Here is a 72089-nt window from a genome sequence, read left to right on the forward strand (position 1 = left end):
CCATTCCCCTGTTAGGCCTCATTCCACCAGGGCTGTTGCCTCATTTTGGCCTTTTTCAAGGGATTGGACACTAATTAAATTCTTGAAGAAGTTACACGGACCTTAGTCTGTACCATCACCAAAAACTATAAATTAAATTTAATTTCTAAATCTAAAGCAGGGTTTACAAAAGCCATATTGCATGGCTTCCTGAAAAGCTCTCAGCTGCACCTTCCTCTGTTACTTCATAAGTTTTGGTATTCTCCCTAGTATAATTAATATTGCAATAGATGAATAGAAGGACATAGTTGTGCAAAATCTTACCCTATTGATGATGTGTTTCTCTTCTCTGTTGCAGTATTCCTATCCCTCCCTCTTTCCCCCTACCCTTGCTTCTTCTTGGATGACTCTTACCCTATTTCCTTAGGCTGGCATTCTTCCTGGGCACTCAGTTCTGAGCATGGTGCACATGTTAATCACTTTTATGGCTGATGTCTGATAGCTGCCTACAGCAGGGAACTTCAACATGTTATGAAAAAAAAAAACATTCTGTGCTGCCCAACTCATAAGCAATGGTATGGTGCCCAGGTCCAAGGAAGTTATAATACCACTCACTCAGCCCTTATCAGACCCATCATTGAGTACAGTGCCCCCTTTGGAATGTACCTAACTGGACACTTGCAACAGTTGGAATACCCTCAAATGTTCCTCACCAGGAGAACCCAGGGTATGAATACGCTGTCTTACACAGATCACCTAAGACCTTATCTCTGTACTGTCTCCTACAGTTACTGACAGTTGATATGCCTAGAATATAACACATCCTCAGATCAAGTTCTGGTGGATCTCTTGTACACTCACAAAACAAACAGCACCAGAAACACTAGATCCAAGGACCTGCAACATAAAATAGAACATGCTGGAGAGACCGATATGTGTCTCAAAGGGTCCCCACACTATGGAATAAGCTCCCCATCTATGTGAAGCAGAGTTCATCCCTGACCCTATTGAAAAGAAACCTTGATCATTGAATGGGAAATTGCAAATTCACCTCTGGTCTAGCCCTCATGTCTGTGATGGACAGAGGTTGAAAAAAAGTAAATAAATTCCCAACTGACATACCTTCCAACCCTTAGTTACCTCTTTATTGACATACCCCACCATACAGGCATCCTAAAATATCTGGGACAAAAGTGGGTTAAGTTACATGACCAGGGTTCTAAAGATGTGGTTATTAGCCTAGTATAAACTTATGAGCCTATGAACCCATGGAGCTCATTGTCAATGGTCTCAAAATTACAATACGGGTCAATCTCTGCAAACCAAAACAGAGCCAGGTTAAGGTTATTATATATTGCTACACTATAAAGCAGTTGCAAATTTTGGGTTATATTATAAATATTTTGGATTAGAAGAGTTCTTACTGTGATAATAGATTGCTTAGCTTACCTTAGTTATCTACTAGATATAGACGTCAAGACAGATCTGAAGTTTAAGACTGACTCTTCCTCTCTCTTTGTCATACTCCTTTATTGACCACATATAATCCATGTAAAGCCTGCTAGGTAACTGGTCTCCTCAGAACAGTAGATACACGGTGGTCAAAGGATAATCTCAGTATTGAACATACAATAAATTCAAAGAAACAAAGCAATCAGTGGAGCACAAGACTCAGTTCATTTTTCAAAGCAAGGTAACTTCAACAATTAAAAACTTGTAATGGTGGGATGGAAGGAGATAGATAAGGAGGACAGAGGTGGTGGTAGGGGAAAGATGCAAAGTAAGAACATGAAATGTGGGTTTATGTAAAATTAAAAGAAAAATAAGTAATGAAAAGGGAGAATTTCTCAGATTCAAAGGAAAATAGGTACAGAAAGGGTATACTTTCTCCTGGATTTACTATTCTTCCATGCAGGACTAGCCTAGTCCTGCATGGAAGCGGCCGTGTAGGAGCAGGATGGCAGGGCGCCATGCGTATTAATGAAGGCGCACTGCCTGAGCTCCTAATCTTACACAGAGCATGTAAGAGTGCAGGGAGCATGTCTGAGAGCAGAGCTCACAGAATATACACGCCCCCACAATGAAGAACAGCAGAAAGCCCAAAAGAATGAGCAAGACTCCTCATAGATGTCCGCATACCCCCAGCAACATCCCCCCATGTGTACAACAGCAACAGTAAACACAAACAATATAAAAAACAGCATTTTTATTTTTATATAACTGATTAAATCTAACTGTAGGTGTGCCAGTTTGCCCAAAGCTTAGCTATGGTTAATGCAGCTTAAATGACTGAAGTAAAGTCCCACAGCAGTATATTCCATTTTCCATGTCAAATCACATTATGAACAATATTTTAGTTGCATAACCTACTAAGTAACATATATTTGTGAACTGGAGTACTGCATTAAATGCAGATGTGAGGTGTGAGTGTCATAATGTTGCAAAGTCCACAGATAATCACATGTGCCCCATACAATATATGTACACAGGAATCATGGATACAAATTGAAGGTAAAATGTGTAATGAATACATACAGCTTCCAAATCCCCCACCTTCCGAAGAACCATTAGACATTACTGTCTAAATCAGTGCAGTGGTAGGCGGGAGTAAGCATCTGTAAGCACTAGTAAGTGGATATAAGCCTGTTTGCTTGGGGTAAGCAATGCACACACAGGTTAAGCAATATTGAAGCTAACGCTCTGTAAGCATCTTTAACTGAAGGTTAGCAGTGCTTACCTTCGCACAAACCCACACAAACCCATTTACAACTGCTTAAAAGTGCCTTAAGCACTCTGTATGCATCAGCCGCTGTTCTGGCCAGAAACAAAATAAACAGCCTTTGCAGGACTTGAACCCAGGACCCTATACATTATAGTCACAGTAGTTAACCACCAAGCCATCACAGAAGTACAGAAGAGTGAGGTATCACCAAACAAACCCTCACTATAGTAAAGTCAAACTGAACATGTGAAAGGAATCAGTATACAGTCATATGTTCTATAACCTACTACAAAGACAAATATGTGAACTGGAGTACTGAAGTAAGCCCAGATGTGAGATGTAAATGTAATAGAGTGTTGAAGTCCCCTACTAAACACAAGGACCCCATACAGTGTATGTACACACAAATCATGGATACCAGACATATAGATAAGATGTAATGAATAATAAATCAATGCCAAAAAGCAAATATAATGCAAAGTCAATTTTAAGCAATGCTAAGCATTGCACAGGCCATCTTAGGAGGTGTAAGCAATATGTCGGCCCAGCTAACTCAATACCCCTTTAAACAATGCCAACCTTAGGTAAGCAGGTTTGCCCATAGCTTAGCCTTTTCAAATCCGGACAATCACGGCAAAGTGTGGGAATTCAGCCCTACTTAAACCAACAGGCAGGAATACATCTCATAACTGGTTGTAGCTTCCCCTTGCAGGCACCATGGCAGGACTCCTTGTCAAAGACCATCAGCAGAGTCTGCTGCAGTGCCAGTACCAGGGTTCCCAATATAAGGTGGAAGCCTGGGACCATCTCGCCCATGACCTCACCAGTGCCACTGGCATACCCCGAACTGGTGAGCAGGTCAGGCATCACTATTCTGACCTGATGCGGTGAAAAGGGGATCTCTTGGATCAGTGGATCCAAGAAGCTAGGACGACAGGGGAAGTCCCAGCTGTGTGTAAGTATCACTCCACTATGTGTTCAATAATTGCCAGCTCATGTATATTATGTATAGATATGGCTAAATAATTGTCTTATGTCCTACACAGAGGCAAGTGAGCAGGCCATGAACCAAGAGGCCCATGGCTGTTGCCTTCAGAGGTTGCAACATGAGGAAAGTTAGTAATACTCTTGCATGTACTGTCATAGGAAATAAATCTAAAAGCATTAGAAGGTTAATTGCCAGTATAAAACCTGTATTGCTTAAGGCAAGTACAGCATACACTGGGGTATATGGCAGGAAGTTAGTAGTTTATTGGCCATCTTGGGCTAATTTCTTTCTCTTTCATTTCCCTACTATAAAAACCGTGTTTGCATGGTTTTGCACACCAGACAGTGCCAGTTAGTTACGGTTAAATTATTCCCAGCTCCACTAAGTCTCCTCTTTAGTTTTTCCCTTGAAACTAGTCTAACTCTCAACCTAAGCACTCAAAAAGCATCTTAGAGCCCGGCATTTGCTCAGACCTAATAGCAAGCACTAATATACCCTGACACTGATTGCACAGCAGGTCAAGGCTCTTTATTCACCCCTCACCAACCAAGCAACAAAGCAGCTCACCCTACTATTCAGGCATGACCAAAGGGCAACTTCGGGTGCACTCTCCAGTCCAACTGGTGAATCTGGGTATCCTGAGGCAATGTTACAACTGCCTCATGTACACAGACAACCCTCTCCTCCTACCACAAAATACTAACATATGCGAGAGATGCAATTATACAGCCAAACTCGAAGCTAAACTGTCTCCACCCAAGACTGGAACAGACAGTCAAGAGGAGAAGGTTAACACTTGCACCACAACTCCAGCTGCACACAGACCTACTAAAACAGCACTTGCAAAAAATACAAATAAATACACAAAATCATACTCAGAGGCTCTAAATAAAAACCTACAAAAGCATCAGAGACCTCCAAAGCAGACACCCAAACAACCTGCACTTCCCATCACAAACCAGACAACACATAAAACACAAAATCAGTGTGCCACACAATCACAGCTCTTAAGGCAAAATAACATACCTAACACACTAGTAATAGGTGACTCTATAGTCAGGCACACTGACGTCCCACTCACTAGGCTGGACAAGCAGAAGGTTACTGTTAGCTGCCTATTGGGAGCCAGAATCTGCCACATAACACAATCACTCAGGTCACTCCAGAACAAGTACAAATATGACTCTGTCATTGTTCATGTTGGTGTGAATGACCTGAGATGTACCTCCCTGGACTACATGAAAAGAGACATGGAAGAGCTCTCTGATCATGTAGCCCAAGCTGGTATGACCCTGACCCTGAGTAGCATCCTGCCCTCACCAAGAATGATACCTCAATATAAAGAAAAAATTATCAATTTCAACAATTGGCTAAGCTTCTGGTGTCATTCAAAGAGGATCCAGTGTCTGTCAGCCTGGGACGACATGCTCAACAAGCTGCATTGCATCGCAAGAGACGGCTTGCACCTGTCACCCCTAGGCTTTCAAATACCGGCCAAGGCTCTTGCTGCCCCCATAGTGCCTTTTTTAGGCAAGGCTCAAAAGTCAAACTCACCTCTGTAAACAGCACAATTAACAAAAAACTGAGGGTTATGCTACTCAACGCCAGGAGTTTAAATATCAAAATGCACATGCTCAAAGCACTCCTCAGTATAGAGAATGTCGACATCTGTGCAGTAACTGAAACCTGGTTCAAGGCTCCAGAGAGCACCCCGGCACTACCAGGCTACAACTCATACCACACGTTTTGCCACAGAACACAGACCGAAAAACAAAAGAAGGTGGTTTATCCATATTGATCAAGGATACCTACACCTCCAGGTTAGTGGTGCAGCATGATACCTCTGAGGTCATCCATGTGCAACTAACATCGGGCAAATCTGCAATGCAAATTGTGGCCTGCTACAGATCACCCTCCATGACCCAGGACTGCCACTCCACCTTTCTGGAGACACTGGAAAACATGAAGGTCCTACCAAACACCCTGATATTGGGGGATTTCAATAACCCTATTATTCACTGGAAAAAGTACTCGAGTACAAATTCCCAGGCCCAGCGCTTCCTGGAATTCATCAACTCAAATGTCCTGGATCAGCTGGTAAACTCCCCTACCAGAGGAGAAAACATATTGGACCTGGTCATCATCAACATGGGCGACAGGTGTTCCACACAGGTGGTCAACCCGTCACTGGTTAGAACAGACCATAAACTAATCACTCTGGATGTCCACACCCCACCACCACCCCCAACTAAGAAAACCACAGTAAAAAAACTTTTCTAAAGCAAACTTCGCCTTACTTAAGACAGAGGTGGTAAGTTTCACAGCCCCCACACTAAAGGATAATGCTGCCCAAGATGCAGAAACCTTTACAAATGCACTCTATGAGCACCTACAAGGATGCATGGATCATGCCATCCCTAGCAAAACTAAGACTCACTCCTCTAAGAGAAAAAAAAACAGTTTGGTGGACCCCTGCAATAAACAGGCTATACAATAGAAGGAGGAAACTAGTTCAGAAAAAAAGCAAATCCCAAGAAGGAAAGACATCCCTGATCAGTATCAGTAAGAAACTGAGGACCCTCATGACATCATCCAAGGCTAACTTTGAAAGAAAAATTGCCAAGGATTCAAAAGATAACCCACAAAGCCTTCTTTAGCTATGTTAAGAATCAAAGTGGCAACTCGCAGATATGCACTGAACTAGTGCAAAATAGCTTAAAATATACTGAACCTACTGATATTGCCAACATCCTTGCAGATAGATTCAGTGCAAACTTCACCCCCCTCTCACCCCCAAAAGGGACCACAACAATACCGGAAAAGTGTAGTGTCCCAAAAATTACAGACGCACAGGTGAAAAAAGTCCTTTCAAAAGCCAAAAACACAGCATCAATGGGACCAGATGGTGTCCCAGGCTGCATCTTGCATGAACTACAGAATGAACTAACCCTCCACCTAAACACGCTGTTCAACCTCAGCCTCTCTACAGGCTACGTGCCCATAGAATAGCACACAGCAATGGTTATTCCTCTCCACAAAGTAGGGGCCACAACTGACCCTGATAACTATTGCCCCATAAGCCTGACTAGCCTGGTCTGCAAGGCTATGGAGCGCATCATCATGGAACTCATAAACAAAGACATTGGGAACCTCCAAATACTTGACCCGACCCAGTTTGGCTTTGTTAAGGGCAGATCATGCCTACTAAACCTGGTTGACTTCTTCAAGACAGTTACCAAGGCCATAGATGAGGGAAAGGTGGTTCACACAGCCTACCTTGACCTCGCCAAGGCTTTCAACACCATTCCCCACTCGGGTATTACAGAAAAACTCACCAGCCTGAACATAAACCCCTACGTCACGAGATGGGTTGCCAACTGGCTTACAGACAGAACTCACACAGTAAGAATAGTGGGCTCCAGGTCCGACTCTAAACCAGTCACAAGTGGTGTCCCACAAGGCTTGGTCCTGGGACCCCTACTGTTCGGGATATACTTCTCAGAAGTACATGCAAATACAGGAGGACTATGGCTAACCAAATTCGCTGATGACTGCAAACTGGGAGTCATAATTGACTCTCCGGCTGACATGGACATCCTCCAAAAGGGCCTTACTGAGATGGACAAATGGTGTCAAAGTCATGGCCTCAGGCTAAATGCCAAAAAATGCATAGTCATCCCGTTTGGGAAAAACAAAGCACCCACGAATTACAACATAGGTGTCAGCCCCCTTAATACAAAATTGGTAATAAGAGATCTGGGGACCCAGGTAGATAGTAATTTCTCCTTTGACAATCATATTGCCAAAGTAGTTAAGAAATTCTTCTATGTGGCCCATCTAATTACTAAAAGGGTTCGCATCTAGAAATAAAAATGGTTATAGTGCCCCTCTACTCATCACTCATTAGATCCATCATAGAGTACAATGCCCCATTTGGGATGTACCTCACAAGACACTTCCAATAGCTGAAAAGACCACAAAAGCACCTCACCAAGAGGATTACTGGTCTCAAACATATGTCCTATGCTACCCGACTGAAAACCTCCGGCTGTACTCAGTGGCATATCGCTTACTCAGAGGTGATCTCTGCCTGACTTACAAAGCCATGTCCAACTCAGAATTGATGGACATGCTCCACCTAAAGAAATCCAAGTCACTGTGAGCCACATGCTCTAGTGAGCTAAACCTTGCCACAACAATAAATAGAACATGTTGGAGGGATAGATTCCTGTCACAGAGACTCCCCATGCTTTGGAACAAAATTCCAAATTATATCAGGCAGAGCCCCTCACTAACACTCTTCAAGAGAAACCTTGACGAGTGGATGAGTAACAGATAATACACCCCTGGGATCACTTCATTGGCTCTGCTTGACAGAGGATCAGTTAATTAATCAATGGGACAGCGAAAGCCGACACACTCTGGCTAGGCTTATAAATGCCCTTGGGCAGATAGCCTAGTATCTACCTATGAACCTATGAACCTATGAAAAGTCTCATATAGTTTGGATGTAAATAAAAGCATAATAGCCTGACAATAAAGGTCTAACTGCTGGACTGCATGTGTATACTCTGGCATCATATGGTAATGTAGATTTGCAATCACTTAATAGTACTGTTGTATTAAGCACTGTTACCCACACTGTGCAATATAAATAGAAAATGTAGGAATGTCTGTATATGACTGGTGTAATCCCCAGAGGTCACCAAGTACTACTGAGAGACACATAGACAGAAAACAGTGAAAAGACAGCCAATACAATCTGAATAGCACATGCAGCTGAGATGTGAACTGTTGTATTTTTAGTACATCCAGCCATGGTTCGAATACTGGGAGTGGTAGTAATCGGCATACAGAATCATACCCCACAACTGTACAGATATGTCCAGAATGTCCAGTAAATTGGCCCATATCTGCTGCCTCTCACCCTGTCCCCCTGGGACATCAGTGGGATGATCCCAGATGTATAGGCAGCAAACATTAAATACAACTGATTATCACACATCTATGAGAACAAAGCTGGCACACTAGCAACTCCCCAAAATCTTATGAGAGTAATAAGCTACGTATGTCCCATTTACACCCCCATGTTGTCAAGCTGTGACCAGAGTGTGTACAGTAACAGAGTGAGATGTATGTGCATAATAGTAATGTGGAATCTGGTACTTTATGTGGCAACATTCAGGTAGTGCTAACAAACATTCCTCCCACAGGTCTGTCAGATACGAACACTGTGCCTAGAAATAAAAGAATGATACCCTGTACTGGTACTGTTTACTTTGGTATTATATGGCATTGTGACTGATGCAGTTGCTCTGAATAATAAGGTATTACTCATCACTGTCACCCACACTGTGCTACATAATATAACTGTCTAGGAAATCCTGTATAAGAGTGTTGCAATACAAGGTCAGAATGTAAAACCACAGGAGAATTGTAAGATAGAAAGCAGAGAGGAGATATACAGCAATATCTATATAGCACACACAACTGTGATGGACAGTGTTTTAGTTTTAGCAGACACAGCCATGGTCTGAATCCTGAGAGTGGAAGTGGGCTGCATACAGAATCATACCACACAACTGTACAGAAAAGTCCAGAATGTCCAGTATATCGACCCATATCTGCTGCCTGTCCCCCTGTCCCCCTGGGAAATCAATGGGATGATCCCAGATGTTTAGGCAGCAAACAGGAAATACAACTGATTGCCACAAATCTATAAGAACAAAGGTGTCACACTAGCACCTTCCCAAAATCTTTCTCCCCCCCCCCCACCACATGTCCAACAATGCACTAAATACCCACCTCAACTGCTATGTGATGATTCCACAGTTATGTTGGGACATATGTCCTATTAATTGATAATTATTTAAACCTGTTTCTATGCATGTGCTATGTTGGAATACTCTGACATTGACGGCATGGTGCCATCAATGTACCTGCAAGCTGTTGTTATTACCAATGTGGTCCCATATATGCATGTGTTCCATTTGCTATGCATCTGTTCCGTATCTGGTGTCTGGGTTAATGGGAATATCTATGCCTGCTGTTATACCAAACCCTGGAATGTGTTGACTATTACTAAACCACATATGTTGATACACCATAAACACCATAGCACGTATGAGAATGTGGGTCCCAGCGGACCCACCTGTCCCACCTCAGCTGGCCGTGGCACCAGCATGTCTGAGGCCGAACCCGGGACCTCCTTGTCCATTGGTCCTGCATCACCTTTGGGTGGAACCACCTTAGGTGATGGGGCTTGCCACCCCTGGGAGCAGGCACAGACAGGAAGCTGTCACCCATCGGCAGGTCTGGGTCATGGTGTGTAGAGAGCTCGATCAGCAGTTTGGAGATCTTCTACACCAGCTCGAGGGCTGTGTGTCACGACTAGAGGGTCAGCCTGGCTCTCTGACTCAGCCCCCAGCACAGCCACCTTCAGGGCTATGAAGGTGCAGTGGTGACTGCCCATGGGTGGGGATCTCAGTCCTACTGTTTCCACTTGGAGGCTCATGGGCTTCCGATTTCCCAACACCCCTCCCCATCAAGGTGTTTTCCCTCAACATGTGTCATATACCTTCACTGTATGCGTCTTGTTTGTCTTGTCTGTTAACCTACCCAACCTACCTCCCCAAATATACCAACTATCTCTCCCCAACATCCCACTCTCACCTCAAAAAAAAAAAAGGGCAATCTGTTCCCCCCAAAAAATCTCACCCCATACATAGCTGTCCATTTTGCACGTGTCCACTGGACACATGTAATCTGGTATAACTGGCATCACAACATATTATTGTTGTCCTCACCCCTCTTTCAGGGGTTTGAGTGTCCCAATCTACCTCCAAAGTCAGTGTATTTTCACAGCTGTTGCTGTAGAAGAAATTGCAGCTATGGACCTTCCCTACACCCTCCTGCACATCCCTAGCTATTTTCCCCACTGTCTTTCCCTCTTTGTGCCCCTTTTTCACCACTGTCCTATCAACCCTTTTTTTCTTTTCCTTTAAAGAAATTAGCACGGGAGTAAGTGGGAATAAACACTTTTAAGCAGCAGTAAGTGGGTTTAAGCCTGTTTGCTCAGGGGTAAGCAACTGAGAAGCTAAATCAGTATAAGACACTGTAACTGGAAGTTAGCAGTGCTTACTCTGTGCAAACCCACGCAACCCCGCTTAGAACTGCTTAGAAGTGCCTTAATCCCTCTGTATCCAATGGCCCTTGTTCTGCCCAGCAACAAAATAAACAGTCTTGGCAATGCTCAGACTCAGGATCCTACACACCATAGCCAAACTGATTTACCACTAAGCCATGTCAGATACACATAACCCTGATGGTTTCACAAACATATCATCCAGCCCAGTCATTCAACAGCACAGGAAATGTATTTCAACACGTGGAGGTATGTGTGTGTGTGTATGTGTGTGTGTGTGTGTGTGTGTGTGTGTGTGTGTGTGTGTGTGTGTGTGTGTGTGTGTGTGTGTGTGTGTGTGTGTGTGTGTGTGTGTGTGTGTGTGTATATTGATATCTAAATAGATATAACATATTTATATATGTAGATATAGACACATATATAGAAATATACACACACACATATATATATATTTAAACATATACACATACATATGCATACATCTATAGATATATATGTCTACATCTATATATATATATATATATATATATATATATATATATATATATATATATATATATACAGCAATATATACATGTAAGCATAATATATATCTATATAGGTATATACAGACATACATCTGTAGATAAAAATGGGAACATAACAAAAACATATATGTCCACATGATGCAGCGTTAATGGGGTTGAGGGGGGCCCAAGCAACATACGTCTTGTACATATAGATACCCTCCTACAGCCAAACACATCTGCCCAGCAATGCAATACCAACTGTTGCAGACCCCATAACCAGGACCTGACACAACATGGGCACAATACGTTAACAGTACTCCATTCCACCAGTATGATATCAGGCTGGTATCAGTAACATATCATGCAGTACAGTCTGGCTACCATAGGGAATGTACAATGTGGAAGCAATCAACATTCCTAGGATACATATGCACAGGCACATATATGCAGATACAGATATATATATATATATATATATAAATACACATATATATATATATATATATATATATATATATATATATATGTAACTACACATACACACACAGAGATATGTATAGGAAGATACATATGTAGAAGGTGCACACAATACGGAACACCACTATGCCTACAGTTGCCACCTTACCAAATGGACACTGTATGAACCGCCCATACAAATGTCAATTGGTCCCTGCAACATATACCCAAAAAGAGCTCAAAGGATATAATACCACACACAGGTCTGCATACATGGGAAAGCTTTATTTGTGTACTATTACAGTTGTATATGCCATGTCATATAGCTGTTTGGACACTGACATACATATAAACAGAGTAATGCAATTGTGAAACAGTTATATTAATATAGTAGTCTGGAAAGGTTTACATATGTTGCTGTCCAGGCTGAGGCCTTCAAGTAGTACAATAGTAAAGACAGACTGGGCCACAGGACACTAATCAATCAACAGTAAGTAATGCAGATGTATAGTCCAGCTGCCTCTATCTACACTCTGTACATAATCCCTAGCGGGTAAAGACCTCAGCTGACACAATGGGATGTATCTGTTACATAACAAGGCATAACTGACACCATCACAATCACACTGACAAACAGAACAGTCTGTATGGCAGGAGGAAGTAGGCCTGGATTTACCCAAGGTGAATTGTATGATAAGGTACATCCAGATGCCTTAAGGCAGCTTACCCCTGATACCTCCACATGTTGTAACAGCTTAAGTTAGTTATGGTGCATCAATAATACAGGGCCATATACCACAGTTACATACACTGGCCTCTGGAGTGCATAAAGGCATGCATGTATTGTGTAGGTGAAGCTCACACATATATGGACCCAACCCCACAGTATGTGTGGGCGACACAACACCAGTGGACTGATGGCAGGAATGGTAACATGACATACTCACAGCCCACTACATAACAACCCCTGACAGCATGTCATATGTACAAAGCCAGGTATGTAGGCAGAGGACAGAGGCTGGAACACAGGTCCATATGTGTAAAACTGTTGTCATATACTAAGCAAGTAGCTGGTGTTACAGGATAGTCTGCAACATCTACCCTTAGTCAGGAATATGAAGTTAGAAACAGAAATGGATATAGCCATGTACTGATAGCACTGAACACACACACTTCCTGTGATATATCTGACACAAGACCTGTGTGGTGGACAGACAAAACATAATAAGCACAACTCTGGCCATCAAGTGGATAGGCCCACAGTTGAGAGCTATGCAGACAGACTGCATTCCAAGTTAAACTAGTATGGACACACAAACCCTGTAACACTGGTGCTATACAATGCGTACAATAACACTACTCACACTCTGTCTGTAGTTCTGGAACCTCCTATAAATATGTATCTGGCCTAAGTGCGCAGGTTCTCCTGTAAGCGGTATCACTACCTGCTGTCTGTAACACTGCTGCCCACACACAAGAAGGATGTCCATCATACAGGAAAGGTAAAGGGACCACACCCACATGATGTAGGGATTTATAGTAGTTGGTTGCCATGGCAGTGGTAATTGGAAGTACTACACAGGATGCTGCATGCAGGTAGCAAGTGGAGGACACTAATTGGTGCAGAGGCCATCACCTGATCAAGTGCATCACCTACAAATTCAGTGCTGCAATCTATGCAAAGCAGCTCATTCCATTTACTTGGAGAGAGACTGAGAGTGAGAGAGAGAGAGAGAGAGAGAGAGAGAGAGAGAGAGAGAGAGAGAAAGTGTGAGTGTAAGGCACAGAAAAAAAATCCAGAAGCGACTGCATTCCCAGAACTGGTATTTGAAGTATATATGTATGTTATTGACCATAGTACTTAGTCCATAATAATGGGATAGATGGCGTGGAATGATTTATATGTGCCTTCAGTTGTTGTTGTAATGATGTTTAGCTGAACAACGGCCATACCCGTCAACCGTGCAGAGCAGCACTGACTGATAAGATGTAAGTCATCATAGTGTGTGTTGTGTAATGGGAAGTATGTATATTATGTGACCAATAGCTGGTGGTGGAAGTAATGCCATAATGATGGACACATGGGTTCCACAGCCCACCTCTTGCAGGATACTCAGATTAGCCTGTATTGTAGCATGCAGGAATGCCATAGGTGTGCAATAGGGTTACCTGCAATTTGGACCTACATATACCGCCTAATGTCAGGCTGTGTCCATATGTGGCACCTGTCTCTGTTGTAGCAAGGCAGAACAGTGCAGCTGTGCAGGAAGGTGTTGTGAGATTGTGGACCTGATGTCTGAATGTAACCCACATATAGGTATGCATATGTGTACATGCACACACACGCACACACACACACACACACACACACACACACACACATATATACCTATATATATATATATATATATATATATATATATATATATATATATATATACACACACACACATATATATATATATATATATATATATATATATATATATATAGCTACATGTATGTCCACAAATATACAAATACCCATGTGTAGACATATATATGAACACGTATATACATCATATATAGCTACACATATATAGATATATACCTATATGCATGTCTACATATATACAACACACACACTGACATATATGTATGTAAATACATGTCCCCTATATTAATACCACAGTGCTGCATGCTATGTGCGAGGAGACAGCACACATAGCAATACACACAGATATTTACAGCTGTCAGTGTGTGCAACATGGATGGGTATGTTAATGTGAACCCCTTGTTGGGACCACATTGCCTTTGTCTGTGAAGTATGGAATGGAAATATGGGGAAATATGGCAGATATACTTGTGGAGGTTGTCAGGGTTGGTAGATATAGAGGACAGCCTACAGGGGTGGTATGTGACACATGTGGTGGGTAAGCACCCTGGATCGTGTGTGTGGTCTGTGATGTGGACACCCCATGGGCTCCAATATGGACACAATGGAAACAAGCCTTCCACCCATTGCTACTCACAACAGCAGTCCACATCCTGAAGGTTCCTGGCCTGTAGGCTGAGCAGGAGGAGCATGTGGGCCCTGTGAATGTCTACTGGGTACCTCAAGGTGATGTAGCACATCCCACATGTGTCTGTGGAGCCCAGAATGGAACAGACTCTGGACCTGACCTCAGGGGGCAGGAACATGTCTGTGTGTGCCCCCAGGGGGGGACACAACATCCCCTGGGTTGGTTCCACCTGACAGTATTGGTGGACCAGTACATGAGGAGGCCCTAGGATGGGTCACCTGATGTGGCCTGGTAACATGGGCAGATGAGTTTGAAGAGGTGGTTCTGGTGGACAGTAGTGCATATGCATGCTATTGTGTCACTGTAATACAACATATATTGGTAGTAATAGTGTACACAATCCCAGAACATGTCCAACAGCATGCATAAATAACCCCAATAACATAGAATGTCAGATGTGCAGCAAACACATAGCAAGCATACCATAGGCATATATGGAACCACTGGGGCCCTGACAATGGCATGCAGGTGAATAGTCTGTAACAGGCCAGCAATGATAGCGTCCACATAGGGAACATGGCTAAAACACATTGCACAAAGCATGGTACAGTACAATATCTGCCCCACTGGTAGGTATGCTGTAGCCATACCTATTGAGTTGTGTGTACAGTTTGTTGTTGGTGACATGGTGGGAGGGGTGACAGTGATGTTTATTAAGAACTGTGGTAACCTTGCTGCATGACTTGCTCACACCTGTGTCCATCTTTATGTCTTTCAAGCACTATGTCCCATGGAAGGTTGACAGCCTACGCAGCAGCTGAAAATGAAATCCTGCTGAATGACCTCATACAGCACTATGCAATCTTGTTTGGCCAGGCTGCCCATGATCAGCAGGAGCAGCCCGCCCTGTGGGAACAACCTAGTCCACAGGGTCAATGATGTCGGACTGCACAACTGCAGTTATGAGCAGGTCCGGCATCATTGTTCTGACCTGCTTCACAATGCCCATCGGCATGCTGCTGCAGTCCGGAGGGGATTACTTCACCACGGGGGCCATGCCATCCATCCCCCCTGACATGTGTGGAGGAGCTCCTAGCCAGCCTCATGGCAACTGCCCATCCGCACAGCTAGCAACTGGCGGACACCTTTGTGGATGTGGGTGCCACCCACACACTGGCCGAGGACCATGCAGGTAAGACCACAGGGCACATCATCAGACCACTGTTGTGTATACATCTGCATTGGTACAGGTAGATCATGCATATCTGACATGTCATAGATATATTTTGTTGCTGCATAGTAGTGATTATCAGATGTGCATATGTGGTAGTATTGTGGACATATACTGTTGATGTATTGTAATGCTGCACCTACTCTGTAGCAATGCCACAGGTGTGGCCACTGACTTTGCATCTCTCACCCTCTTATGTAGGTCCATCTGAGATACCACCAAGGCAGCAGCCTGTAGCTGGTGAGTATGGTTTATGTAGATGCTTGCCAATACACCAGGCATGTAATGGTGATGGTACATTCCATGCACACATCTAACACACCTACCCAGAATGCATGCTGTACATGTGCACGCATTGTTGCTGTTAAATGCACGGCATCACAGGGGTGACCATGATGGAGTATTGGAAGGGTATGTCAGACACCTGCATGATAACTAACATCCTGTCATTGTGGAATGTGTCCACAGGGAATCACATAATGGTGGGAATCATGGCGTACAGTAGGGACATGTTTGGAACATCACCCATATACAGTGCAACACTAGTGTATATACCTGAAGGACAATGGCAACTGCTGCAGTTACACTATGGCATAAGGCATTACTGTGGTCCACATTATCAGCTGGGACTAGGCTGTAACATGTGGTGTTCAGTGTATGGGACACTGAAAAGTGACACAAATGTGTAGGCCTTACTTGTCATGCATCTGCAAAAAGGCTGAAGGAGGGGGGTGTCAGCATGACACACCATTGCACTGCAGTGGGGATCCTAAGAAGGCTAAGAATGGCTCTATCTGCACATAGTCAGGTTCAGGAACTGTAGCAGACGTAACCCTACCCCCACAGCAATAGTGATGGCAGTGTGTGAACACCAAGGGATGTGCACATGAGTAGACCTTGCAATCATGCAGATTAGGGGGACATGTGTAGGGAAGACTGAACATACACTGGCAAATGCAGATGGCCCACGCTAGTATACCCCTGCCAGGAGTAGTGACTGCTGTAGTACACATAACAGTAGGTGTGACACACCATCATGATAAGGGTGCACACACATATCCTACACGGAGTGTATGCATCATGGTCAGCATCCGGACACCTAACACAATCCGTAGACTCTGCTTGTGAAAGTACAGGACATATGTCACATATCTGTGAAAGTACAGGACACATGTCACATACCTGGCTCATGTATTGTTAAGATATGCAGTGATGTGGTCCCATGGCAGATCAAGGATGGGCGTGTCATATCAATAAGGGTGTGTACACCCCCATAACCATGGTATGTTCTGATGGTTGTCAGTGTAAAAGTACTGGATTGGTCATACATGGTCCGCTGATGTTGACAGCTGTAAATCAGACATCAGGCATTCACAAATGACATCTGTCCATATATCTTCCCAGGTATGTGTTGCTGAAAAACATAGGGGCTGTGAGCATTAAAGATGACATAACTGACACAGTAGTAAACATTAAGCAATGGGTTGTACACCTGTGAGGTGTGGTGCACAGTACATGGCAGGGTGCAGAACAGGTGCACAGCAATACTGTGTACATGGGTGCAGTGGTAGCCATGGGAAGGGGCATCACCTAGTGACACAGCACATACATCACACAGATGTATACTGTTGCTAGAATGGATTGACTATAGCTGCACTGCATGCTGTTGTGTACCATATGTTATGCATGTTGACAGATGGTAATAGGAGGACTGTGTGTACTATCATGGTGCAACATCACCTGTATGTGTGTGTGCATCCTGGTGGGTAGTTAGTCTTTAGGGTCACTCTGGTGGAGTGGAGGGAGGTTGATGCATGTAGGATGTGTGTGTGCATGTGTGTGTATTTGTGTGGGTGGCCATGTATGCACATGTGTGATTGTGGGGTGTTCATACAGAGGTACCTCCCTTTGGGATTGTGCAGTACATGGACATGGACTGCCACATTACACACCAGGAATACTTGTCATGTATGTAATCTCAGAACAGCTGATAGTACAATAAGGTCTGTAGCATGGAACAGGCATTGAGAGGGGAAGGTAGACACCAGGTATACCCTTAATATTGCATTCAGCAGAAAGGTGACCTACAACCCATGAATGCAACACTACAGATGCATTGGGGAAGTACTTGTCAACACCAGGGAGTGTATCCATATATTACAGTTGTCATATGATAGGCTGATTGAGCAGCATATCTGGCATGTACTGAGCAATACATATACATGACACACCAGTGTATGATATTATGGAGTGAACACAGTAGCCCACATATATAGGAGCCATGCTCATGATGTCTGGACATACACAGGGTGAACACTGAATGACAGCAGTGAGGCCATCTAAAACCACTACACACAGGTCAGGCAGGTAATGTAGTAACAGTTCTTGTGTTGTGATCGCTTGTCTAGGCACTTAGAGGACTGATATGTTAATGAGTTGTATCAATGTGTGTATGTTACCAAGTGTGATGCAGGATGGGGAACACATGGAAATATACGTCAGACTGTCTGTAAAGTCATGGACAGGTAGGTATTATGGTGATGTGTGTGTGTGAGTGTGTTTGTGTGTGTGTGTGTGTGTGTGTGTGTGTGTGTGTGTGTGTGTGTGTGTGTGTGTGTGTGTGTGTGTGTGTGTGTGTGTGTGTGTGTGTGTATACTGTTAGGCAATACTGTACAGGTTTTCAAGTGAGTTTTTTGTTTTCCCCCACAGGTGGTGAGGTGGTTCAGGGTCCCTCCTGCATGCAATCTTACGTTGGTGTCCATACAGACACCGAAGATGATGATAATACTGTTGAAGCACAGTTGGGGTTGTCAGGGGCTGATACATTGCCATCATTTGACATCCCCCTTTTAGCCACCCCAACCCCGCACACAGTTTCAGTGCCTATACTTACCGCATCAACAGTGGCTATAGTGGAGGGACAGTTGGTGTTTGGAGGCAGTACACAGGAGAGTGTGTTAACCATGCCTACTGTGTCTAGTTGCAGCAGACATAGTTGGATGTCCGGCAGGGCACGACATAAGCAGATGACCCAGGGTGCTCATGGTGGGGCCACCAGACATCATGCCCCTGGCAGAGGCGACATAGCTGTTACCAGCAGGTGCATGATTGGGGTAAAGGCAAAATCCCCCCCCCTTTGTTGGCCCCCTTGGGGTTTGGGGGGCCCATGGGGTTTTTTGGGTTAATGGAAAAAAGGGGCCCCCCCCTGGACCTGACCTCAGGGGGCAGGAACATGTCTGTGTGTGCCCCCAGGGGGGACACAACATCCCCTGGGTTGGTTCCAACTGACGGTATTGGTGGACCAGTACATGAGGAGGCCCTAGGATGGGTCACCTGATGTGGCCTGGTAACATGGGCAGATGAGTTTGAAGAGGTGGTTCTGCTGGACAGTAGTGCATATGCATGCTATTGTGTCACTGTTATACAACATATATTGGTAGTAATAGTGTACACAATCCCAGAACATGTCCAACAGCATGCATAAATAACCCCAATAACACAGAATGTCAGATGTGCAGCAAACACATAGCAAGCATACCATAGGCATATATGGAACCACTGGGGCCCTGACAATGGCATGCAGGTGAATAGTCTGTAACAGGCCAGCAATGATAGCGTCCACACAGGGAACATGGCTAAAACACATTGCACAAAGCATGGTACAGTACAATATCTGCCCCACTGGTAGGTATGCTGTAGCCATACCTATTGAGTTGTGTGTACAGTTTGTTGTTGGTGACATGGTGGGAGGGGTGACAGTGATGTTTATTAAGAACTGTGGTAACCTTGCTGCATGACTTGCTCACACCTGTGTCCATCTTTATGTCTTTCAAGCACTATGTCCCATGGAAGGCTGACAGCCTACGCAGCAGCTGAAAATGAAATCCTGCTGAATGACCTCATACAGCACTATGCAATCTTGTTTGGCCAGGCTGCCCATGATCAGCAGGAGCAGACCACCCTGTGGGAACGACCTAGTCCACAGGGTCAATGATGTCGGACTGCACAACTGCAGTTATGAGCAGGTCCGGCATCATTGTTCTGACCTGCTTCACAATGCCCATCGGCATACTGCTGCAGTCCGGGGGGGGATTACCTCACCATTAGGGCCATGCCATCCATCCCCCCTGACATGTGTGGAGGAGCTCCTAGCCAGCCTCATGGCAACTGCCCATCCACACAGCTAGCAACTGGCGGACACCTTTGTGGAGGTGGGTGCCACCCACACACTGGCCGAGGACCATGCAGGTAAGACCACAGGGCACATCATCAGACCACTGTTGTGTATACATCTGCATTGGTACAGGTAGATCATGCATATCTGACATGTCATAGATATATTTTGTTGCTGCATAGTAGCGATTATCAGATGTGCATATGTGGTAGTATTGTGGACATATACTGTTGATGTATTGTAATGCTGCACCTACTCTGTAGCAATGCCACAGGTGTGGCCACTGACTTTGCATCTCTCACCCTCTTATGTAGGTCCCTCTGAGATACCACCAAGGCAGCAGCCTGTAGCTGGTGAGTATGATTTATGTAGATGCTTGCCAATACACCAGGCATGTAATGGTGATGGTACATTCCATGCACACATCTAACACACCTACCCAGAATGCATGCTGTACATGTGCACGCACTGTTGCTGTTAAATGCACGGCATCACAGGGGTGACCATGATGGAGTATTGGAAGGGTATGTCAGACACCTGCATGATAACTAACATCCTGTCATTGTGGAATGTGTCAACAGGGAGTAACATAATGGTGGGAATCATGGCCTACAGTAGGGACATGTTTGGAACATCACCCATATACAGTGCAACACTAGTGTATATACCTGAAGGACAATGGCAACTGCTGCAGTTACACTATGGCATAAGGCATTACTGTGGTCCACATTATCAGCTGGGACTAGGCTGTAACATGTGGTGTTCAGTGTATGGGACACTGAAAAGTGACACAAATGTGTAGGCCTTACTTGTCATGCATCTGCAAAAAGGCTGAAGGAGGGTGTGTCAGCATGACACACCAGTGCACTGCAGCAGGGATCCTAAGAAGGCTAAGAATGGCTCTATCTGCACATAGTCAGGTTCAGGAACTGTAGCAGATGTAACCCTACCCCCACAGCAATAGTGATGGCAGTGTGTGAACACCAAGGGATGTGCACATGAGTAGACCTTGCAATCATGCAGATTAGGGGGACATGTGTAGGGAAGACTGAACATACACTGGCAAATGCAGATGGCCCACGCTAGTATACCCCTGCCAGGAGTAGTGACTGCTGTAGTACACATAACAGTAGGTGCGACACACCATCATGATAAGGGTGCACACACATATCCTACACGGAGTGTATGCATCATGGTCAGCATCCGGATACCTAACACAATCCGTAGACTCTGCTTGTGAAAGTACAGGACATATGTCACATATTTGTGAAAGTACAGGACACATGTCACATACCTGGCTCATGTATTGTTAAGATATGCAGTGATGTGGTCCCATGGCAGATCAAGGATGGGCGCATCATATCAATAAGGGTGTGTGCACCCCCATAGCCATGGTATGTTCTGATGGTTGTCAGTGTAAAAGTACTGGACTGGTCATACATGGTCCGCTGATGTTGACAGCTGTAAATCAGACATCAGGCATTCACAAATGACATATGTCCACATATCATCCCAGGTATGTGTTGCTGAAAAACATATGGGCTGTGAGCATTAAAGATGACATAACTGACACAGTAGTAAACATTCAGCAATGGGTTGTACACCTGTGAGGTGTGGTGCACAGTACATGGCAGGGTGCAGAACAGGTGCCCAGCAATACTGTGTACATGGATGCAGTGGTATCCATGGGAAGGGGCATCACCTAGTGACACAGCACATACATCACACAGATGTATACTGTTGCTAGCATGGATTGACTATAGCTGCACTGCATGCTGTTGTGTACCATATGTTATGCATGTTGACAGATGGTAATAGGAGGACTGTGTGTACTATCATAGTGCAACATCACCTGTATGTGTGTGTGCATCCTGGTGGGTAGTTAGTCTTTAGGGTCACTCTGGTGGAGTGGAGGGAGGTTGATGCATGTAGGATTTGTGTGTGCATGTGTGTGTATTTGTGTGGGTGGCCATGTATGCACATGTGTAATTGTGGGGTGTTCATACAGAGGTACCTCCCTTTGGGATTGTGCAGTACATGGACATGGACTGCCACATTACACACCAGGAATACTTGTCATGTATGTAATCTCAGGACAGCTGATAGTACAATAAGGTCTGTAGCATGGAACAGGCATTGAGAGGGGAAGGTAGACACCAGGTATACCCTTAATATTGCATTCAGCAGAAAGGTGACCTACAACCCATGAATGCAACACTACAGATGCATTGGGGAAGTACTTGTCAACACCAGGGAGTGTATCCATATATTACAGTTGTCACATGATAGGCTGATTGAGCAGCATATCTGGCATGTACTGAGCAATACATACACATGACACACCAGTGTATGATATTATGGAGTGAACACAGTAGCCCACATATATAGGAGCCATGCTCATGATGTCTGGACATACACAGGGTGAACACTGAATGAAGGCAGTGAGGCCATCTAAAACCACTACACACAGGTCAGGCAGGTAATGTAGTAACAGTTCTTGTGTTGTGATCGCTTGTCTAGGCACTTAGAGGACTGATATGTTAATGAGTTGTATCAATGTGTGTATGTTACCAAGTGTGATGCAGGATGGGGAACACATGGAAATATACGTCGGACTGTCTGTAAAGTCACGGACAGGTAGGTATTATGGTGATGTGTGTGTGTGAGTGTGTGTGTGTGTGTGTGTGTGTGTGTGTGTGTGTGTGTGTGTGTGTGTACGTGTTCACTGCTCTTGCAAGTAAGGGGTGTGTGTGTGTGTGTGTGTGTGTGTGTGTGTGTGTGTGTGTGTGTGTGTACTGTTAGGCAATACTGTTCAGGTTTTCAAGTGAGTTTTTTGTTTTCCCCCACAGGTGGTGAAGTGGGTCAGGTCCCTCCTGCATGCATCCACGCTGGTGTCCATACAGACACCGAAGATGATGATAATACTGTTGAAGCACAGTTGGGGTTGTCAGGGGCTGATACATTGCCATCATTTGACATCCCCCTTTTAGCCACCCCAACCCCACACATAGTTTCAGTGCCTATACTTACCGCATCAACAGTGGCTATAGTGGAGGGGCAGTTGGTGTTTGGAGGCAGTACACAGGAGAGTGTGTTAACCATGCCTACTGTGTCTGGTTGCAGCAGACATAGTTGGATGTTCGGCAGGGCACGACATAAGCAGATGACCCAGGGTGCTCATGGTGGGGCCACCAGACATCATGCCCCTGGCAGAGGCGACATAGCTGTTACCAGCAGGTGCATGTTTCAGGCTATCTTGGCAGTGTACGCATGTATGGAATGTTAGACAAGACAGGGCCGAGGCTGCAGAGGGCTGCTCTCACATCTGCAAGCGACAACTTCCGTGAACTGTCTGGTGCCATCCGTGTTTATACCGAGCTCATGGATAGATGGTCTGGTGAAATGATGGCCCTCATCAACCGTGGTATGTCCGTGCTTGAACATGTGATGAGGGTGCAGCGATGGCCATGTGGACATAGGCCAGCAACACCAACAACTGGTAGTCAACGTGGACTTGCTAGGGCACTAAGGGGCTCCCGCAGTGGCAGTACAAGCCCCAGCAGTGCAGGGGGGTGCTGTCCACACTACACCACAGCAGGCCATGATCACATGGTCCTGAGCAGTCCCAGGAGGGATCTGGTACCAGCTGAAATTTGTCCTCATCAGGTGAGAGTAGCACATTGAGGCCTGTACCTGAACATGCCCATGGAACCCTTGGTAGGCACAGTCCACGTGTCTGTGTCAGGAGGCAGTGAACTGCACACCCTGCCGGGTATGGTCTGTAGCTGTCCATAAACACCTGTGTAGGGCATCCACATAGCAGAACTGTGTGCATGCATACCCATACACTATACAAACACACCTAGGGCAACCCCTTATCTACACAGACCACATCACCATGCCCAGTTCACCTTAGTACACCCCTCACCTACACACATGGTGTCAAATGTATGGCCCACCCTCGGCCTCTGGCAAACCAGCAACACACCCTGTGCATATGATGATACCTGTGCCACATCCCTGTCATCAATACCATCAATGCAGGGACAGGCTAATATGGTTCTAATGCTCATGGTGACTGCACTACAGTGTACCACAGTACTGCAGTGTAACATGTTGTAAGGAGTAAAGTGTAATGCATATATGTCAGGTAGTGTAGCCGTCCAGCAAAGATGCATTATAGCTGTTAGTAACACTGATTGATTGTGGTCTCTATATTGTTATTCATTTGTGTTGTAGATGTAACTGTGTCAGCAAGAGGATGGTCTGCAGTCATATTTGACAACAGGGTATGGCACTGTGGTGACACACATTTCACAGGTTAGTATAACAGTTATTGCCTGTGCCACATGGACAGGTGACCTGCCGGGGCGTGTATAATCTGCAACCTGATGTAGACCCATCCACATACATGCACACTGTTACTTGGCAACACTGGGACTAGGCCCCTACCTAGGAATGTAGTGATACTGAAGTGTGTGGCTTCCATTGCACACACCAAACAGTGTTTAGGGTGAGGTGTGTCCCAGGTTACATGTTACATGCAGAGCATCCCCAGACATGTACAGTATGCTAATGGTGGATGTAATGGGTGTATATGGACAATACATAGTGTGACATACCTTCATATACACATTAACAGACACATAACAGTCAGACACACATCAGAGAGAACAGGGCCTATCGCTGCTAACTAACATGGCCATGTATCCACTGTGTTACAGGTAGGCTGCACACAGCACTTGAATAACTGGCCTGGAATGTGGTATCAGTAACCTGTATGGTTGATGGTGACAGTGGTAACCATAATGTGGTACATGGGACATATACCGGGTGTACCTTAGTGTAATGAGAGTGTACACAGCACCCACATCCCCCAGTGAATATTGTACTCCCTGAAACCCATGATGACACTCGGATATATCCAACATCACACATTGGACACAACTGAGATGCAACCCACTGTAGATCCCAACACTGGTACTACAGGGATATGCATCTAATGCACATGCCACATGCATAGCAGGGTGTTGCATTGTCATGCCTCACCGATGGGCAGCAACAACACTATCTATACTATCGTGTGGCAGTGGGTATTGTAATAGCAATATGTGGCCTAGGAATGCTGTACTCTACAGATAAATGGACATGCACATATACACACACTTATCAGAACACAATAGGTATCCCATGCCTATCAACCCATTTGTACAATGCTGTTGTGATGGTACTGCAAGGCACATGTAGCCAGTATGGAGAGGAGCTTAACAGGGTACATGTAATGTCCCATACAGCAGCAGCCACAACTGGCTATGGAAATGGGTGTTGTGGTGGTTGTTAAGGCCCTCATGGAATTCCCACATACAGATTGCTAACACACAGACACTGCTATACTCAGTCATGCACACGTACACAAGTGTCAGTACTGGGGTGCATATCTGCAGGTGGTCATAGCTGTGTACCTAGCTATTGTCCAGGGAGAGATGGGTTGTGTAGGGGGTGTGTGTACAGTGGTATCCTGCCACCTGCCATAAGGCAGCAGGCAAGCTATCAACAGACACTACTGTGGTGACCCTCAGGGTGGAAGTGACATGCATCAGCCATTCTGCCAGGTACCTCCTGCACATGGCCACTGAGGTGATCAAGTTGACATGTATGCAACATGCATTACAACACATGGTTAGTGTCTGTGATGGAGACCTGTACTCAAGCATGTTCAGTTGACTGTGGTAGTGTAGCAGAGGTACCAGTGGTATATGATGCATACAGGGTGTTATCTCCAATATATGCCAGTTCTTACACAGCTGGGCAGACATGTTAGTGTCAATCAAGCTTAGAATGCCTGTACATATATATCCCAGTGGGTTACCTGCCATCTGCACATCTGTACAGGGACTGACAGTCATCTGCTTGGCAAGTAGCTATGCCGTGGGATGAATGTGTTGACAGATAGACATTTGACAACAATATGTATGCCATAACTACATGTCAGGAGCCCTCGCTATCATATGCTGTACAGACAGTAGTCTATAGTTACATTACACATGTTGGATCATTACCCAGTAGGGGTTATATACTGTGACACTGCTCACACACCAGGGATACAACATGGAGGCCTCAGAGCCCAGCTTTGCCTGCAGGTGTGCCTGTTGTCAGTACTACATTTAGCACTCTTCTATTGCATGGGTATGCATTGTAACAGTAGTACCACCATCATACACTACATGGCAGTGTGACAGCACGTACCCTGGGCTACTATCCCTGTATGTAACAAAGTCACATGGAAAACAGTGCTGTACAGGCCTCACATATGTCTGTGCCCCAGACATGACACTCACAATCCTTGCTACCGCAGTGACAGCACATAGGCGTATGTATTGTACATGGCATTACATACACTTATTACAGCTGTCATTACCCTGCTATGTTATCAGACAGGGTGGTGTGAACTGGTTACCAGGGATAAGCCATGCTTAGCAGGTATCAACATTGCTGTAATATAACAGCTAAGCTGATTTGCGCACTGTTAAGTGAAACCTACACTGTGTAAGTGGCTGTACATTTACTCGTAGCTTAGCACCTCTTAGCTTCATGCAAAACTGCGCAAACGCACTTAAAGCTGTTCAAAACTGCCTTAACCACTCTGTATCCAACAGCCCTTGTTCTGCCCAGCAACAATAAGAACAGCCCTTGCAGATCTTGAACCCAGGACCCTGTAAACTAAAGTCACAACACTTAACCACTACGTCATGACCATTGTGAAGACACCTATTGTTTTTCCAATATATCTGTCAATACATATATTGATTAGTATTAAACAATTGCCTTTACTACCACAGTTGTATAGTACTTGTTATTAATATGACTGTTGCATCACATATGCTGTTTTAACATAATGTACACATAGCAGATACATACAGTGAGATACATCTGGGAGTGTACACACAATCGTGAGGTTACACATGACAGGAATATAGATATATACATATAATAGGTTGATATATGTCTACATGCACATACACATGCATATTCATGAGTATGTCTGTATACACATCTGTATAATGCAACATATATATGGTATGTGTACATCCCTTTGTATGTACATATATGTATATATATATATATATATATATATATACACATATATATTATATGTGTGTGTGTGTGTGTGTATATAGATATATGTATATATAGCTATATATGTATGCACATCCTATGTGTACAGATATGCCCATTTATGTAGATATATATGTAGATATCTATAACTATATGTGCATACATATCTATTCTGATATACCTATTACTGTCAATATATATGTAGATATCCGTAAGTATATGTGCATATGTATCTCTATCTGTATATGTATAGACATATATTACTGTGTATATGTATATATCTGAGTGTTTATATATATATATATATATATATATATATATATATATATATATATATATATATATATATATATATATATATATATATATATATATATATATATATATGCATATACATATCCATCTATGTATGTCGATATGCATATGTGTATATATCTATATAGATATATGGATAATTATATATACATATATGTCCACCATATGTCCTAAAGATGGATTGGAGCCCTACCTCAGCCCCAATAGTCCTAACCTCATAGTGCAAGGGGATGTCAGGTATGCAGTGCAGGTATATATGCAGACTATTGCTACTGTGATAGGGGTTGTCTTCACAGACATGTTGTGTGTGGGAGTTCACATCTGCTTTTAACATGTGCACCATTGGCTACTGACAGACATCCTATGGACATCATAGTATAGTACCACTGCTAGTACAGTAAAGATCCTGTGGACTACAGCAGAGATATAGCCAATAAATGTGGACAGTCTGACACACTCTGGTCAGTCCAGAGGTATACACATAACCCCTTAGTACAAGACATGTAGACCAAGCCTGACAATGTAGATATTAACAGTCATGTAGATGGGTATAACACATAAATACTGGTATATATTTGCCCTTCATAGTTTATGCATACACACATCCCTGTCTGTCCTACCATATAATAACCACTGGTACAGAGGTGCCATGGCCACATACTACCCACTAGTTAGTGACATACATCTGTACAGCATCCCACTGCTTTGTCTAACATACATGACTGTTATGGTGGCCTAGCAGCAGTACATCTGGCAAGTATCTGGACATAACATCACACTGGGTAAGGACACTAAGCTGCTAGGCATGTAACAAAGCACTGTGCAGGCTACAGGTAGACTGCCACAACACTGGCCTACATTTCTTATGGGGGAATACACATGTACCTGCATATATAGCAGGCTCTACAGGCATGTCACAGCACAGAGTAACAGACACCTGTGTGAAAGTGCATAACCACAATCAATGTGAACATAGCCACAGCCACATATAGTACCCAGCATAATATTATAGTATATGGACTATCTGATCAACACCATCCTCATATGTGCCACTCACACACTTACCCTACATATACTGGGCCACTACACATCGTGGTCCAATGCCTGTCTGTGGTATGGGACATGTGTATGTTTGGCCCTACAAACATGTAAGTCGACAGGGTTACATACAGTGAAGCAGCATGTAACTTCAGATAGAACAGGAGCAAGAACAATGACATCTACCACAGTCTGTACACAGGCCAAGGTACATATTCACAATACACACACTGTTGACAATCACCATAAGTACACAGACCTCAGTACTGTACACACAGCCACAGTATGCCCAGGTTATGTCCTCAAAGTGAACCCCTACTATACATAACATGTGTCGCAGTCTGATATCCCACTGGCTTGTTATCAGGTATGATGTCAATAAATTATGGTGTACAGGACATCTGCACCTCTTACTGCATGACATATGTACACAGGTTGACAGAGTTGTGGCTGAAGACACAAACACAGGTCCAATATTGACATGTTGCAGTGATAACCTCATACATTTACTGTTGTAACAGGGTTTGTTGCAACATATGTCTGATGAGGGATATGAGGTCAGTAACTCTCATGTCTGTCACCATGTACTGTCTGCAGTCCTCACACTATGCTTCTACAGTTCACAGATAGGTGTTCTGTGGGTAACACAAGAAACAAAAGGCACCACATACTTCCCAGTCTGCAGATGACCCTACAAATGGGGGTGTCCTCAGTAACATAGCACTGTCATGACAGGTAGTAAAACATGTAGAACAGCCATATCCACACACCCTGTTAAACCAACATTACTCCAAATGCAGAATAGCAACACATACATTCTGTAGTCATGTCAAGCACATCCCCCTCCTGTGTGTTGGCCTGTTTCCACAGTGTATGTTAGAGGTAAATCCCCAGTCCATCTGTGATACCGTTTGCCAAACAACAGACCTAGGTCCTGCTCACAGTGAATGAAAAGGCCCAACACCAACATGTTGTTCCTAGATATTGGAGTGTGTTTCCATGCAATTGGCTATGGGAATGTTACCACATCTCTTCTACATGCAATCAGCTAGAGAGGGTTGCAATTCATGCAGAGGCCGTCAGCTGATCATGAGCATCACTTACAAAACACATGCTGCTACCTAAGCAAAGCAAGTGTAAGTCTCCACATCCAACAGAGAGGGAGTGAGAGAGGCAGACAGAGGCAAACATAAGTCAGGGAGGGGTGGGAGAGTAAACCTTAAGCATGTTTGTATCAAACCCTTGACTGACTATGTATTGTTATCACATGTCCATGCAGTTATTGGATGTGCCACATAGGTTACATGTTAAGGAGCTCTCCAAACATATATGTGATGGTGAGTGTCATCTGCAACAGTGATGTGGTAGCTATACTGTAGGTGTAGTACACGTGCCTGTCCGCATGAACAGATGCCAGCGTCAACACAGCCACACTCTCTCAGGGACCCACACACATTGACACACTTGCCAGGGTCAGGAATACAACTCTTCACTAGTTAGTTTGCCCAATACAGTACTGTGCAGGTATCACATTCACCACAGGGGTTATCCAGAGGTTAGATGGGCAAAGGGTATGTTGAGGTGTCTCACATTAAACAGCATGCTTCAGTATGCCAATGGGGGTTGTAGTGAGTGTGAATGGGGTCATATGCATCATACACCACACACACAGACACAGGGTGCCAGTACTGACATGCATGGGTGAATTGCTTCACGGGTGTGTAGTGGTCGACTGTGCCAGATGGCTATACAAGGCTAGGTGATGGGTATACCTTGGCATCAGGCCACATGACAATGGTTTGCAGTGTGGCTCAGGGATGTAGTGTCTGGATTGGCCCACACAGGTGGGTATTGCATTCACCATCCAGTCACCTGGGTAACTATTGTGTGTGGCCATTGCTGTGCATTGCTTGCCATGTATGTGTTCTTTAGTCCATGACATGGACAGTGTCTGGAATGTGTACATATCTCACATACATGTACAGTGACATGTGGAACTTTACCTAGGGTGTCTGGCCCATGTTGTTTACATAGATTGTTATCATCAGATGTGCCAGTCCTGGCCTCATGTGGTGAGAACTGGTAATGGACAGCAGGTTAACCCTGCACCTACATTGATAGCATGATACAGGTATTCCCTGGTGTCAGTGGCATCTGTCCATATAGGGCATGTGTTTAAGACATGGTATGTCCTTTGTGGGTCACATTTGATGGCACCACAGGTTTTGCAGGTGTCCAGTGGGGAACATAGTGAAGGTGCACTGTTTGCATGCACATGCCTATTGGACTGATGGACAGGGTGCCATGCCCTCTGTAGTCCACTGCAATAAGACCATAGTTACTATCTGTTGGCAATATGCAGGGTACTAACAACATAGCATTTGTTGCCTAGGCAAGTGTGTTTGTGTATGAGACATGGGTTGAGAGTGTTCTCTGGGTAATACAAGGGCTGCTAACTTTGTTCACCAGGCCTTGATATCACATGTGGGGGTATGGTTTTGCAACCCAGCCTCTCAGCTATTTCACATCTGTTATCCCTGTTGGGTGGACATTGTGACATATACTAGGGCCGCCATATAAGAAATTTAAAAAACCTGCTCCAAATGACTCCAGTTGTTACACATTCACAGAGGATATGAATGACAAACACACAATTGCCATGTATGGGATTAGAACTCCTACCTAACTACTTTATTGCACTACAGCACTACGTAGTTATAGGATGTGCCATGGATATTACTGGAGTATGCCTTCCCCAACATTGTATTTCACAATGAATGCCATCAACAGGTTTGCCAAAGTAGGGTATTTGAATTGTAGTGAGTGTAGAAACACACACACAATCATCCACACTTGCCATGTGTGGGAATAGAACCCCTACCAGAATACTATATCACACTACAGCATTACACTGTTATAGGACGCGTCACGGAGATTACTGGGCTCCAACTTTCCAAAAGGTGTATTTCACAGTGAATGACATCAGCAGCCTTGCTAAAGTAGGTCATTTGATCTGTAGTGAGTGTGACTAGCCTAAAAGCATTGCTCCATACACAAACAAAGTAACACACACACAAACATCCACACTTGTCATGTGTGGGACTAGAACCCCTACCAGAGTTCTATATCACACTACAGCATTACACTGTTATAGAATGCACCATGGAGATTACTGGGCTACACCTTTCCCAAAGGTGTATTGCACAGTGAATGGCATCAGCAGCCATGCCAAAGTATGGCATTTGAATTGTAGTGAATGTGTCTAGCCTAAAAAGCATTGCTCCCTACACAGACAGAGACACACAAACAAACACACATACACACACACACAGTTGCCATGTCTGGGATTAGAACTCCTACCTAACTAGTTTATCACGTTACAGCAGTAAGCAGTTATAGGATGTGCCATGGAGATTATTGGGCTACATCTTACCCAAAGATGTATTTCACAGTGAATGATATCAACAGCCTTGCCAAAGTAGGACATTTGAACTGTAGTGAGCATGAGTAGCCTAAAAAGCATTACTCACTACACAGAGACACATACACACAGTTGCTATGTCTGGGATTAGAACTCCTACCTAACTAGTTTATCAAACTACAACAGTACGCAGTTATAGGATGCATCACAGAGATTACTGGGCTGCATTTTTCCCAAAGGTGTATTTCACAGTGAATGACATCAGCAGCTTTGCCAAAGAAGGGAATTTGAATTGTAGGGAGTGTGATTAGCCTAAAAAACATTGCTCCCTACATAGACAGGGGCACCCAAACACACAGAGTTGCCATGTCTGGGATTAGAACACCTACCTATTTTACTACACTACAGCAGTATGCAGTTATTAGATACACCACAGAGATTACTGGGCTACACCCAGTTAGAGTTCAACAAGGCCTTTATTACCGAGTACAGTGCCAACTCTGGCACTATTAGAAACATCATTGAATGGGATACCTTCAGAGACATTACAGACCTCAGTAATTTAAAAGGAAAGGCTGTTAAAACAATATTCCGTAAGGGGAGTAACATCAAGAATTTATTAGAATATGAGCCCAGTATAAATAGATTTTCTAACCAGCGTAAGGGTACATATAGGTGTGGCACATGCCCACAATGCAAATATATTTCCCATACAGATAAAATATTCCTTTCAGCCAGAAATCGGTGGATAGGGTCCTCAAAGTTCTCAAATTGCAACAGTCAAAGTGTTATATATTTAGCATCCTGACAATTATGCCAAGCATTTTATGTTGGCAAAATTGAGAGACATCTTAAGAGGAGAATATATGAACATCTTTATGAAATTCAGAAAGAAAATTCCAACAGTGCCTTTTATCGACATCTTTTGGTCTGCCCAAGGGCAAGATATGATTTTTTTGTTTTAGAAACTATGGTTAGAGACAACCGGGGTGGCCCCTGGGAGACCAAATTGGAACATAGGGAAACCTATTGGCAGATTTTATTGGAAGCAAACAGGGTTCCAGGTTTAAATGACACTATATCCATAGTACTCCTTCTCAAATTAAAAGCTGGGAGATTGTGATCAATTATCTTCCTTGTGTGTTTTAAATGGTTATCATAAGGTATCTCTATGTGTATATAACATATACATGTATTTTTTAAACACAATTTGTATTTTAACATTTTATATTTATATAATATGTATTTTATATTATATAGAGTATAAACATTTTTTTAAGGTATGAAATATTCATCCAGAGTTTTTAAGTGCAGTATTGGTGCAAGCACCACTTTAAATTTTAATTAATTAACAAGATGGTTGATTGTATTACCTGTATAGGTTTTGAGTAATTGGTATGTATCTGATGAAGTCAAGGATTTGGATTGACGAAAACGTTTTATTGCAATTTGCTGACGTTAATAAAGTTAGTGGTTGTGGTCTTCCCTTACTGATTTTCTGGATTATTGGGCTACACCTTTCCCAAAAGTGTATTTCACAGTGAATGATAGCAGCATTGCCAAAGTAGGGCATTTGAATTGTAATGAGTGTGACTAGCCTAAAAATCATTGGTCCTTACAGAGACAGACACACACACAGTTGCCATGTCTGGGATTAAAACTCCCACTTAACTACTTTATCATACTAAAGCAGTACGCAGTTATAGGATGCACCATGGAGGTTACTAGGCTACACCTTTCCCAAAGGTGTATTTCACAGTGAATGACATCAGCAGCCTTGCCAAAGTAGGGCATCTGAATTGTAGTGAGCATGACTAGCCTAAAAAGCACTGCTCCCTACACAGACACACTCACACACACACACATGCACACACACGCACACACACACACACACACACACACACACACACACACACACACACACAGTTGCCATGTCTGGGATTAGAATTCCTACCTAACTAGTTTATCACACTACAACACTACACAGTTATAGGACATGTCACAGGGATTACTGGGCTACAGCTTTCCCAAACATGTATTTCACAGTGAGTGACATCAGTAGCTTTACCAAAGTAGGGCATTTGAATTGTAGTGAATGTGACTAGCCTAAAAAGCATTGCTCCCTACACAGACAGACAGACACACACACACACACACACACACACACACACACACACACACACACACACACACACACACACACACACACAGTTGCTATGTCTGGGATTACAACTCCTACCTAACTAGTTTATCACACTACAGCATTATGCAGTTTTAGGACATGCCACATAAATTACTGGGCTACTCCATTCCAAAAGGTGTATTTCAAAATGGGTGACCTCAGCAGGCTTGTCATAGTAAGGCTATGGGGAGGGCAGTCTGTGTCCTTGGGCCATAACCCATTCATCCAGAGGTTGACACACCACATGCAGGCACATGCAGGGTTATATTCCGCAAGTACATGTATACAGCTGCTAGATGACTATTGCCTTGTACAGTCATGTTTCACAGCTAGCACTTGCACCTTTAAGTCTGTAATGCTGACGGATACCAGTGGCTAATGCCTACAGTGAGTAATATTTACACATCATGTGGTTGTAGCCATTTGGCTGTATGCTGGGTGGGACAGGCCTCATGATGGATCATTTTTGTCACAGTTACTCCCTTCCACACATCTATGTATGGCTTATTATAGTGTGTTGTCCTTGGATATATGTCTGTACTCCTATCCACTGTGTGTGCAAAGCCATGACTGGTGCATACTGAGGAGTGTATACACTAACCTTTCAGTATGTTGTTGTCTGACCTTACCTTCAGTTCTTTAAGTGTGTGAGCATGCCCAGTATCCCCTTCTGTATTGAATGTGCAGATCCATTCCGGGTAGTTTGTACAGACAGTACAGTCCAGTATAGACCTTTGTGTTGTATACCTACAGGTAGCAAACTGTTTCTGCAGGGTATCCGTAGATCATTTGGCAATATGGGGACAAACTGTGCAGGGTATAGTGTGTACTGTAGGTGATTGTGTCTGTGCTGCTTCTGCTACATGGTACTGCTGTTAGCAGAGATATTCAGACATGTGTACTGTTATACACTGTGATGTTTTATGTCCTCATGTACTGTCAGGTGGACACTCTTGCTCACATTGCTGTCCTGGGGGACAAGGGTGACTGCAGCTGTGTCCAGTATTGTGGGCAGATGCCTACATATTCATGGTAAGTTATGCCATTCTGAAGGGGGAGCTGCAGACACTTGCTCCTGGGTCTGTGTATCTGGTTCAACACCTTGGTACAGTGCTGGCAGGGGATCCCATACTTGTACATCCATTGACATGACAGTATAGTCTTATCTTGCTGTGGCAATATCTCACAACTGTACAGATTCACCTACGTTACCTAGAGGCAGGGGCCATGAGTCTGGACATTACCCCTATTGTGGTGTATGGGCAGGTATGTAGCCACCTATTTATGTGTTTGCAGCCAGGGATAGTGTGTGCACACAGCTGTGTCAGACCTTGCACATTCCATGCTGCCCATGATCCCACCTCCCTCTATTATTCTATCCTCTTCCATACATTATGCATACATTCTCTGATACTTTCCCTAAGGTTATCACCTCATTACAGCTGTGTTTTGGTGTTGGTTCACAGTTCATGCAGTGGGGTATGGTGGAAATATTATTGTGGTTTGTCCACATGGCCTTGCATATGGCTTATGTGTAGTGTGTTATGTTATTATTTTGGTGTCCATGACATAACATGCATTGACAGTACGTGAGAGACACAGGCCTTTGGCAGAGACCTGTAGGCCATTTGGTATTGAAGTGGGCTAGCTGTGACAGGCCATTGCATTCTGTCAGTCCTACAGTCTCAGACCACTATACAGTATATTCCCCCGGGGTGACAGGGTAGGTGTGCTAGGTGTTCATGCCAATACTTTCTATCAGTCTTGATCAGGTGGTGTGAATGCTGGCAGGGTGCTACCTATGGCGAAAGACACACCTGCATGGGACACCTGCACTGAATGCTGCATTCTTTCGCCATTGCCATATACAGGTGGGGGTCATATTTTTCCCATTCCTCACAGCAGGGATACGAACAGTGAGGTACCTGTAGGTTGTGTTTGGGTGAGCTGGGTGCATACGTGCTATAGACACTACTTGCATCTGATACACAGATATGCGTGGGGCATTCCAGTTATGCTGGAATGTGCAGGTACATCAGCTGTTTCCCAATACATCAGTCCTACCACCTTTGTGATCTGCAAGTGTTCATGCAGACGACACCGGCATCCCCTACTACAGGCCCAGATAATGTGATGCATACCTGTATGTACAATTCCAAGGGTGTGTCCATTTCAAAGTTACACATTATATACTGTATGTCTGGGGTACTTTCCCCTGTGTACTGATTGCATATCTAGCCCAGCAGCCATGCCATGTCAATCTTTCAGATGGTGTCACATATTTCCAGCATACATTTACAATGGCTTAATGCTAGCATGTGTTATACTGGTGGGAATTGTCTTTGGCACTGCAGTTGTGAGGACTTGGTCCTGTCATCAGCAGTAGTGGGCAATGGCCACCAGGTCATACCTCAGCATGCATACATACTGACCACGCTCACACAATATAAAACACACACCAGCCTAACACACACATACCTGCATATTGTGCAAATGCTATAATCTATCCTGCTACCTTGGCCACCTCTGGGCATCTGTACTCCACTGGTATTATACCTACAGATACATGTTACTACATTTCTACATAGGATTGGGGGGCACACCTGACTATTACTACATGTCTACATAGGATATGGGGGGCACACCTGACTGTTTCTACATTGCTACACAGGATTGGGGGGGCTTAACTGACTGTTACTACATTTCTACATAGGATTGGGGGGCACACCTGACTGTTACAATGTGTGTACATCGGATGGGGGGCACACCAGACCGCTACTACATTTCTACATAGGACTGGGGGGGGCACACCTGACTGTTACGACATGTCTAAGTAGTGTTGGGGTGGGGCACACCCAACTGTTACTACATGTCTACATAGGATATGGGGGGGCACACCTGACTGTTTCTACATTACTACACAGGATTGGGGGGGCACACCTGACACTTGTACACATTTGCTATGAGTGTACTTGTATGTCAGGTACTCCATTTCATTATGTTTTCTACCCTATCATGCTGACTAGAGGCATGTCAGTGTACTACAGGTCCTACATTTCATTGACCACATATTAGTCTCTGACTTCCTACCCTTCAGAACTAACATCCCACTGCCTGACCTGATGTAGGCTGTCTATGTAGGCCTGGGGGAGTTTACCCATAGTCATCATTCAGTGGCCTTAGCACAGCCGTTGTTTGTGTTTGTCTACACCTGTCTTGCTGGCTGTGACTGTTGTTGGGTATGTGAACCTCCCTGACTGGCATGTGTGTGCCATATGGACACACATGTGGCCCAGCACATTTCCTGCAGTGGGTTTTGTTACCATGTGTAGTATTGGCTACTATGGTAACACCCGTATTTGTTACAGATCTTATGCTGCCATCACATTCAGCCACTTGATTCCCTTGCATGCTCACATCCATACCATAGATACAGGTAACAACATAGGTTCATAGGTTCATAGGTTCATACTAGGCTATCTGCCCTGGGGCAATTATAAGCCTAGCCCGATTCTGTATGGCTTACGCCACCCCTTGATTTGAGTATACTGTGCCCTTTTTAAGGTTTAGTTTACTGTGCCTCTGTCTAATAGTGACACGGGAGTAATCCCTGGGACAAACCTACGATCCCCCATCCACCTATCGAGATTCTTCTTGAAGAGATTCAGTGAGGTGCTCTGCCTCACATGAACTGGAATTCTATTCCAGAGCGAAGGGAGCCTATGGGTTATGAACCTGTCCCTCCAGCAAGTTCTATTTATTTCTGTGCTGAGGTTCAAGTCCCTCGAGCGTGTGGCTCTAAGGGATTTAGATTTACTGAGGTGGAGCATGTCCATTAATTCTGGATTTGACATAGCTTTGTATGTCAGGCATAGATTGCCTCAAGTAGGCGGTATGCAACTGAGTAGAGCTGGAGTTTTTTAACCGAGCAGCATATGGCATCTGTTTGAGACCCTTGATCCTCTTGGTGAGATACTTTTGGGGTCTTTCTAATTGCTGCAGGTGTCAGGTAAGGTACATCCCAAAGGGGCATTGTATTCTATGATGGGCCTGATGAGGGATGAATAAAGGGGCACGATTACCTCTCTTGATCTAGATGTGAAACCCTTCGTGATGAGGTGGGCTATGTAGAAGGTCTTTCTAACCACTTTGGCAATGTGGTTTTCAAAGGAGAGATTGCTATCAACTTGGGTCCCCAGGTCCCTAATAACTTTCTCTGTACTTAATGGGTTTCCACCTATGTGGTAATTTGTGGGCACATTGTTTTGCCAAAGGATATGACTATACATTTTTGGCATTTAGCTTTAAACCATGGTGCTGGCACCAGTTATCTGTCTCTGTGAGACCTTTTGAAGAATGTTTGTGTCAGCTGGAGAGTTGATTATGGCCCAGTTTGCAGTCGTCTGCAAACTTGGTGAGCCATAGTCCTCCCACGCTTGCCTGTACCTCGGAAAAGTATATACTGAACAAGAGTGGTCCCAGGACAGAACCCTGTGGGAAGCCACTTGTGACCGGTTTCAAGTCTGACATGGCTCCAGCAACTCTCACTCTGTGGGTTCTGTCTTTGAGCCAGTTTGCGACCCATCTTGTGACATAGGGTTTATATTTAAGCTGGATAGCTTATCTATGATGCTCGAGTGGGGTATTGTGTCAAATGCCTTTGCAAGGTCCAGATAGGCTGTGTGGACTACCTTCCCTTCATCTATGGCTTTGGTGACTGTTTCGAAGAAGTCAACCAGGTTCAAAAGACAGGATCTGCCCTTGACAAAGCCGAACTGGGTAGGATCTAGTGTCTGTATGTCCCCAATGTCTTTGTTTATGAGCTCCATGATGATCCTCTCCATAGCCTTGCAGACTAAGCTAGTCAGGCTTATGGGGCGATAGTTTCCAGGGTCCGTAGAGGCTCCACCTTTGTGGAGTGGGACCACTGTTGCTGTATGCCATTCTGTGGGCACATATCCTGTAGTGAGGCTGAGATTGTATAGCTGTTTTATTTGAGGGATTAGTTCCTCTTGAAGTTCATGTAGGACGCAACCTGGGACGCCATCTGGTCCCCTGGAAGCAGTGTTTTTTGCTTTGGAGAGGGCAGCCTTCACCTGAGCATCTGAGATGTTTGGGAGGCAGCCCTCTGCGGGATAGATACTTGCTCTTTGGGGAGGGGTGGAGAAGTTTGCACTGAACCTGTCTGCCAGGATATTGGTGATGTCTGTGGGTTCAGTGTATTTTTGTCGTTTAGAATCAACTCAGAACAAGTCTGGGAGTTGCATCCCAGATTGCTAACACAAATGGAAGAGCCTTATGATTGACTTTAGTGTCCTGTGCAACTGTTCTCTCAAAGCTGGCCTTGGAGGATTTTATGAGGGATCGTAATTTTTGCTAGTACTGATCAGAGATGCCTTCCTATTAGGGATTTTGCTCTATCATGTAGTAGCTTCCTCCTTCTGTTGTACAGTTTATTTATGGCAGGGGTCCACCAGACTGGACGCCTGCCTTTGGATGATTGGGTCTTGGTTTTGTTTGGGATAGCATGATCCATGCATTCCTGGAGATGTCCGTAGAATGCGTTTATATAGGATTCTGCAGTTTGGGCCGTAGTTTCCACTGGCCCTGGGGCCTTGAAGGATTCCACTTCAGTTTTGAGAAGTGAGAAGTTCGCTTTTGAGAAGTTTTTCACTGTGGTTTTCTGGGCTGGGGTGGGGTCGGGATGTGGACATCCAGTGAAATTAATTTATGGTCTGATCTTACCAATGAGGGATATACTTCTGGTGTGGAGCATAGAGTCCCCATGTTGGTAATGATCAGGTCTAGTATGTTGTCCCCTCTTGTGGGAGTGGTGACTAGTTGTTCCATAGCATTTGAGTTTATAATTTCCAGGAACCTTTGGGCTAAGGTGCTGGGGCTTGAGTAGTGCTCCCAGTCAATGTTTGGGTAGTTGAAGTCACCCAATATAATGGTGTTCGGAGAGATCTTCATGTTCTCCAATGTTTTCAGGAAAGCCGAGTGGGATTCCTGACTTTGAGAGGGTGGTCTGTAGGATGCTATAAACTGAAAAGCAGTCTTGCCCACTGTTAGTTGCACATGGATGGTCTCCGATACTTTGTGCAATGCCACTAACCTGGAGGTGTGGATATCCTTGATAAATATGGAAACTCCTCCTTTTGTGGTTCGGTCCGGTTTTGGGGCGAAAAGCATGATGTGAGGTATAGCCTGGTAGTGCTGGGGTGCTCTCTGGAGCCTTGAACCAGGTTTCTGTCACTGCACAGATATCGATGTTCTCCATACTGAGGAGAGCTTTGAGTGCGTGCATCTTGAGGTTAAGACTTCTGGCGTTAAGCAGCATTACCCTTAGTTTCTTGTTCCTTGTGCTGTCTATGGTGGTGGGTTTGACTTTTGAGCCTTGCCTAAAAAAGGCACTATGGGGGTGGCAAGAGCCTTTGCCAATATCCGAAAGCCCAGTGGTGACAGGTGCAAGCCGTCCCTAGTGAAGCAATGTGGCTTGTCGAGACTGTCATCCCAGGCTGACAGACACTGGATCCCCTTTGAATGACACCAAAATTTTAGCCAATTGTTAAAATCAATCATTTTGTCTTTGTACTGTGGCATCATTCTAGGTGAGGGTAAGATGCTGCTCAAGGTCAGGGTCTTACCAGCCTGGGCTACATGATCAGAGAGCTCCCCTATGTCTCTTTTCATGTAGTCCAGGGAGGTATGTCTCAGGTCATTCACACCAGCATGTACAATGACTAAGTCATATTTGTATTTGCTTTGGAGTGACCTGAGTGCTTGCGTTATGTGGCGGATCCTAGCACCCGACAGGCAGCTCACCATGACCTTCTCTTTGTTCAGCCTGGTGAGCAGGACATCAGTGTGTCTGACAATAGAGTCACCTATTACAAGAGTATCAGGTGTGTTATTCAGCCTTAAGGGCTGTGGCTGCTTGGCACACTGACTTTGTGGGTTATGTGTTGTGTGTGTTTTGTTTTGAGGTAGCGTTTGCTTGGATGTCTGCTTTGGAGGTCTCTGTTGCTTAGGTAGATTTTTATTTAGAGCCTCTGAGTATGTTTTTGTGTATTTATGTGTTTGTTTCGCTGATGTGGTGGGACTATGTAATACAGGAATTGTGTTGTGTGAGGTTACCTTCTCCTCCTGACTGGTTACACCAGTTTTGAGATGAGATAGCTCAGCCTCCAGTTTGGCTAAATAGTTGCATCTCTCACATATATTTGAACCTGTTTGGAGGAGGAGAGGGTTGTCCGTGTACATGAGACAGTTGTAACATTGCCTCAAAATTCCCAGATTCACCAGCTGGACTGGAGAGGAAACCATTGACTGACCTTTGGACATGCTAGAGTAATATAGGGAAACTGAATTTAAGACGGACCAATAGAGGACAGGGTAATCGTAGAGTATAAGAGTAAGTAGTGCTTATGGTTTAATAGTGCTAACTTGTAGGATTACTTAATTGGACCAGTGAAGGGCCTTAGAATGAGAATATGGTGTTTAAATTGAGAGATAGAGCAGTTCTAAGGGAAAAAGTGAAGACCAGTCTTTTTGGAGCCAGGAATAGTTTAAACCCAATTAGGCGGCGCTGCCCGCTGTCGCGCTATGCACAAAAACGCGCAAAACCGCGCAAAAGAGGGTTTTAAGAGAGGAAGATGAAGGAGTTTTGGAATTGACCCAAAATGGCCAATAAAACTACAATTTCAAGTCAGTAACCACTCCCACAGGGGCAGGCAGGCTGCTCAATGTTTTTCACTGCCACTGATCAACAGAGAGACTTCCCTTTAGCCCAAGCAAAAAATGGCCTCACAGAAACTTACAAACAGTTCAAGAACAGCAAGCCTGTAACTGAACTTTTTTAAATCTCAGAAAAGTGGGAAAAAAGCAAGATTTTTTTTTTTTTTGTTTTTTCAGAGATAGCAGAGGTTCACAAGTATCAACAAGTTATAACAGTGCAGTAAATGACCCCACACAAGAGTGCTAGGCCAAAGACAGATAAAATGCAAGTTTTGAAAAAAAAACGATTTTAAAAATAAGTGCAAACAGGAAATTCAGTAAACAGCTCTAGGTTGTGCTCTAAATGCAGTTACTAATGCAGAAATCAAGTTTCACAAGCCAGAAAATGTTAAAAATAGGCGGCTATGCAGAAAAACTTAGCAAATAAACAGAGGAAAAATACTTAAAATCTCAAAAGTGGCTCCTTTCTTCTCTCAGCATTTTCTCCTCTTGGTGGGTGCTTCACCAACAGCCAACAAGCCTGAAAAGATGCCAAAACCATGAGGCAACCAGGTTTTAAAAGAGGAAGATGAAGGAGTTTTGGAATTGACCCAAAATGGCCAAATAAACTACAGTTTCAAGTCAGTAACCACTCCCACAGGGGCAGGCAGGCTGCTCAATGTTTTTCACTGCCACTGATCAACAGAGAGATTTCCCTTTAGCCCAAGCAAAAAATGGCCTCACAGAAACTTACAAACAGTTCAAGAACAGCAAGCCTGTAACTGAACTTTTTTAAATCTCAGAAAAGTGGGAAACGAGCAAGATTTTTTTTGTTTTTTTGTTTTTTCAGAGATAGCAGAGGTTCACAAGTATAAACAAGTTATAACAGTACAGTAAATGACCCCACACAAGAGTGCTAGACCAAAGACAGATAAAATGCAAGTTTTGAGAAAAAAACGATTTTAAAAATAAGTGCATACTACTACATTCGCCAATTGGTAGGTTGAGTGACTTACATTGTGGGTGTGCCAGTATTGAGGGTGGTGCTGAAGGGCTGCCTTTGTTGGATGTACATAGTACACTCCCTACACATGGTTGAGCACAGGCAGTGTCATGTTTGGCATCCCTTTTACTGTATGTGCAAGTCAGAGAGAGGTGTCATTCCCTGGGTCCCTCCTTTGTCAGTGTATGTGCTATGTGTTGCCTCTTTGCCAAGGCCAGGGCATACTGGGCATGCCTCCTTCTGCCTACTGGGGCAGGCAAAGGTTGGTCCTCCTCCTCTGAGTCACTCTGTCCCTGTGTAGGCCTTGGCAATGGTGGGGGGTTGTGTGGACCTGCCCCATGCTGTTCCTGCTGCAGCTGTTTCCGCAGGATCATATTGTGTAGCATGGCACATACGATGACAATTTGGGTACATGTAGCGGGTGAGTACTGCAAGGCTCCATTGGACGTATCCAGGTACTGGAACCATGACTTAAGCATCCCAAATACATGCTCTATTATAATTCTGGTCTGTGCATGTGCCTCATTATGGAGCTCTTGTTTGGGTGTGTGTGCATTCCTGATGGGTGTCATCAGCCACAGGTCCAGTGCGTAACCAGCATCCCCCACTAGATGACCGTAAGGGATGTCCCCATTGGCAAATCTCTGGTACAGCTGCGTCAGATGCCAGATGTGGGAATCATGATAGCTTCCAGGGCCGCCAGCACACACATTCATTATTATGCCCTGGGCATCACACACGACCTGGCAGTTGATGGAGGGGAAGCCCTTGCGGTTGATGTAGACCCTAACCTGCTCACTGGGTGGTGCTTTGATGCATATGTGTGTGCAGTCTATAGCACCCACTACCTCAGGGTATTCTGCTATTTGGTGGAACAGATGCATATTGCTGGCCAACGCCGTGGAAATATAAGTGCTCACCGGCATGTGCTGACATGGCATCCAGGAACTTTGTGAGTACCCTGGCTGCTGATGCCTGTGAGATCCCCATCATATATCCAGTTGGCCTTTGGAAGGTACCTGTAGCTAGTATTCTTAGGCCTACACCTCCCTTGGTATCCACTTGGATGGGTTCCCCTTTGTTAGTTCTGTGTGTCAGGTGTGGCCAGCACGGCTCAACAATTTGCTTTAGGAGGTTCCTGTACACTCTATAGTGCTCCACTATCTCCAGCTCATGTAGCCCCTGGTAGGTTACCCTGGGTCTGTACACTCTTCTCCATCTCCTCACTGTGGGTTGGTCAACAGCATTCACATCCTCACCACCCTCATCCTCTTCCACATGTTGTTGTATGATAGCTATTGCAGCCCATATCATTTTGTTGTTTTGTTTGTTAAAAGTTCCCCACTTGTATACAACAGTGGTGTAAAGTATGGGAAAAGCCAGAGGGAAATGTGTTTGCTTATTTTATAGTAGTGTTCTGGGTTGGGCTGGTCTGCTGCCTGTGTAATTAGCCGATTCTGATACATTTCACCTGCCAGCTATGCTAGTTCTCCTAGATTACCATCCTACTGCTGTTTTCCCTTCCCATTGCCTTCCTTTTTATGTCCAGGGGGGGTGAGCTGTGCAAACACAGTGCTCAAATGTGCACAGAACTGCTATATCATGGCTTACTTTTTTTCCCCTTTTAAAACCTGGTGCATGGCATGCACACAAGCTTAGGCAATGCAAAGAGTGCTAGGCAGCCTCAGACACACACTCTTGCTTAACTCTGCTAGGCTAAGAGCAAACACAAGCCACAGGGTTCCAATCTGCTTACAGTATGCTTGACACACCACCCTATGATGTTAGCTAACTCCTAGGCTTGCACCAAGCTATTCCTGATCTTACACTGTCGGGTGCTGACTAGCATGCAGGGGAAATCTGGGATTCAGTATCATTCCCCTCATTTGCATAGGATTGCCTGCTAATGCATAGTTACATGTCCCACACTGATTCTTCCGCCTTAGCAATCACTATTCACTGGCCATGTTGTCTTCTGCCTGCCATTGAGTATAATGGCAAAATAGTGATTTTGGTTAGAATGCTTATTTTATGGGTTTTTTTCTTATTTTCCGCCCAATCCCCTTTGCGCATTGCTGACCTATGCTTAAACAGCTGAGATCAGTTAAAAAAAATAAAGTTGATTTTTTTTATTTTTGCAAATGTTTTCCATGCCACTGGCCATATAGTTGGCCATTGGCATGCTTTCTACATGATATCCGCCCTTTATTTGGAGCTGTCATGGCTCCGTTTTGTAATTTGCAGAAATGTACTCCGTTACTGGCGGAGTATATTTCTGCAGATTACACTAGTCTTGCACAGCCGTTTTTGAGCTTCCTGGATCTCAAATTCATCTCAATTGCATGGATTTCTCCTGCAAATGGGGTGATTTGCATACAAGGGCTGAGTCTGTGCAGGATTAGTGCAGGAGCGCTCGTGCATATCCCTACAGGTTATTCCTTGATTGCACGGCAGACATATTGCCTGCTGGAACTCCTGCACTAGTCCTGCACACTGTACAGGGCTTGCAGAATTCAGGGTCTGTCTTATTGCAAGAATTAAAGGTTAAAAGAAAGGAATATTGAAGTTGGTAGAAAAAGGTTTGGGGAGAAAAGTATGCCTGGTTTGAAGGGGGAAAAGACAGGGTTAAAAGTTATTATAAATGAAATTATAAAGCGTCATAACATTTGTAAACCAAAGCAAAGACAGGAAATGGTGCACTGAATGGATGAGTATGGTTGTAGCCACATGGAATACTTGGGGGTATTCATAAAGGAAGGTGTACAACTCTTGGTAACCTTTTGGAATTCTGAGACAGCCCTAATATGATGCTCTTGCGTGGATATGTGCAGCATCAGATCAGGTTGTATCTGTGGCCGTGTTTCATGCTTATAAGGCAGTCTTTGAGAGTTGCATGTGCTAATTAGCAATGTGCTGTCTTTATCGTCTGAACTGCCTCCAGGAAAGCATCTGTTGACCAAGAGATTCATAGAATTGCTTAACCACATAGATTTGCATGGCCATAGACTTTCATACTTACATTTTCATACAAGAGTAATGCTGGGGAATTGTTTCATAAATAGTGTAATTTAAGGTATTCTGTAGTGAATTTAGAATAATACAGATACTTGGGGCTCCATGTCTATGTGCAGTTAATATTAAATGCATTAGTAAAGTCATTATAAGAATTTCAGAATAATTAGACACAAGGTACATTTTAACACTTTCTATACTTTGCTGCAGACATTGCTTCATCTTGCATTCCTTCATTCATGTTAGGAACATTCTTATCCTCCAGGCTGCCTTTTGTTCTTCCCCTCTCTGAGGTTCCTTTCTCCAGATTTACTTTATTTTCCATCACTTCCATTTTTTTCTCTCTTGTTCATCATTATTGTTAATCTGCCTTCCCGTCCTACTACATCCCTGTTTCTCCTCTCTGTCTCTCTGTGCTTCTTAAGCAGATGTTCATGTTCCTCAGTACTATTTAACAATTATGTCTACATTTTTTTCCTTTTATGATCTCCATACTGTCATACTTCCCTTGTAACTAACATTCTACTTAACCATGCTGTTACTTCTAATAAGCTCATCTTCTAGCTGGCCTAATTTTACAGTCCTTCCCTTGTCTATCTGATCTATATCTTTGTCTACATCTTTTGTCTGATCTAAATCATTATCTCACATCTCCCCATAACTTAGTTTTCTCTCTCTTTTCATTATTTCAGTCTCCTTCCCCTCATCTTGACTCCCTTGACCAAAGATCTTATCTCAGCAAAGCCCTTACGCTTTTTAATTTGAAAAATGTTATGCCCTTCCTACCTGTATCACTATGAAGCACCGGATGGGAAGCATTTCGCAAATATAACTAAACCTACTGTACACCACAATACCTCATAAACACTAGCAGCCTGAAAAGAAAACTGAAGTGCAAATAAAGTAACATTTACAACACACTTGCAAATGCCGTGTGTATCTTTGTTGGCAGTGAAATGTCTCTAAGTAAACAGTACTTTCTGATGAGACTAACTCTGGTCCATGTTATATTGGTATTGTGTGGAGCAGAAACTGGGATACCAATAGACTTGCTTAATACAGATTGTGCAGTCTTGGTCAGTTAAATTCCACCTATGCCCCTACCAAGTCTCATATTTTTAGATGAGGTGGATGCAGAATAACAGCTTGAGCTTTCACTAGACATTAGTCTTATTAATGCTTCAGTCTAGCAAAACACATGAATATTTAAGCAAAACTCATTTAGATATACTTTTATAGTCAACAAAGTGCACAGATTATCATCCGTTATTATTTGCAGCTTCAGGGTCACACAGGGTTCTGTATTACATTCAGATTTGTTGGATTAAAGTCACCACAAATGGTTTAAATTCCATATATGAGTGTAGGTTTGCCTAGCCCAATGTACAAAGCTTCAGACACAATTGCTCTGCTGTTCTCTAGGATCTGTCACTATCTTGTAAATTTATGAAGATATTATCAGTATGTGCTTCTGGACATTAAAGCAGCTGTGTTTGTATGCATGAAAGTGTGGTGTTATTTCTGTTAGATGATTATTAAAATCAAATTATTCAGTAATGTCTCTTTAAAAAGAAAAAAAAATCTGCTGATGTTGCACCTAATTTATACTCTTTTTGTCTCATCAGTGCTACGAGTCAGCACAAGTGGCAAGATAATCGGTCCCTTCCTGAGCTGATCAATGCTTCTACATCCCATTGGGCCAATCTGTATCGCTGTCTGAGAAGTTTGTAACTAAAAATTTGCATCAGGACAATCCTCCGTGACCTGTTCAAGCACATAATATGATCCACCACTGAACACAGCTGAAACACAGTATCATGTTTCTTAAATTAATCAGTGGGAATATCAGTCTGGACTAGTAGCAAACTGAGCAGACACTTGGGAAACTATGATATGAGTGTATACCTCATGCATCACATGGGGACTCACATGGAGCAGGAATGATGGAGATGAATCATTTGACCTGTCACTGAAAGTTTCCTTCCATACCAATGTACAGGTAATGATCCTTACTAGCTTTGCCGATGGCTGCTGGCCTACTGACCAGCAGTTGCATTAAATTAGCAAACAGTGCCAACAAAAGTAAAAGAAGGAAAGAACCCCTTTAAACATAGCATTTTGCTGCATTTCTACCCATTCTACTTTTTCATTTACCATGATAATTTTGTGCACAGCAGTACACTAAGTAGTGCAATCCAGTATAGCTAATCCATTTAATTACAGTTTATGTATAATATAATCCGCTGAAATGGTAAGAACAGCTCAAAGTCAAAACCAGTTTATTATGCTTCAGACAATCAATTGATAATACATCACATTAATGCTTAAAAATCTTATTAAAAGTTTTTTTAAGATTTTGAAGACGTTTAGATGTGTGAGCTGTTTAAACTATTTGACATTATAACTTTAACTGATTTTGAAACAGAGTTCATCAAATGCTGCACTGCTTTTTTAAACATGGCATTAAATATTTCTGCAGTAAATAAGATGCATTATTGAAATTAATTGTGCAGATAACTCCTACAGTACTTATCTTTTCAGATTCTTCCAGTCTTTAAAACAATATACTTGTTTGACATGGAGCACATAAAAGAAGCAATGATAAGACGTGGGCAGCAGAAAATTATGACTGCTGTGTTCTGCATGACTATGCCTTTCCTCTAATAGTTAACTACCTTAGACATGTGACATCCTTTTATAACAGCATTCATTGTTAGCTGCATGTATATATAGTATTGAGACCAGCTTCTATACCTCTTACAGCTGTTTTCAATTGAAAGTGTTTATTTGCATTACACAGCAGCCTTGATCATCAAAAAATGACAAATGACTGTTTTATTTATACAAATTTCTAATTTTTAAACACACAGCATAACCTTCAGAGCAGAATCTATATTATTCATCTGTCCAATTATTTCTAAGACTTGAATTTCTGTGCGTGTGTGTGTGTGTGTGTGTGTGTGTGTGTGTGTGTGTCCATGTATGTGTGTGGGGGGGGGTGTTTGTGTATGGTGTGACATGTATGTGGAAGAATGATACTGAGCATTTCAAATTCTTTCAGCAGGTCATTGGCAGCATTCACCAAATGATCAAGAGTTGGCCGGCCAGTTTACCAAAATCAACCATTGCTTTAAGGTATGCTGAACGTCACCTGCACACTCTTTGATTAGGGCAGGGCATAAAGGTGACGTTCATGCGTACCATCATCAGAACTGATTGCCCCACCAGGGACAGACGTCTAAGAAAAACCAAGGAGAACCTGCACATCCAGGAAGGAAAAAAGACCGGGAGGATGGAGGGAGGGAATGAATACTGCAGTGGTGAAGGCAAGGACATCTACTGTTATGGTAAGATTTTACACAACTGTACTATGTCCTTACATTCACTGCTGCTAAGGTATTCTTTACAAATGGGAGAGTGCCAAAGCTCAAGAAGAAACTTGGGAGGAGGAAACAGCAGGGCCCTCCAAGACGCCATGAAGAATGGCAGCAGCAAAACCAGCTCTAGCTCTGGAGATACCATCCAACTGGTAATGTTTGGTGAAGGTATGCACAGAAGTCCAGGTAGAAGCTTCAAGAAAATAATTAGTGTCTAAGCCTTTGAAAAAAGCACCAGAAGAAGCCACAGCTCTAGTAGAATGAGCCTTTACAGAAGAAGGAAGGATCTCACCCTGAAAAAATGTAACAAAAGGAAGTAGCCTTTGAAATCCAAGTGGAAATAGTTTGCTTGGAAACAACCAAACCTGAAGACCTATGATGAAAGGAAACAAATAACTGGTCAGATTTTCTGATAGCTTTAATTTTATCCAAATAAATTCTCAGCTGTCTATGCACATCTAAGTTATGCAGCACCCTCTCACTGTCAGATTGCAAAGAGGGGAAAAAGTAGGCAAATTAATAGACAGATTAAGTGACAACTCATTAACCACCTTGGGCATGAAACAAGAATTTGTACACAAGGACACCCTGGCCTCATGAAATATCAAAAAAGGTGGGCAAGCTATAAGGGCTTGCAACTCAGTCACCCATCTGGCAGAAGTAAGAGCTATCAAAAGAATTGTCTTCCAAGAAAAATGTTGCAAGGAAGCTGAAACAGCAGGCTCAAAAGGAACCTGAGTCAATTTTTCCAGAACAAAATTAAGATTTCAAGGAGTTGAAACAGGCTTCCTGGGAGGTCTAATATTAAGGACGCCTTTAAGAAATTTCTTAGCTTCAAATTGAGAAGCCAACAGAGGAGTTAAAGGCAAACAAGCAGAAAGAGCTGCTAAGTGGACCTTAATAGAAGAATAGGCCAAACCAGCACTGAGCAACTCACACAAATAAGAGAGAACCAAAGGAACATCCACAGAAAGTGGGTCCAAGTCACCTGAAAGAAAAACTTCTTCCATTTAGATAAGTAGGCTTTCCTGGTAGTACGTTTTCTGACCTCCTGCAGGACCTGCAGCATGTCCTCAGAAAAAAGGTGTCTATAAGGAATCAAAACCCTATCACCCACAGTGTCAATTTAAGCGTGGGCAGGTGGGGATGGATGAGAGACCTCTGGTCTTGTGTGACGAGATCTACCCTGTGAGGTAACATGTAATGATTGCCCCTGGCTAGATGCAGAAGTAGAGGGAACCAGTGCTGTTGTGGCCAAAGTGGAGTCACCAGCAAAATTTTGGGAGCATCCTGTTGAATCTTGAAGAGGATTCTTGGAATGAGAGGAAGGGGAGAGAATGCATAAAGAAACATCCCCTTCCAAGAAAATGAGAGGGTGTCCACCTTCTATACCAGAGGACCTGGGACTCTGGTACAAAACAGAGGAAGTTGTCTATTCAGAGGGGAGGCAAAGAGATCTATTTGAGGAGTACCCTACTGGTGAACAATGTCCAGAAACACATCCCTGTGAAGCATTCATTCATGGGATTGAAGGAACTGCTCAGATTGTCTGCCACAATATTCAGATCTGAATGAATGTAAACTGCCTGAAGAGTCACTTGATACTGGATAGCCAGATCCCATATGGTAAGATCTCATACCTCCTTGTCTGTTGATATACCACATGACTGAAGAGCCAGCATAAGAGCTTTCATCTATTTGATTTTGACATGGTCCTTCTGCTGATGAGGCGACCACACTCCCTGATCACTCAGGGAGCCAAATGTTGCTCCGCATCCCACATCTGAAGCATCTGTGAACAGATCTTGACAGGGAAGAGGAGGCTGAAAAGGGAGCACTGGATTCAGAGATAACTGCTGAATCTACCACAGAAGTTATTTCTTGAGACACAGGAGACGAGGTACAGGAAAGTCTAAAGAATGTGCATGCTGAAGCCACACCGACTTCAAAAAACACTGGAACTTCTTCATGTGGAGTTTGGCCAGAGGGAGCATTGGAATGGTGGAAGCCATGAACCCCAGAGCTCTCAAAAATTCCCTGGCTGTAATGGAGGCTAGGGGAAGAAGAGTTTAAAAGAAAGAAATGAGAGTTAATGCTTTTGGAGAAGGCAGGGATGCCAGCATTGGCACTGTTTGAAACCTGCAACCCAGAAAAACATGATCCTGAGAAGGAGTCAGGGAAGACTTTTTTATTGTGAAAACCTCTTCACTCTCTGAAGAAGAGAAATGGTAAAATGTAGATTTTGCAAAGGGACCTCTGGAGAAGATGCCTGAATCAGCAGGTCATCCAAATAAGGAAAGATTTGGATCCCTTGAAGCCTGTAAAAGGCAAACACAGGAGCGAGGCTTTGGTGAACATCCTTAGGGCAGAAGAAAGGGCAAAGCACAGAGCTGAAAATGCCAGAAAGCAATAGAGAAATGCAAAAATCTCCTGAAAAGATAAGGCATATGAATATGGATATAAGCATCTTTGAGATCCAGAGACACCAGAAAGGCCTGAGGGAGAAAAAAAGGAAAAAAGGACTGAAGGGACAACATCTAAAAGGAAAGCACCTTCAGAAAGGTGTTTAGATGGGAGAGGTCTAGAATAGATCTCCAAGTACCTTCTTTTCTGGGCACTAGAAACATTCTTGAATAAAACCCTTTCCCCCTTTGGGACACAGGCACCTCTTGAATAGTACCCTGAGAGAAGAGGTCTCTTAGAACCTCTGATACAAAAGGAAGCTCTTCCCAAGGAGGCTGAGGAATGCCCATAAAAGGAGGGTGGGAAATGAATGATTGACAGAACCCAAGAATCCTGGGTGATTCTGAGCCAAGAAGAAAGAGAAAGAGAAAGGTGAATAGAAAGAGGAATGTGGCTGGGAATGGGTGAATAGTCAGATAGCGCCTGGTTTGTCAGGAAAGGAAGACTTAAGAATCCCTGCAGTCTGAGCGGCCTTAGCAGGAGGAGTCCATTTACTATCCTTTTTACCTATGGAAGTAGGGCAAGACTGCCTATGAACAACGGCTTGCTTAGAAGGGTAGTTTCTCTGAAATTTAGGCACAGGAGAAATGAAGACATGCTTAAATTCCTGCAAAGCCTTCCCCTTATCCTGAAGAGATTTAAATAAGCCAGCAGCTGCTTCACCAAACAAAAGAGTATTATCCAGAGGAGCATCCATCAACTTAGCCCTAATATCACTGAACAAAGATTGAAGCAGAAGCCATGAATACCTCCTCAGAACTGAACCAGAAGCAACAGCCCTAGAAGAGGCATCTGCTGTATCATAACTACATTTGATAGAATGATGAACTACCTGAGAGGAAATCTGAAGCAAGGAAAGAGTAGAAGATTTACTGTCATAATCTGGAAGATCAGAAATAATCGGACAAGCCTGAGAAAGAAGAACCAAGACATACCTAGAGATATGGGTCTGATAAATAATAGCTCTAAAAGCTAGGGTAACCGAAGTATAAACCTTCTTACCCAACCTATCCATGGTTCTGCTTTCCTTGTCAGAAGGCAGTAACTTGGACAAAGGAAGCAATTGAGATGACTTATCAGAGGTTACAGACACCACAGAGTGGTCAGCAGCAGAACATTTAAACAAAAAGGAACAATCTTCAGGCACCCTATAAAACCTATCAGACTTTCTGGGAGCAGGGGGCATAGAATCCGCTGCTTTAGAGGCAATGGAAAAAACATCCAATAAAGCAGGCAAGACAAGAGGAATGGCTGCAGGTTTATGGGATTCCATCTGCAGTAACTCACAGTGCCTATTATGGATATCCGAAACCTGGGTACAATCCCACTTAAAAAATTTCATTATCCTAGAGATCATGTCCTCAAAGGAAATTTCTTCAGAAAGATTATCTAGAGTATGAGAATCCTCCTCTTCAGACCCGTAATCTAAAGGAGAAGGAATCTGGGTAGAATAAGCAAGGGATTCATCATCAGAATCCACCTCAGAAGAATGCAGTTGTCTGAGCCTTTTAGAGGAAGAGGAGGACCAAGGAGGAGCAGGAACTGAAACCCCTTGAGGAGGCCTCAATGGCAGTAAAGCATTAAATAACCCCTGAGTAAAGGTCTGCCACTTACTTTGTGGATCCCTAGGAGCAGAAGAAACATGATTAGTTTTCTGTTTCTTTTTTTAATGGGACATCCATCCTAGAAACCTGAAAAGGCCCAGACTCAGGACGACATTCCACAACTGCAGTAGGAACCTCTTCACTAAAGAGAAACTGCAGAACCCCTCTTGACCCCTCAGAAACAGTCAACCATGGTTCCCTTTGAACACCCATAATGGACATTGGCAAAACCTGTTCGGACTGCTGCCTGCCAGATCCTCACCAGCCTCCAACCCACACATGGTAGAAGAATCTAAATAAACAACCAGGTGAGCCTCCAGGTTCATAATAACCTCAGGAGAAACTCCTGGCAGAGGCTGGACAGCGTAAGATTCTGGTCTTACCTTATGCACCCTCTTCCTCCCTGATGACTGCCCCTCGGGGCAGGAAGTTCCGTCCATAGTATCTGCAGCAAGAAGTTTAAGACACTGGTTCTCAAGATACAAGGAAAGGGAAGAAAGCCTACTACAACAAGTTTTGGGGACAAACACCTGACAAACTGAACAAGATGTATGGTCGTGAGCAGCACCTAGGCAAAAAAGACACTTATCGTGGTGATGTTTATGGGGAATCAGTCTCCCACACTGCCATTTACCCTTCCTGGATGACATTAACCTCAAACAGCACAAAACAAACAGAAAAAGTAACCAAAAAAAAAAACATCTGGGTACTTATCTGCAACTGTGAGGACTCCAGCAAACAGGAGTAAGCACAGGAATGCCAACAAATAGAAAAATGCTAATAAAACAGGTGGAGGAAACAGACTGATGGTTAAAATAGCATTCAGACTGGCAGCAAAGAAGTTCTGAGGATGGTATGCCTGAACATCACCTTTATGCTCTACCCTATGCAAGGAGATGACATTCAGAGTACCTTAAATCAATGGTAGAGTTTGGTAAATTGGCCAGACGGTGAGCTTCACGGCAAGGAATCCCCATTTGTTAGGAATACTGCAGCGGTGAATGTAAGGACATCATATGTTTTTGATCTTTGTTTAGAGTGGTATATCAATAAAGACATTAATCACTGTGTGAGTGTGACAGACTGCATAAAACTTAGGCTTTGAGATGTCACCTGCAGAACAATTCCTTTAGATAGTTGTTAAGACATTCTACATCTTTCCTTCCCTTTGCCTATGGAAGAACCAAAATCCAAAGGAAAAAAAAAATAATTGTTTCAGTAGAAAACATTTAAACTTGCCAGAATGGAAAGCAATGAGGTAGCACATTGCAAACCAGGCATTCACAGAGAATTATAAAATTGTGCATATAGTATAACCAGAGATGGCTGCAGAAAATCCATTGGAACAGGAGTGCAGACATAAAACACATGGGTCTATAGTTTTTCACCACACCAGATAATGTTAGCTAACACCAATAGCCTAAGTAAAAGGCTCCATCCAGAGTTAAGCTAGTACACCAGGACAGCTGGATATTGTCACAACAACCATGGTATGGCATTCTGGGAGTAACAGCTGGAATGTAAATACACGGAGTACAAGTTAGCTATACAAATGTATGGGGCACACTTGGAGATTGTAACAACAGTTGAGATGTGTTACACTGGCAATAATACCTGGAATGCTAGTATACTGAAGAGGGGAATATACACAAAGGATCTGGATCCAAACCAAAAAGTGATGTAACTCTCTTCAAGAGAAAATAACTTATCATACCTAATCAGAAAGCAGGGAATGAAATAAGCATTATAGATCACCACAGAGACAGAACAGGGCAACATAATCAAAGAGTAGTTTAATTCCCCTAAAAGAAAGACTCAAGATGTGGAGAAAGTTTGCAGTGTTAGACTACAGAGTGATAATGTTGGAAGCCTTAAAATGTTAAATGTAACAAGAGCATATTCATTTTCAAAACATTCAGAATAGAAATGAATGACGCCTCATGCAGGATAGGTCTGAAGCAACTTGTAAAGCAGTTCACAAGGAAACAATGCATTTTGCAAATGGTACTCACAGACAATGATATGGATATTATCTACATGTACACACCAGTCCTACAAAAATGAAAATTAGATGCCTTCCAAGTAAAGAAACAATGCATGAGTATTCAACTATATACAGGAAGAGAGAGTGAAAGAGAAACAGGAAAATATTTAAGTATGCTGTAACAAAAGTAAAGCTCTGGTGCTTGAACCTTATTAACAAAACACTAAGAAAGAAAAAGAACAGAATATGTTTCACAAGGGTTATAAATAAAAGAGACAGTGGGTATATTTAGATAATATAAAGAACTACACAGGAAAAATAACAGAGAAATTACAATTTTGTAAGTAAGCTTACCATAATAGTATATGTTTGAATGATCACTGCTGCAGTAGCCTAAGCTATATGGGTTATATCCTGCATAGGCTATGATATAGCCAGCCACATTCCAAAGCTTCAGAGTACCTTCCACATGCCCAAACCATAAGTCAGCTTGAGCTGAACGGACTAAAAGACAGTTTGAGGATCAAGCCCCCTGGAGCTTTCATGCCAACTGAGAGAGGGAGGATGAACTCTGAAAGGACATGGCTAGAAACAACAAAAAAAAATGTTCACACCCTGGCATAAAAACACACCAAAAAACAAGGAAGAAGGAGGGAAGGAGAGGCTACAACAGCAGTGATCATTCAAACATATACTGTTACGGTAAATTAACTTACACACCTGTCCTGTTTTCATCATATTAATCACTGCTGCAGTAGCCTAAGCTATATAGGTAGAATACCATGGTTTAGAACAACTGGGAGGTAGAAGGGGAAAGGTCCAGGACATCCTGGAGAATGGTCCTAGCAAAGCCTGAGATAGACCTGGAGAAGAAATCTGTCTTGTAATACTATGTACAGAGGACCAAGTAGCTGCTTCTAGAGTACTTCTAGAGCTCAACCCTTTACAAAAAGCCATGGATGAAGCCAAGGCCTAGTGGAATGTGCCTTGACCCTGCCTGACGTAGTTATGTTGTGGTGGGACTAACAGAAGGTAATCACTTCAGACAACCAGTTGGAAACAGTCTACTCTAACACAGGTGGTCCTTTTTTTTTGTCTTCACAAGACATGAACAACTGATTGGGAGTGCTAAAAGATTTTGTTCTCTTAAGATAGTACAATAATTGTTTGGGGATATCCAAGCTATGAAGTATACTTTTTCCTTCATTTTTGTGTTCAGGACAGAACACTGGGAGATGGATAGTTTTGTTTAAAGTAAATTCAATATCACTTTAGGCATAAACAAAAGATTAGATCTCAAAGAAACCCTGTCTTTGTGGAAAATAAGATGTCTGACCCACCATAAGAGTCTGTTACTCAGATATTTTTCTTGCTGAGTTCAGAGCAATCACTAAAACTGTTTTTTATGTGAAAAACCTAATGTCAGCCAGATGAGGTGGTTCAAATGGAGCAAGTGATAGCTTCTCTAACAAAAAATTAAAATCCCCTTGAGGAGCCACCAGTTTTCTTGGAGGTCTCTTATGAAATACCCCTTACAAAAGTATTTTGATATGAAAATGGCTTGAAAGAGGTGTATCCATGGGAAGACATGCTGAAATGGTTGACAAATGAACTCTGATAGATGAGCAAGACAGGCCATAGGAAAGTAACTCACTAAAATATTATAAAACCAGAGAACCAATAGCCCTGAATGGGTGCTGGTTAGATTGTTGTCATCAGCTAGAAAATATTTTCCATTTGCTTTTATACGATTTTTTAGTAGCATGTTATCTGGTCTCCATTAGAAACTGCATCATATCTTCAGTAAACAGGTGCCTGAAAGTATTAAGACCCTATCATCCAGCCAGTCATTTGAAGTTGTTTGGAAGGCCAGAATGTATCAACACCCCTATTCTTGTGTGAGTAGACCAGTCTGTATGGAAGCTTGTGGTAACTGCCCCTTGCCATTTCCAAAAGAAGGGAAACCCACTGTTGCCTGGTCTAGAAGGGGCTCACAACAATGACCATGGGGTATTCCTTCTGAATCTTTAGAAGTACCATGGATATCAGTGAAAAAGCATACAGGAACATTCCTGTGCAAGGAAAAGAAAAGGTGTCTATCTTCCAAGCCTTCTTGCTTGGAGGCCTGGAACAAAGTTTTGCCAGTATATTATTCAGAGAGGGGGCAAAAAGGTCTACTTGAGGAACTCCTCACAGATGGACCAAATCTTTTCAGAACCCCTCATCTAGTTTCCATTTGTGAGGGTCTGCTTTTGTCCTGCTCAGCTTGTCTGTTACACAGTTTTGCTCTGATGGGATGTAGGATGCCTGCAGACTAAGCTTGTCTTCACAAGGGGTAAGATTTGGTTCCCCCTTGCTTGTTTATGTATCACATCACTGTGGTATTGTCTGTAACAACTTTAAGTGGTCCTTGGGACCAGAGGTGGTTCAGAGAGTTGAGTGCCTTGATAAGTATGAGCATCTCTATTATATTTGTGTGCTTGTGTTTGTCTTCGTTGTCCCAAATAGCTTGAACATTTTTTCCCTCCCTGACACTGCTCCCTAAACAAAGTCCAAGGCATCTGTGGTGACTGACTGCTTTAAATCAGGATGGGAGACGTAGAGACCTAGATTCATAGATACCTGATGTCTCCACCATGGACTGGAATCTGAAAAGATAATGGGTGTGGAACTGGGATCAAAGAGACTTCAGATACCAGTGTATCTTTCTCATGTAGAGTCTTTACTGAGGAATCATAAAAGTCATATATGCTATAAGATCCAAAGTCCTGAGGTATTCCTTCACAGTGATCGAAGTCTGAGTGGAAAAACTCATCAACAGATTGTACTGAGATGTCTAGCAGATACACCAGGAACACAATCTTGTGTGATGGAGTAAAAAACAACTTTTGAATGTTCTCTTAGAATCCCAGCCTGCACAGATCTTTCACCCGAGTGAGATATTCCTGGTACTTTGAAAAAGACTGCAAAGATAAGTAAGTCTTCTAAATATGGACAAATGCTGATACCCTGTAGCCTGCAGTGGGCTGTAACAGGAGTTGGACACATTTTAAAATACTCTTGGAGTAGTGCATAGCCCAAAGGATAAGGCACAGAACTGATAATGTGATCCGGTTTGCTATCACATTGTCGATCGCACTATGTGCGATCAACCAATGTGCGAATCTCAGGTAGCAGAACCGGAATTGCGATTACGGCATTGTTGAACCTTACAATACCGAAATTTCGCTATAGTAAGGTTCGACAATGTAGTGCAGATTGCACTATAGTGGGGATCGGGAAATGTACCCTTTCCTCAGTGTAGTGCGATCTCGCAGTTTGTATATATAAGTAGGGGGTGGGGGTGCAGGGGGGGCTTGCGCTCCTGCAAAAACTGTTGTAGAATGTTGAGCAGATTTGAAGACGTACTACGCTGTCTTTCCTGTTTTGACTATGGCTTTTTGAAAATGTCGATTTGATGTCCACAAAAAACACCATTCGACAATTTTATTGTTCAGTCATCTGTGTTCCATACAAACGCTTTGGCCATATCATCTTCCGACTAATTTACACTCGAGCATATGATAGTAAACCATGTGATCCAGATACACAAAACCTTAAGAAACATCTGAAGCCTGGATGGATAGGACTGTGATGATAACCATATTTTAAATCTAAGATTACCAAATAACTCAAATGAGGAAGAAAGGGTAACAGGTTGTGAAGAGAAAGCATTTTGAACTTGGGCACTATTACATACTGGTTTACGAAAGAAAGATCCAGAACTGGTCTACAGGCATTTTCTTTTTTTGGCACAAGATACATTCTTGAATAAAACCCTTTTTACAACTGGGAAGGAGGAACAGTTTCTATTACCCCCAGAGATAGCATGTGCAGTAGAACAGGGGGAACGCAGGTGTTTGGTCTGGTAGATGTTGGATAATTCCCTGGAAAGAAGGAATTTTTCCCACTGCCATCTACAGCCCTGCAGATTCAGTCTCAGGAATCATTTGTCTGAAACAATTTGTTGCCAAAGAAAGAAATGCAGATTCAGACTTTCTGAAAGGGGTAAGGGACTGCTAGAGTGGGGGTGGCGGGGGTTCAAGATACCTTATATAGTTATTTTGGATTCCTATTACAAGAACGAAAGTTCACTACTTGTAATAGGAAGCCTCACTTCTGCGAAAGTTCACTTTAACGAAAGTGAACTTTTGCATAAGTGCACTTCACTGAAAACACCGCAGCACAGTGGAGGACATAAAAAACAAGCTATGTTCTCCACTATGGTGCGATAGTCATGGACCTTAGGGTTAAGGCATGGGTTAGGGTCAGGGGATAGTTAGTAAAGCTATCCCCTTACCCTAACCCATGCCCTAACCCTAAGGTCTGTGAGTACTGCATGGAAGTTTAGTACAACACCCGTTCATTGTACTGAACTTCGTGTAAGTGCACTTTTGATTAAGTGCACTTTCGCTGCAGTGAGCATTCCATGCACTATTTCAAATTAGTGAAAATTTGATCTAGTGTATGGAACCCAGTTATTTCACCTTATTTGACTGTTTTTTGTTCAGGGGATATCATCCTTCTTTTTGGAAGTTTTTTTCCCCCAAAAGAAACTTATCTGGTTAGCAATAAAACAACACAAGCTGACCATTGTTCCTCAACAGACCACAGACAGAGGTAACGGAAGCTGTTGAAGACTGAGGCGGGGGGTGGAGGGTGCGAGGGGCACTTAGTGATCTTAAAAGGGCAATTTTTTAAACTATTTACTACCACAACATAGGTTTACTTGGAGGACATTTTAAACTTAACCAGTTTCCCTTTTGGTGCTTGAATTAACATTTCCTGATTGGTCTTACCTATCCCATGGCTGATAATTGTATATTAGCCCTAGTGAGAATAAATGTGATCATACTATAGATCATTTAAGGGGACCCATGTAAGGGATGCAGCATTTAGGGACTGCCTCTATCCATTAGTGGCATGAGTGGCAATCCTGGAGTACATTTTCTATTACCCATCCTTAGATCCAAGTTTCATTTGAATATGGACAGGGATGAGCTTTGTTTTACTTGAATGGATAGTCTAGTCTGGAACAGTGGTAGCCTCTGTGATAAATATCCATCTCTCCACAACATTCAGTTTAGATACCTGGACTGAGTATTTCTGATGCCATTTGACTTGCTGATGTTCAGTAGGTCCATCTATATTAGGTCGGAGGATGCCTTGTATGCCAGACACGTCACCTCTAAGCACTCTGTATGATACTGAGTATAGTGATAAATCCTTGAGGTGGTCCATGCAAGACATATTGTTTAGGACTTGTATCCTTTTAGTAAGGTATCTCTATGGGTATTCCAGTTGTTGCATGGGTCTGGACAGATACATGCCAAAGTGGGTATTATATAAAATGATTCACCTAATGAGGGCTTTGTAAATGGGGACAATAACATCTCTTGATCTAGTCACAATCAATTTGTTTAGAAGCTGTGCAATATAGAAAGACTTCCTTATGACTCTGGGCACATGTTGGTCAAAAGTTAGGTGACTGTACACACACGTTTTCAAATGCCAAACAACTGGGTCAGTTCTTAGGGGGCATTGTCAATTTGGCAGTTCCCTGGAATAGATGATTTCCCAAAGAATACAATAATGTATTTCTTAGAGTTTAGTTTCAATTCATGATTCTGGAACCAGTTATTGTTTGGGACAAACCTTCCTGCTTGATGGCTAAGTAATTTGGGGATTCAATAACTGCTCCTAGCTTGCAGTTATCTCAGACTTAGTCGGCTAAAGCCCTTTGGTATTTCCTTCTACTTTTGAGATGTATATGTAAAACAGAAAAAGTCTCAGCACCGAACCCTGGGAGCACCATTGGTGACTGGTCTCTTCCCCTATTTTGGTCTCCTGCATCCTGTGAGCAAGCATACATGTATACATTCTTTGATTCACCTTCCTGATTGTATTAACCTGATTGTATTAAATTATATTCCTTGTATAATACAGCACCACTTGTTAGAATGTGTTTTAAATTTGTAGTTTGGAACAGTTTTCTAGTAAGCAATGAAACAAAATGTATAAACCAATAATGACAAAACTACCCATTTCAGAAAGTTTCAACCATAAAAGGCCACTCAAACGTCTGTCATTACAATCCACCAATATCAGCAAATATGCAAAATATCTGCGGAAGTAAGTCATCTAAATAATTCCACATTAAAGGGACCTGTAACTAATGAAAAGGTTGCTGCTAGCAAACAACTTTATATTTCATTGTTTCATCTACAAATAAAGTGCCTGTTGCCCTTGAAGAATTAATTGCCTATGCTACATTAAAAAAAATGATAAGCTAATAATTTCGCAATGGGGAATAGATGGCAAACTGATAACAGAAACATAGTTACTAGGTAACTCCTCCAAAAGAGGACATTCATAGGACTGCAGCATCCACTCCCTTTAAAGTACAACACAGTACAGTATCAGCGATGCATCTGCATACTGTGAGAGTAGAACCCACAGCCTTCTGCATCAAAAGCAAGTATATTACCTGTTGTGCTACTAACAATGCAAACACCTTAGCATAATTAGCACTAAACTTGTCTTCACCTGAAGCTCTCAGCTCCTTGTAAAATCGACTTGACACTCAACTAAATCTCTCAACTTCGCAGCACAAGAAATCTGGAAAAAGCCAACATTTATTTGGGGGGGGGGCAAAGGTCCAAAACCAGGAGCACATTTTAAATATTACTTGTATAATCTTAGAAAGTTGCTAAAATAAAGTGATTTGTGTTACCATGTGTTTCCTGAAAGAGAGGAAGACTGAAACTTAAAGGGCTATCATTATTTAGTGAATTCAGTTCTCAGTGATTTGCCAGAAAACCACACATTTTAAGAGGTACAGACCAAAAGCGTGAGCTAAATATTCTGTGAAAATCTGGACAGCTGAGAGGTATGGACTGAACTCCCTGAATCACAAGTGGTGGCATGGGTGAAGAATTCAGGCTCTTGTTTGAGCCTGAGTAATACTAAGCACCAAGTATACCTAACTGGGGCATTTTACACATACACACACACACACACACACACACACACACACACACACACACACACACACACACACACACACACACACACACACACACACACACACACACACACACACACACGCACACACACACACACACACACACAGACACACACACACAGAGGGGAACACCATAACTCCTGCAAATAAAAGAACAAAGCTCTCCTTACCAGCATGACTCTGGCTCTGGCAGCACCAACAGAACAGCGGCAGCATAACTCCTGTAACACAGAGCAATAAGAGAACAAGAACAGCTAGTTTAGTTAGTTTAACTTCCGCATGCAAATCCACATTAGTGTGAAAACTCCACTTCATTAATTTTTTTCAGACATGTCTTGCAGCTGTAATCGTGGGGGGCTCCCCCTCCCCCTGGGTCTATGGCTCCGGCACCCATGACTGCAGAAAAGCACTGTATTAAATATCAGGAAAACTCTGAAGAGCTTGGCACCCAAACTTGTATTTTAGTTAGTTTAGCTGACTAATTGTTTGGGTGTGTAGAAGGTGCCCTGAAGATTTGGAAGCTGGCCGACTGTTATATCCTATGCAGGATATAACCCATATATATTAGGCTGCTGTAACATCAATCGTTATTATGCACATTCCTATCTCCTCACCAGAAAAAGGAAATAAAAACAACCAGAAGACTGAACTCTAGAAGCACAGGAAAAAAAATTGTACAAATTGTTTTAGGAGGGTGGTTAAAATATAGTTTCTGCCATGGAACACCAGAATACTATGTAAAAGTTGGGGGCTTTAATGAAAAGAAAGAAAGGACAACGAAAAGGCAAAACTTCTGAGTGGAAAATTTTAGTCAGTTTTCCTAAGGATTGCAACTTGTTGGGAATCACAGAAGTATTTTGCTTAAAGCAGACTTGTTCTAAGAGGAATTTATGTTTATGTCTGTTTAAAATTAAAGGAAGATGTGGTAAAGAAATAGATGAGAATCAGTAAGAATTTTATACCAAATAAGAAGTAAGTGCAAAAGCCAAATGTAAAAGAACAGTTAAACAGTAACAGGAAGGCAGTGTCTTTGTTGGATTAAAGAGAAGTAAACAGCATTTCTTAAGGTTGAGAAAGAGGGGGCACTAGGTGTGTCTTTTCTAAAGAGGAAGGTGTATGTATGATGGCCAGGTGTTACAGGACCTTAGATAACATGGACTTCAACAAATGGAGAAAATAAGACAAATCTGAGAAACATTGTTTAAAATGCCAATGAAAAGCAAAATAGGATCTAGGTCATAAAATGACATTTTATTAAATTTAGCAGAATGGATTCGTGCTTGCAATGAAATTAATGAATAATTCATTCATTTATGTTACTTTATATCACTTCCTCATCCAAGACAAGAAAATAATTAAAATCTATTTGAAGTTATACTAATTAAAGAAAATTCAAATTAACCATCCAGTTTCTTACAAGTAAATTAAGAAACAGATACATTCCCCTACAGAGATTTCAGCAACAGCATACCGGAGAGAACAGCTTTATTAATACAAGAAGAATTCCCAAGATAATTCTTAGTTCATTTAAAGGTAGAATTGTGTGCCATATTTTGTAAGTACTATAAGGTACCTTCATTTCTCTCTTTTCTCTTTCCACCCACTCCTACATCTTTTTCTCTCTGCCTTCCTCCACAATCGCTGACAATACTTACAAACTTTTCTTGAAGTTTATTTTGCTTGTTTCTGCGATTTGTCATATCACTTGATCACTGTGCATTTCTTTGCTACTTGGAAAATATCTATGAGGGACTAGAGTGGTAAACAAGAGCTGTAGACATGAAATGTCCAGAATTTAAGAAAGCATTTTGACATAAGCTAATCAAATATTAATGCAAAATTTAAATTGTAGATGAAATGTTGGTATGGCAGCAGGCCAAACAGAATGATGTTAAATGAGATCTACCATCAAGAAAGGGGAGGTACTAGTTAGGACCCACACATTCATTGCTTGAACTGATCCTCTTTAATTTAAGTGGTGTTGCAAACAAGCTGGAACCTAAGGAGTGCCTTTCTTTGTAGCTGATACAAAGGTTTCTACTTCAGTGAGAAGTATAGCTGACAAAACAAGATTTGACATCACTGTGAGAATAACTGGTTATGTGGTAGCTGACATGTAATGCAAAGTAATGCAGTCAAGTAAAAAAGCTAAGAAAGATATGTAACATACTTTAGGCAGTTGTAGAAAGAAAGAGAAAAACAGAGGGGGAGAGAGGGGGAGAGAGAGAGAGAGAGAGAGCGAGACAGAAATAAAAACAGAGATTTATTTATCTATCTTTTGTCAACCAGCTTAATCCCACTAAGCTGGTAACCTCATTTCATGGGAAACCAGCTGTGGTATTTATAGTACAAAAGGAAATTTGACCAGAGTATAGTTGAATTTCCCCTACTCTTTTTTGTAGGAGCTATGGAATCTTTTACATCCACCTGAACTACCAACAACTCTGACAGAAGGAGTCTTGGTTTAATGTCTCATCCAAAGGATGACACATTCGGGAGTGTGACACCCCCTTATCCCCCTTATGCTACAATGACATATCAGCAATCCATCTTCCTGGTGTGAAAAGAGAATGCACAACCTTCTGCACCAAAGTTGAGTCTGCTACCTGTTGCACCACTAACTAAAGACAGATCTTGTGCTATATGGCTGCTTGTTGAGTTTTGGGGTTCCAACCAAATTTAAAAACTGAGAGCGGGGTGTCAGAATGAATAACAAAAATAAGCTCTCACTACGTTAACTATGGTGAGAGTAATTGTACCTCTATACTGATTATGATTAGAGACAGTAGCTCACAATAGCAACAGTCTTTCACCCCCTTATGATTAAAATGGTCTTGTCAGTTTCTCAGTCCCATTTGCACATTTACAAGGTATCAAACCAAAAGAGCAGATACTAACACTATTAAACATATCATTATCCCATTACCTAGAACAGCAATACCCCTGTCTGCAAATGATTACACAGAAATAGATAACTTCAACTCCATGTCCAAAATAATGAAAAAGTTATATACAAGCAGGTGTTACAGCATCTAACAGTATGATATACTGTTAGACAAACAGCATGAATTCAGACACAAATACAGTATCACCACTGCTATCCTAACACCACCAATGACATTTTCTGTAATTATGAAATGGGGGTATGTGCATAGGCTATTACTGTTGACCTAAAATGAGCCATTTATTTGAACTGAATAGAATAACAATTTACTTCTTCTTTCAGCTTTTCCCGGTTAGGGGTCGCCACAGTGGATCACCTGTCTGCTCATGATTGGCAGCAGAGTTTTACAGTGTCGAGTTACCAGCCCAATGCCCAACCTTCCACTGAAGGCACACACATGCACAAACTCCCACCTAGGGCCAATTTAGAGTATCCAATCCACCTACAGCATGTCTTTAGGATGTGGGAGGAAACCAGAGCACCTGGAGGAAACCCACGCGACCACAGGGAGGACATGCAGACTCCACACAGAAGGCATCCTAGCCGAGGATCAAACCTGAGAACCTCTTGCTGTGAGGCGGCAACGCTAACTGCTGCACCACCATGGCTGCCCAACTGAATTGAATAACAATATCTTGTTAAAATTAAAACAGTATAATTTCTCAGGTGACAGTTGAAATTGGTTTAAGACTTATCTACACAATAGAACTTTTAGTATATCTTTAAATGAGGTAAACCAAAGCTCCACCTCAACTAATGTGGGAGTTCCTCAAGGCTAAGTATTATGTTGTATAATTAATTTCATAACAACAGATTAACCTTGACAAAAATGTTCACAGTCATGTTATGGCTTTCCACAGAACATTCCATCAAAATCTTTAATGCTAATTATCAAACACTATCAAATATAAAACAGCAAAATAAACTCATCTAAACATTAGACCAAGCACCATATTTTCTGCTGCGTGACACCAATCCCAGAAGGTTCTTGTATAGCTAAAAGCAGCCTATAGAATATCTTACCTGCTAACCAAAGAAGCAGAGAAAGCTGATGTTATTAGTGTATTAATGCCTTGACTCTAATTCTCCTTGTCCATTTTTGTTGTACAGTCTTTGTGCAACCAGGAAATATTCCAGAAAACAGAAAACAGAATTTTAAGATTCCTATGCCTTACTCCATATAATAAACACAATTGCCAAACACTAACAAAATTAATTGACTTTCAGTAGATGAGACAGCTGATCGCCTTCTGAATGCTTCAATATACAAGTTGCTCAATGACAGCAACTTCCGTCTGCTTAAGAATCTGTTCCATTTTAGAACTGCATGCTATAACATGACTGATGTGTACACTTTGCAGTTACCATTTTGTATTCAGAAATGGCCCGAACATGGTGCTGTACAGTGCTCTAGCATGAAGTCATGTAGCATCATGCACGCCTTGGGATTGAGAGGTATTATTAATAATGACATGGACACCATGGTTCTCACACTTGATTAAATGAATGGGAGAGTGGGACAATATTTTTCTTCTTAGGCTAATCTACCACTGATCTCTGGTGTTTCTAGTGCCAGCTACTTATAGTCCCATCCTCTACAGTTTCCATGTCATTAGGCAGGCGTGTCAGTGTGGCTCATATCAGGATGGTGTCCTTTACAGGACAGCTCTTACAGATGGATGTCTCCAAGCCATATTGCCATGTAGAAGCTGTGTTGGGTTGCACCAACCAAGCACTACATAGTGGTATGGGCAAGGTCAGGCACCATCATTCTGGGGCTCAATGGGAGTTTTTCTTAGCCCCATTTCTCACCTGTGTGCTGATGCTACATGCATGCTGTTAGGCTGGGCAGGCTGTGAGGAGTGACTTGAAGAGGTGTCAGCTACAGCCCTTTACAGCAGACATGTCTACTCAGCCTCTTAGTCCCGGCCACTACTCCAACCTGACTTTAAAAGGGATTATCCCTGCATGCATCCCCAGAATACGCAGGCTTATCCTTCCAACCTGGTATATCAACTAGCTGGCCCACTAATGGAAACTCAAGTCATATGGGCTGTAGTCAGGGCATTATCCCTCTATGTCACTGGTGAAGAGAGTGTGATACAATATGGAGATTTTTGTATTTCTTTAAAGAATTCACTTAAGTTCAGTATTATGGTATCTACAAGATAATAAACTCTTCACAGTTAAAGGGGTACAGTCTAGGGAATAAAAAGAAAAAGAACATGAATTTGTGAAGGAATACAAATGTTTTCTTAAACTGAGTGTAAGTGGTTCATGAAAGAGTGTCCAATAAACTGTGGTGGATCCAGCAATATGGCAGTATCGGGTAATGTAACTTTATATTGGAGAGAATACAAAAGAGAAAGTTAATTATATGAGGCTAAAATGACACTCTTCTGATGATGTGAGAAAATAGCTGATGATGTGTGCCCATGTAGTCTTTTGCCATCTCCTTCCAAGTTTCTGTGTTTCTGAGTTGTAACTCATTCCATTGTATTTGCTAAATTCTTAATCTCTTTTAACTTTGCTAGACTGTCATGAATATCTACCACGCCTCTTTATTTTTTTAAACTTTTTAAACACCTTTTCTAAATTATCACCTAAGACACGGGCACACTTTTGGTGCACTTATTATGTCAGCATTAGCTAAGTATTTTCCAAAAACTATAACTGCTTAGTTGAAGAGATAGTTTGAGATGACTTACCATGAAGTGAAATTTAAGGCAGTAAAACAATCATACCTGGTAAGATCCAGACCTGTAGGTTTGGTGACCATCAACCTTGTGCATCTTCATTACAGCCACTAAAACCATCAGGCTAATATTCCTTTATTTATGGCACCATTTATTATCCAGGAACAAAAAAATCAGAGCCAGCAAACGGTGACTATATAAAATTGTATTAGACAAAAATCACAGCATGTTACAAAAACAAACCGGTTTCGGCTGGCAAAGCACAGCCTTCTTCAGTGTACAAAAAAGTTGATGTGAAAAACAGTGGCTGCATATATACAGATAGCAAAAATCCTATTGGCTGAGAATCATAAATGTTCATTAAGTCCAGGTGGGAACAAGCCACCCAGTCTAATTATCCATTTCTTTTCTTTTGCATTTAATATGGAGTGCCATTGAGATTTATTAGCCCTATTGCCAGAGATCATATCAATGATGATAAAGTTAAATTTACTGGTGGAATGTGCTAAAGTGTGTTTATACAGAGCATTGTGTATCTTTTTTTGTTTAATGTTACTTTGGTGCTCAGAAATACGAATCCTAAGAGGTCTGGACGTTTGTCCAACATAGAAAGCACCACAGCTACAAGAAGCTAAATAAATAATCCAGTCACTGGAACAGTTAGAAAAAAATCGCAAATCAAAAACTTGTGAACAATTGCGAGTAGAGAATTGTTTAGACTTTTGAATGTATTTGCAATTATTGCAATGTCCACATGGAAAACAGCCCTGTAATGGTTCCCCTGTCAATGTCGTTTGTGTCAAATCAAGTGGTTTGTTATCCCTATGTTTATAATGATTGAAGAAAGAGTTGAGATTCTTCCCTTTCCTATAGGAAAAAAGACAATTTTCAGGTATAATGCTGTTGATCTCCATGTCACATTGTAAGATATTCCAATGTCTCCTTACACTTTGAATAAGGTGATTTGAGTTGCGGGCAAATGTGGTTGTAAATCTAAGAGGTTGACCAGTTGAGTCAGTGTGTGTCTTGTATGTTAATAAATCACTTCTGTTCAAGGAACTAACCCTATTACTGGCCATAGCAATGTGGCCATTTTTATAACCACGAGATCTGAATCTGTTGGTTATATCTGATTTATGTTTCAAATAAGTGCTTTCCTCAGAACAAATACGTTTAGCACGTATGAATTGTGACTTGGGGATGTTGCATGCTATGTGGGGTGGATGATAACTAGAGGCATGCAAAATTGTATTATATTCCGGAAACTTCCTATATATCTCAGTGAATAATGTATGATCAGGTGCCCTCTGAATTAGGACATCCAAAAATGTAATGGTTTCCTTATCATAATTGATGGTGAAATGCAAGCCCCATTCATTATTATTTAGATATGTCACAAAATCCAATAATGAACCTTCATCCCCCCTCCATACCAACCAGACATCATCAAGATACCGTCTCCATATATCAATACCTGTCAAGAATGTGTTCCTCTGTTCATCATAGATTATATGTTTCTCAACAAACGCCATAAAGAGATCAGCATATATGGGGGCAAAGGATGCCCCCATCGCTGTCCCTTTGGTTTGCCAAAAGCATTGTTCTTTATAATAAAAAACATTGCTAGTAAGGACATATTGTGCCAAATCCACCAGAAATTTGTTGAAGTTAGAACTATATAAGTTAGAGACTTCAAGCCAATAAGCCAAGGCAAGTAGCCCATCCTGGTGTGGAATATTGGTATACAAGGCACTTACGTCTAAGGAACATAAAAGCCAATCTGGATCAAGCTGTGTCAGAGACAATCTGTAAAAAGTTTGTTGTATCTTGTAGGCGTGATCGGATGTTAGAAAGCAAGGGCTTCAAATGCTTGGTCAAAAATAAAGAGAGAGGTTCTGTGATGTATCCCTTACCCGATACAATGGGTCTGCCAGGTGGATGAAAAAGATCTTTGTGAATTTTTGGCAGGAAATATATGTATTGGTTGATGGGATCATGAACTAAAAGTTGATTCATGATATCATCAGTGATGATAGCCTCATCCCTTGCTTGTCTTAAATATGTCTCAATTTGTTTCCTGAACATGTGAGTGGGGTCAATAACCATATGTGAATAGTATCTTTGGTCATTGAGTTGTCGCAATGCTTCCTTATCATAATCAGCCCAGTCTAATACAACCACAGCACCACCTTTGTCGGCTGAAATTATCACAATTTCCCTGTTATTTTGAAGTTCAAGAATGGCTTGTCTTTCATCAGAAGATAGATTATTGTGTTGTAATGAGATATCAGAACCCAAAAAATGCAAGTCCTTAAGTACACTGTTCTGAAACTGCAAAGAGAGAGTTCGAAACATGATAAGTTTAAAACATTGTAACATGGGGTTATCATTTCGCCAGAGCAATGTTCAAAAGACCCTGAATGTTCTCTATTTCTACGATGTTTCCATCCTCCCCGCCTGGTTTTGGGCCTAAAAACTCTCTCCCATTCATTTAAGAATGTTGAATAAAGGCCTTTCTTTTATTCCAGGCTTTACTGTGTCAGAGGAATCTTTTGCACAGGATGTTGTGAATTTTTGTCGTCTGTTAAATTTGAAGTTGTTTTTTGGTGATAGTGATGTTACTTATGATCATGACAGATTCATATATCATAGATCTAACTTTTCTCCACCTATGCATCAGATGGTTTTGCAGTTTCAGAACAGTGTACTTAAGGACTTGCATTTTTTGGGTTCTGATATCTCATTACAACACAATAATCTATCTTCTAATGAAAGACAAGCCATTCTTGAACTTCAAAATAACAGGGAAATTGTGATAATTTCAGCCGACAAAGGTGGTGCTGTGGTTGTATTAGACTGGGCTGATTATGATAAGGAAGCATTGCGACAACTCAATGACCAAAGATACTATTCACATATGGTTATTGACCCCACTCACATGTTCAGGAAACAAATTGAGACATATTTAAGACAAGCAAGGGATGAGGCTATCATCACTGATGATATCATGAATCAACTTTTAGTTCATGATCCCATCAACCAATACATATATTTCCTGCCAAAAATTCACAAAGATCTTTTTCATCCACCTGGCAGACCCATTGTATCGGGTAAGGGATACATCACAGAACCTCTCTTTATTTTTGACCAAGCATTTGAAGCCCTTGCTTTCTAACATCCGATCACGCCTACAAGATACAACAAACTTTTTACAGATTGTCTCTGACACACAGCTTGATCCAGTTTGGCTTTTATGTTCCTTAGACGTAAGTGCCTTGTATACCAATATTCCACACCAGGATGGGCTACTTGCCTTGGCTTATTGGCTTGAAGTCTCTAACTTATATAGTTCTGACTTCAACAAATTTCTGGTGGATTTGGCACAATATGTCCTTACTAGCAATGTTTTTTATTATAAAGAACAATGCTTTTGGCAAACCAAAGGGACAGCGATGGGGCATCCTTTGCCCCATATATGCTGATCTCTTTATGGCGTTTGTTGAGAAACATATAATCTATGATGAACAGAGGAACACATTCTTGACAGGTATTGATATATGGAGCGGTATCTTGATGATGTCTGGTTGGTATGGAGGGGGGATGAAGGTTCATTATTGGATTTTGTGACATATCTAAATAATAATGAATGGGGCTTGCATTTCACCATCAATTATGATAAGGAAACCATTACATTTTTGGATGTCCTAATTCAGAGGGCACCTGATCATACATTATTCACTGAGATATATAGGAAGTTTCCGGAATATAATACAATTTTGCATGCCTCTAGTTATCATCCACCCCACATAGCACGCAACATCCCCAAGTCACAATTCATACGTGCTAAACGTATTTGTTCTGAGGAAAGCACTTATTTGAAACATAAATCAGATATAACCAACAGATTCACATCTCGTGGTTATAAAAGTGGCCACATTGCTATGGCCAGT

This window comes from Protopterus annectens, chromosome 7.part0 (genome assembly GCF_019279795.1).
Source record: "Protopterus annectens isolate FY-2018-M chromosome 7.part0, PAN1.0, whole genome shotgun sequence".
In the NCBI taxonomy this organism is placed as follows: domain Eukaryota; kingdom Metazoa; phylum Chordata; order Ceratodontiformes; family Protopteridae; genus Protopterus; species Protopterus annectens.